Source organism: Phalacrocorax carbo, chromosome 4 (genome assembly GCF_963921805.1).
Source record: "Phalacrocorax carbo chromosome 4, bPhaCar2.1, whole genome shotgun sequence".
NCBI lineage: Eukaryota > Metazoa > Chordata > Aves > Suliformes > Phalacrocoracidae > Phalacrocorax > Phalacrocorax carbo.
In genome coordinates this window covers 30,939,434-31,011,522 of record NC_087516.1, presented here as the reverse complement: position 1 = coordinate 31,011,522, position 72,089 = coordinate 30,939,434, and the positions used below count along the sequence as shown (strand labels likewise).

The window sequence follows — 72,089 nt, the reverse complement described above, 5'->3', positions numbered from 1 at the left end:
ATTAATTGGAAACCTAGTTTCCATTTCCAGAAGTCATTTACAAACTGACTGAAACTGTTAATGATTAAAGGATTCACTTCCCATAGCTTCAGCAGTATAAATGCCAGCTTTGTATGCTTGACTGATTCATCCCGCCACAGGGTAAGCATCCGAGACAGGTGAAACAGTCTTGCTGTCGGCTGCAGAAATAAACCAGGAGCGGGAGGTTGGCCAGGGTGCCTTACTTTCAGACAGCCAAAATTAACTGAAATTAATCCTGCTTTAAGATGCTTTTGAAGATGGGAATTAGTTTGTAAAGTCACTGCTGCCCAGAACATCAAAGGTCAGTGAGCATCTCACTTGGGCTCTTTTCCCAGTTCTGAAAATGTTCTCTCTGCATCACATGAAACCCCGGTGCTTGGTGGAAAATGCCTGCCCGGTTGTATATCTGAACTTGTGAATACAATGTCCTGTATATAGCATAGTACACTATACTGTTTGCATTCATTAAATCCTTTTCCACTGGAAAATTGGCTCTCCGGCTTGGGATATGCATGACACATAGGAAGGATGTCTGTTATCACTTACACAAATGTCCATATCCTTCTGTTCTTCCTGGTCCCTCCATACTGTCTTTCATGTCCAACCAAACTGCATCTTAAACTGGGAAATGACAAGCCATAAAGTATTTTCAATCAGTTAGAATTACGTTTGGGTCTCAAGTATCATAAAAGCCAGAAAAACTGCATTTACTGAAACCTTTTTCTCTGAAAATGTATTAATAATGTATGACCATACTTTGTAGATAATGCAATAATTGCTTGCTTGATTATGTAGCCAAAATAATAATTTTCAGAGATGTTTGATTTTTGCCTGGTGACTACATTTTGTATCGTTTTCAGGGCAACAGATGCTCATCTATTTGTTCTGGTTCAAAAAACAGCTCTAAATTGAAAGTGAATTACTGTAAACCTTCCACAGGCATCTAATTTTACTTTAAAAATACATGCAGCCTAAATGGTCTTATACTCAGGAGGGGAAAATCCGCACACAAAGTCCATGTTCAGAGAACTCAGCACACTGCAATTAGTATTAACACCCTGCCAAAATGGACAAATTATGCAGCCAGAGAATATGTATTCGCACACACAGGCACGCAAAAAGATGTGCTGTCTTTTAAATCTAGTTTCTAAATGTTGATTCTGCTTCTTTGCCCCAGCATGACAGTATTTTATGTAAGTTTTTAAAGGACATGCTTATTTCACTAAATAAATGAAAGTAAATAAATAAGTGAATAAATAAATAAATAAACTAATGAAGGTAAATAAATATAAGTTATAAATATAAGTAAATAAATAACTAAATAAAAGTTAATAAATATAAGTTGTGATCCTGGCTAGGCTGAAATGTATTTGAAAACCTGTTTGGGTAATGATTTGGAAAGTCATGGACTATGCAAAACCTGACCTCCAAAATGGGATCAGTCCAAACATTCAACTAGGGATAAAAAAGTACTAAAAGAAAAAAAAAAAAAAGAGAAAAATTTTTTGGTTTTCCCTAAAGAAAAGGGAAAAAATCCAACAGTAGAAAGCAGGACAAAGCTGCAGCTGGGTAGCTTATCTGCTTCACTTTTTGGGTTGTTAAAAAGATACTCCAAGTAAGGTTTTCAAAAGTCATCACCTTTGAACTGTTTCCACCTACTTCAGTACCAACATGACCAAGGCTTGGTGAAGGCCTCAGTTTACAATCTTGTCCAGATGAGCATTCTGTTTAAGTACATAGGTGTGTGAATTAAAGGGTGAAGCTTTCTGCAGAAGAGGCTTTCCCACCCCTGGTCTGATGCTGTGCAGCAAAAGCATCAAGGAGAGCATGCTGTTGGTGGGCAAAGCCCACCTGGAGAGAACATCCACCCTCACACTGAGGGCCAGCATGGCCGGAATGTCACCTGGTGAAGCTGAGCCTCCCACTTCAGGCATTGCTGCCCCAAGGAGGAGGATGTTTGGAAATCAGGTTGCGCCACGGACTGTTGATATTTTAATTGAGTTCTGACAACCAGCTTGGTTTTGCCAGCTACTTTTTTTTTAAAACAATGGGAAGAGTGCTTTATTTTTTGCATAGATATGGGTACATTTTTCTGTAGTTGTCTTCTCCCTTATTCAAGTGTGTTTTCAGAATGGCCAGGCCTGAGATAGGAGGCAGTTTAGGGCTTGGAAAGACTTGTGACCAGATGTAGCCAGAGGTGTAAATGGGCTCCCTTCAACTCAATCCCACGTATTAGATCCTCATTCAGGGTGTTGCAATTAGATGAAGTAATATCTGAGACTAAATGAAGGAGAAATACCTTGTTCTAGGATAATTTTTTTTTAATTAAGACATTGGAATGAAAACAAGGCAATGTTGCACTAGAGAGGAAAATGCAAGAAAGAAGTGGCCAATCTGGTTAGCGAGACGCTACTTAAAATCTGTTTCTAAATGGGAACTTGGGGTAGAAAAGGAGAAGGAGACACCCCGAAAGGTATGGTCGGTCATGGCATGCAGACTAAAGATAAGAGCATCAAAAAGAGAATCTGTGAATGGCAGGTGGAAGAGGCCAGTGCTTGGAAATGACCCCATATATTTCAGGTGGGAGTTGAGAAGGAGCTGCTCTAGCCCCTGCTCCTGTAGGCATCTCTCCCAGCCTGGCTACACCATGGGGCCTCCTTCTTGTGCTGCTTCTCCCTGGTCCCCTAGACCATGGGAAACATTTCAATAAAAATGCTAAATACTGGGAGGCAAGATTAAAAAAAATTAAGAAAAAATAGAGGCAATCTATGCAGTTATTAATCACCTGATCTAAGAGGTGATTTTTGCAGTCATTATCTACCCAATTTCAAATCTTAGAATATAATGAAATATGATTAAGAATTCCTTAAATGATCTGCCTCCAGTCACAGCCACAGGCTGCTATTCCCTGAACAACAGGTAGGTTAGGGAATAAAATGGGAGGCAAAAGCTGTGGCATTTCTTGATTTCAGCTGGTTCTTCATACCAAACAGCACAAAATCCTACCTGTTAAAGGACCAGATTTTAATTTGTGTTGTGTCTAAGCATGAACCAAAACCTTCTTTAAACAAAATGTAATGGGAACTATCTCTGTTTCAATAAGGCCCTTAATGGAATGGAGCAGGCATTAGTATTAGGTCTGTTTTTATTTATTATATTTCATTATTCATGATCTAGAATTTTACAAAGGAGTCAATTAATTACAGTTGCAGAAAAAAAAAACTGGAAAGTACATTACTCTGCTGCTGCCAGTAGTTAAAGTCAACTATTTCTTTGCCAGGAAGATTTTTTTCCTCCCAGCCAAAATTAGCAGTGCAATTACCCCAAATTGCTCTGTCTCCTTCTCCCCCAAGCAACTCCTTCAGGTGGTGGAGCTGGGTGCCATTGACGCCACGGGGTGCCTCCCAAGGGGGTTGGTTTTATGTCTGATGGTGCTGCCTATGCCAGGCTATCTCAGGAGCTGTGTGACACTGCTTCGAGCTTGCTTCTTCAAACTGTGAAGACGAAATAGTGCAGAATACGTGTCTTTTGAGCCCTCAGCACATCTAGCTGATTTATCTTTTCTGTATACGTCTTCCCACATACTTCTGGGGCAGGCATGGAGGAGAAGGGGAGCAGATGCACAAGGGCTACAGGTGGGTGCTGAAAAGCACTGGTGGGGATGTAATGAAGAAGATGCTTTGACAGAAGCCATCCTAGTAACAGCGAGCAACCTCAGAGGTGACCAGTTAGATTAGCAAGTCACATCTGCGGGCAGTTGGTAAAACAGTTCTCTTGACAGACGCCTCAGAAGCAATCGCATCTTTTATAATGACAAAAGGCCTCTGGACACCAGGATGAAAAATGCTGCACAAAGGTTAGCTGGAAGAATGACGTGAATTCTGAAGTATTTCTTCTTCTCATAGAGTCTCCATGGTAAGTCTATCATGCATAGTCATATCATAATATGCATAATATGCATAAGTCATAAGGCATAGACTTGTAGCTGGCTGTCATAGCAGCCCTGTACAGCCCACCTTCTACACTTGGGTTAAAATGCTAAAATGTGTTGCAAAAGGATTATACTGAGTGTGTCTGCTTGGAAGTGATAGACTTTCTGAAGCTGTAATGGTGTTCAGGAATGGTCTTTTCAAGTTCAGTGTCTACTTAGCTGGGAGAGAGGATTTGGACATTATTAAACAAATGATCTGTATTCGTATGGTGTTTATAAAATCCATTCGGTTGTTGTTTCCCACTGCAGCAGATGGTACCCAAAATAAGAAATGACCTGGAACCTCATTACCAACTGCATCAAGTCTGCACAAAACTGCTCAGGAAAGTAGGAAAATATTTGACTCGTTTTCTTTTGAAGAAGGCTTTGCTTACTTTTGGTCTCTTAGAAAAGAAAGCTCATGGAAGATATTAATGACAAATATCCACAATGACACTGGGTAGAATGGAAAGCTAGAATAAATACCCAGCCTCAAGCTGCAGGGTACCAACTGTCAGTCACTGCCTGGGGTTAAGGAGACACATCCCCACCATGAGGCAGCTATTCCCGAGGTCCGTGTGATGGGCAACTCCAACCTCCCCTGAAGCAGGTGATGGGGCCATTGCCCAAGACTGCATGCAATGCTTTCATTTTCCCGGGAAACAGCTGGAGTCTCAGATGTCGCTAGATACGCATCCTGGTGTCATACGATGCAACCATGCCACCTTCCCAGCCATGAGGGATGCAGATAAGGGTAATTATCCAAAGATCCAACACTCGATAAGGTGCCCATCTCTAACACTTCCCTATTTTTGGCATCATGTGCCATAGATTCCTGGAGTTAGCAGCCAAATGCCCAATCTCCTGTTCCCATTAGTTTCTGCCACTGTCATGAGTTACCAGGGACAAGGATGAGCACAAAGCACAGGACAGGCGTGGTGCCACGCACAGTGCTAAGAGCAGTAGGACACAGCCAGGGAAGGAGCCTGAGCCCTTGCAGTGACTCCTGAATCTGAAGCTCGTACTGGCCATCTGCAGCTGTGTTTGGCCATATACATGTTGAACACAGCCTTGCCTGGTTTTGCTTCATTTTCTCATGCTGGTTGATGTGTCACCATGCCCACCCTGAAGGATGGCAGCTACTGTTGGCAGGGGTTGAGCCAGCAGCACCCAGGGTGTGAGAGCCCTGACTTTCTCCTAGATGCTGGGAAAGCTTTTTCCCTTCCCTCAGAGTTTGCTCCCCCTCCCATGATCACTGTAACTTGTCTATGTAGATGATGAGCTCTCCACATGTTTTGGGTCTTTGTTGGCTGTTGTGATGCCACAGACCCTGTTCTCAGTACATCACTTAAAACTCAGCCTTATTGCAGGGGCTCCGTCACTCCTGCAAACTTCTGTTGTGGTGGCTTGCCCTTCCACATGGGTTTACAAAATGTTCGCCCCCACTTCCCCATGAGGTGGGAATGACCTTCGGCTGGATTTCACGGAAGGCACAACCAGTTGCTCCAGTACTGGCTGTTCATCTGGCTGGCCAGCTATCTGTCCCTCATGGAGGATCCCCGCTGCCTTCTTGGGGAGGCTCAGCCCAGCCTGGCCCAGCAAGCCAGCTCCGATGTTGCAAAGTTTGGCTTGTCTCCCTCCTCTTTCCCACTTCTTGAGATGTTGTGCAATTTCATATTTTGATATGCATTTAGGCCTAGACAAATGTGGGCCGTTGTGGAATTCAAGTCTAATCTGCCACCATAAAAATTAGTCTTTTTAATTTAAAATAACCATATCTCTGATTGTCAAGCTCTTCAACAGTTATAATTGGAAAAAGAGCCATCCTAGAGAATAATAACGCTTCAGTGTAGGAAAGCTGGTTTCAGCCTGTTTTCTGAAACTTCCCCTGAGCTCCAGAGGCTGTTTTTCTGTCACGGAGAAGAAACAAAACAGTTTTTGTTCAAGTTCCTTGTGCAAAGGAGCAGAGATGTTTCCTTCTCCAGCTGATATGTTGTAGATCAGCTTTAACCATATTTGCAGGTATCGCTGTGGTTAGGCTTGTACGTAACCACAGATCACAGTTCGGGTGCCAAAAAATCTAGATAGCTCGTCATATGACTGAAACGATATCACAGCGCAGCGCAAGTGTGGTCCACAGTTTTCTGTGCCATCTTTGCTTTACGCTAGCTGCACACAAGTATAAAACTGCAACATCTTTGTACCTGTTCTTCCATTGAAAGAAGTCTTGGGCGGGCAAGCAAGGTGCGCTGATACTCATCAACAGTCCTAATCTCTGCATATCCGTGGGCTTGGGTGAAAATTAGGCTCTGCTCCAGAGAGGCTTTTGGTATTAGAAGAAGAAATCTTGAAAAGCTGACAAATATGCATGTGCTTTCTGGGCTGGTGACACTGGCTGCATGTTGCTCTACAAGACTTGCAGTTACCAGGCCACAATATATCCTTGGTGATTCTGTGATGTTATTTCTGAAGACATTTCTCTTGTAATATAACTGGCTTAAGATATTTCTCATGTAATGTAAGTGGCTCCTTGGACTGTCCAGACCTAGGTGGTAAATGGAGGGCTTGAAATTCTTACTTTCCAACCGGTTAACAGATATTTTCTTCCTCATTTGTAATTACATTACTAAGAGCCCTGCACTGTACCATGTAAAATACTTTGACCTTCTATCAGGACCCTCATTTTTCTCTCCCCACCTCTGAACTAAGGGTAAATTGTGAGAAAGCAGGTGGGATGTATTTAGTCCTAAATAATTTTCTGCCACAAAAACCATGACAAAACCTGGCTCTCCTTCAGCCATCCCCCTCCCTCCCTTCCTTCACTTCAGGAACTGGTATGTTAAATGATCTTTGCTTTGAATAGATGACAAGAGCAGGTCCAAACCACCATCATATGGTCATTCGCACAGACGTTGCTTGGGGTAGAGCCGACAGTGCCAGTCTGATCCTGAGGAGGTAGTCCGTCTATTACTTGTGATTAGAAAAGTGCTGGGGTGGTGATCAGCACACATGACTCTCACACGGCCTGGGGGGCCTACATAATTGCAACAATAGCTTACGAAGATGGTTAAAGGGAGATTTGTTCCCAAAGCCATTTAAGAGGAGGCCAGAGGGGCTTGTGTCAAACCATGTCGCCTGCCTCAGCAGCGTGTTTGCCTGTAGGAAGATGCTTTCTGCAGCTGGTGTACCTTAACACACACACACAACCCAGGGAGGGAGCTGGAACCTCCACACTGCTAGAGAGAGGCCTTGAGAACTTTGTCTAAAAACAGGATCTGTGTTACGTTATACTGCCAGGACTTCATAGAAAAATCAAAAATATTAAACACGGCAAGATCTGAGGCTGGTAAGGCAACTTCATTATGCAACAATAAAAAAATAAATTAAAAAAAGCAAAAAAAGCATTAAAGATCATAAATATTATTTTTCCCTTCCCAGCTCTTTTGGACAGAGGCCGTAAGGAAGCAGGTAATATGCTTCCTGCTGGGATTAACTGGCAGAATAACAGAGACCACGTGGAGTGCAGACGTCCTCCTTGACCCCTGAAGTGCTGTACATGGCCCCAAATAAAAGCTGGCTGGTGAGCCCAGGGCCAGCACTGCTGGGGATGCTCATCCCCACACCGGGGTCCCAGTGCTCCTGCTGCCCTGGGTCCTGCTGATGCATCCCTGCAGGGGCCATGCAGCACAGTGCAGGCAGTGCAGCATGACATGCAGTTGCTGGAGAGATCTTGCAATAATATTTCTGTGATAAAAATAATTTTGTTTTGGTTTTCCACTTAAGTGGCCAAAATCAACTTGGCTCTTTTTGCTGCAACTTTACAAGTGAAACCCAAACAACTGCTGCCATTCAAAGGAGCCTGAGAAATCCTAGGAAGTCTCTAATGAGCTGACAGCTGACGGCTGGAGAGGGTGCAGAAAGGCACCACTCAGCTGTGTCCTCTGGGCCGCTGCTGGAGCTACCTCCCTGTAACCCAGGCTCTTCCGCACAGCGGCTCCCATCGCCAGGCTTGGGCACTCCCCGGTAATGCCCCAGGCCTCTGAAATCTCCAGTGCTTAACCATGAACTTTTGAAAAGTAATTATAATTCTGGGATTATATTAATTTCCTTGGGGGGGTTTTGCTGGTGCTGCTCATATTTGTATATTCTCCATTACCCAAAATGCCAGAAGATCTAAAAGGAAAGAATAAAACTTCCAAAATTAGTTATATAAGTCATTGTAGTAAAGTGATTTCATTTCATCCTACTTAATTATTTTCATCAAGATAATTCAAAGGATGCCGAGAAACATGCTTACAAACATTTATTTCTATTATTAAAAGAGAGGGTATTCTAAAACATACTTATTTTCCCCCCTTTTCATGTCTTAGTTCTTACAGATTGAACAGCTAAAATGTGTTACACCAGTAATTTCCCTCCCTTCCCTCAAAATGGAGCCATTTGCCATCACCGGGATGAGTGAGGACACCTTTGCAAACCTAAGTTATGAAGGGATAAAGCCACTGTTTCTTTCTCCATTTCTGCCAAGCTTGGCCGCTTGCTGGGACCCAGCACAAGAGGCTCATCATGCTTCTGCTGCTTTTAGCAATGCAGTAACATAAGGTTATCATCAGGCAGGCAGGGGGCTGTGCAACTACTTACTGGTTTTGGTGGAGCAATTGCCATTTTTGATCTGTTGTTTCTAGTCCAAGAAAAAGTCTTCCTTTTGGTGCTATAGTTCAGAGACATCCTGCCTACCAGGGTGAGTTGAAACCCAAAACATGTTGCACAAGAACTCTGGAAATTTCCAAATAACACTATTTTCTGGAAAAACATGACTAGCTAATGTTTGTTCCCAGCAAAAGCAGAAAAATGCAAACAGCTTTTGAATGAAAAATGACTGAAGGGGAAAATCCAAAAATGTTGTCAACTCATAAATGAGTTTGAATTGTTTTGCTAGTTTAAATCAAAAGAGGAAATGCCAAAAACAGTGTTTGGGAGGTTGTTATTGCCCTTTTTAAATTTTCTTTTAATGTCCTGAAAGGGCTGGACGCTTGAGGAATGTCTTCCACTGCTTTCATCTCCAGCCCACCAGGCAGCCAGACCCAGGTCAGCAGCCCTCCTCCCAGCCTGGGCAGGCAAGTCAAATGTCACATGTTATTTCCGTCACCAAAAGTGAGTGCTCATATGTGCCACTAAGCCGACTTTATTTTTTTGATGACCACACCAGCCCCCCGCCCCTAGCCACATATTATGGCAAGGCCCCATGCCTAGTAACAATACTTAGACCAGCACATGCAGTATAATTCACAGAAGTCCAGTCAGGCACTGGTGCTGGTACCACTCAAAATATTTGGGGGAAGCCAAAGATTATTTTGCACTTTCTGCAGCTAGAGAAAGTATGTGGCTAACTTGTACTACACACTGATGTGTATTAATCTACAGGGGAAGCTACATGCTGGGCCTTCCTGCGCGGCTACCTGATGGTTGGATAGCGTTAAACCTGGCATGTGAACCCCTTATCTGATGGTGCTGACACTGCTTAGCAAGGAGGAGCGCAGGCCCAAAGCCCAACAGGCCCTCTGGGTCAGCTTGTTTCTACCACCTGTCACAAGCTAGCTAAAACAATTTCCAGGGCACGGACAGAAAAATCAAGTCACTGGAGCTATTGTTGCTAGTAAATAATCTCTGCTGCCTGGCTGGGAGCTGAAAGATAATAGTTCTTACCAAAAAGAGAGACCGATAATCAATTTATGAAATATGAACAATCATTCAGATAACATAGCCTTAGAGCAATTTTTGGACATAAACATAACAGTTATGGTGTAATCTTTGAATAAATTAGTGCTCAGGAAACATGGCAATTGAAGGTCATCTGTAACCATTATTCATCATTACAGAAGTTTCTGGAAACCACAACAGAACTGCAGAGGAGATTTTCATATTTTTGTTATAGTGTCAATTCTAAACCAAGGACTAAAGACTCTATGCAACTGCTCCTTGTCCTTTGTTGAGACTCCAACCTCCCCACAGGACGAGCAGGAAGTTTCCTAACCCATGTACAGGAAGAGGGAAACATTTCACACTCTGTTTCAGCCTACAATGCAGTAGAATTAAGGATGCTCTTGTCCAACCTCTCCAGTGATTGCTGTGAACATTTTAGTCCAGGGTGTGACTGGTCATTCCCTGGTGACTTGGCCAGGTGCATTGTGTCTCCACTCACAGACAACCTCCCCAGAGACCTATAGGGCATACAGATGTGAAGAACCAGAAACAAAAAAATCTGGTGGTGGTGATGCATATGATACTGGCCACTAACTCCATGTATACTGTAGTGTGTCCACAATCTTTCTTCTTCTCGCCCAAAAAACCTCCAAAAATTTTCTTCTCTAGCTTGTAAAGAGAACAGAGGAAGAATCATTCTATAGGGTTCAGTACAAGGGTGCGATTTTCCCTTCTACTTCTGGCCAAGTTATAGTGACAGCTGAGATTCTCCAACGTGTCCTTGCTGATCGCGAAATCACAGAAGGGTTGAGGTTGGAAGGCATCCCTGGAGGTCATCTGGTCCAACCCCCCTGCTCAAGCAGGGCCACCTAGAGCCAACTGTCCAGGACCACGTCCAGATGGTTTTTGAATATCTTATCATAAAATCGTAGAATGGTTTGAGTTGAAAGGGGCCTTAAAGATCACCAACCCCACTGCCATGGGCAGGGACGCCTTTCACTAGACCAGGTTGCTCAAAGCCCCATCCTCTCTGGCCTTGGATACTTCCAGGGATGGGGCACATCGAAGCTGGCTACTTCGTTATATTTATACACTAAATTAATACATAGTCTGCTTATCTCATACATATTCATTCTAATCTACATAGGTTGCATAATGGCATTAAGCCATTCCTCTTGGCTCCACTTCAGATCCTTCTGCACATGCCTTCCTCTCTTCAGGGGTCCTTGGTGGTCTTTAAAGATGAAGTACCCTAACCCTTCTTATCCATACATGGTTGCATGTCACCTAAGGGAAACTCAAGGCTATTTTCTCTTGCCAGCTCTCCTTTATTTTCTTCCAAAAGGAACGTTTGTCCTTGTTTAAATGGATAATGCTGATGGCCAAGATATTCTGTCCCTAAGCTTTGGTTAAATATTAAAACATCAATCAATGCTCGATCAAAAAGATTCATGCTAATTAAACAAAGACAATACCTCTTCTTTCCAAGAAGGGGTTGTTCTTTTATACCTTCAGATACTGGAAGGCTGCAATAAGGTCTCCCCAGAGCCTTCTCCCCTCCAGGCTGAACAAACCCAACTCTCTCAGCCTGTCTTCATTGGAGAGGTGCTCCAGCCCTTGGATCATCTTCATGGCCCTCCTCTGGACTCTCCGACAGACAGGTCCATGTCCTTCTTATGTTGGGGGCCCCAGAGCTGAATGCCGTACCTCAGGTGGGATCTCATGAGAGTGGAGTAGAAGGGGAGAATCACTTCCCTCAACCTGCTGGTCACACTTCTTTTGATGCAGCCCAGGATTCGGTTGGCTTTCTGGGTTGCAAGTGCATGTTACCAGGTCATATTGAGCACCTCATCAACCAACAAGGACATAGACTCCAAAACCTCTCTGGGTAACATATGCCAGTGCTCAGTCACCCTCACAGTAAAAAAAAAAATCTTTCCCGATGTTCCGAGGGAACTTCCTGTGTTTCAGTTTGTGCCCACTGAACCCCTGGTCCTGTCACTGGGCACCACTGAGAAGAGCCTGCCTCTGTCCTCTTTGCACACTCCCCTCAGATATTAGGTCCATCATAGTCCATGGTCCCGAAGGTCCATGTGGGTAACATGGTGCTGGTTCTCTCTATATCTGGGTACAATAATGCTTTGAAGGACAGATAAAATATGTATTAAATACCTTCCTGATATGCTTTTCCATGTAAGCTACTGCTTAGAACTGAAAATAATTCAGGGGGAAATGGTCCGCGTGACCACAAACAGGAATGGAGGTGATAATCATTGTGAGCCTTCGAATAAGAAAATAGGAGAAAGGCTTTTCCAGAAAGCAGAGATGCTGTATTTCTAGTTTGCTTCAGAAGGGGAAACATTTCAGGAAAATAAAATTAATGACGTGCTAACCAAAAGGATACATAAAATAGCTCCTTTGATTAAGCTAAATGAGAATTCATGAATTATTTGTACCAATTCAGCTACTGGGATGCCTCAGTGTGAAGTTTACTTTGCCTGAATGGCAGGGTGGACAGGACAGGAGAACAATGGTTCAAAATCAGCCATAATCTTGGTATCTTCTGAAGCATTATTAGAAAATGGTGATAATGCTAATTGTGGCAAAGCTTGCACCTCCTGGCTCCTGATAAAATTAGTTTTTAATTTCCTTAATTAGTTTTAACAAACAGAGCCAAGACCTGGGTAGAAGCAGAAAAGAAAAAAAAAGGAAGCGGTTTTAAAGAGGAAACTCTGAAGGAGGCGAGCTCTTCAGGGAGGTCTGTTGACGGAACAGACATGTTTAAGGACCAAAACAGTTGAGGTCTGTCTCTCATATGCGTTAGTAGGGGGATTGGGTAGGATAGTTCTAGCAGCTTTTGCTTACATGCCCTGTTCCTACTATTAAACCACACACCAACCATGCTGATGGAGACCCTTAGGCAGCAGAGGAACAAGTGTGAGCAGGTGAGTCACAGATTTCAAACATGGAATAATTATAGCAGAGGGTCTCCCGCTACGATGCAGGGTACCTGCTCAGCAAGGCAAGCATTAAGTTTTTTTTCTCTTTATAACCTCCCTAACCCAAGCTGAGCTAGGTATCTCATTCTGCGTCCCATGGCCTTACATTCACCCAGCCCAGCACGTGCTCTAGTGCCAGCGTGCAGGAGAGGACAAGAGCACACGCATGTACCTGTCTTTGAGCAAAGGGGGAATATTCAGCATCACTGCAGCCTTTCAGTGGCTCCAACTGCCTCTGCAACCATACCACACCACAGATATTTTTGTGCAGTTTTAAATACTGACATATAGACTGCATCAACAATCTGCAGGATCAACCTTCTAGTTGCAATTTTTTCCAGAATAAAGCTGCATCCAAGTTTCCAAGTATATGACCCACATATTCACAGGTAAAGAACTTTCATAACAAATAAACATGAAGGTTTTCTGGCACACATTTGCAAAAAAGTTTCAGAATGCCAGCCTTGACCTCTGTGTGGCCAGACACTGAGATTTTGCTTCAACCCAAGAATTTATTAAGACTTACATGAAAATATTCCATCTTAACATAGTACACATTGGTAGCATTTGAATACATATTTACAGATTTATTTGAACTTTTCTGAACTGCAATTCTACAACAAAGCAACATATCCATAAGTGTTTCATAAACTTTCAAACACTTACATATTTATACATATAGTTTTTGCATATATATATAAAAATATTTTTGAGACTCAAGGACTGAGCATAGTCAAAAGGACATTATTGCTACATTTCCATATTTACAAAAACAATGCATAAACCCATTCAAAACACCAAGCCATTGCAAAATAAGTTTCAAAAATCCCCAAATTATAAAAATATAAATTTTAAGAACAAAAAAACCCAAACCTTTCAGCTAAGTGTCTGTAAAGTACCGAGACATCTATAATTATAACAACTAGTTTGTCTACAGTTGCTCTGAAAGCCAACACATTACAAAAGAGCTTTTATAGCATTAAACTGAAAACACTCAACAAGAAGTATGCATAAGAGTGCCTCCAAACAACTGGCTAACTTTGGAAAGGTGCAACAGCCTAAGTAAGTTCAGTGCAAATGGCTAATTTTTGACTTAACTCTGAAAGACAGATTCCGGTAACAATAAACCAAATGCACAGTCATAGGAGGAGTGTGGTATTCAACATAACCCAAAATATACTACCAGTGTGTGTATTTACAATTACCTTGCATTTGGGCAGTTAGTTACACATTTAAATTGCATGTAAACTCAACCAAAATCCTGGTAAAGTATAACTTACAGAGTGCTTAAGTGCATTGTAAATAAATAGGTACTTAACTAGTACTCTGCCTCTGACCAATGCTTCTTTCAATGCCTTTACAAATTTCTAGGGGAGAGACAAAGGAAGAAAAGAACTAGCAGTTTCTGATGGGAAGAAAAGGGGTTAGAAGATACTTGAGCACAACCATGGACTCAACAGATACTGACCCCAAAGCCTCACATCTATCAAATAAGACTAAAGGGATTCTTTCTTTTATCCCATTTATAAATCCAGCGCTTCCCAGTTCGGCTCTTCTTTGTTATGATCTCTGGACTACTATAGAAAAATGAAACGACTTGGGGCTGGGGAAAATAGCCCTTTCCAGTTAACATTATCCAAGCCTGCCTGTGGGAAAGATTCACCTGGGTAGGGCAAGATAAAGAAAGGGCCCCCAGGAAAGAGTTTTTTGCCTCTGCTCTCGCTGAGATAAGATGACTCGTTAAACGGCCTCTCCTCCAGACACAGGGTTTACTGGAAGCAGCCCTCCTCCTCTATTTTGACCAACTTGGCAGGGCCCACCTATCTTTGGTGAACACTTTTGGACATAACTATTAGCAAAACAAGCACCAAAGCCCTTGGGCTCCCAAGGCAGAGGGGTGTGGCAGCAGTTCAGGTTCCCCGGTAGGATGAGACCCAGCGAAGGACCTCAGTCCCTGGTGGGGAACAGCCCAACGGGAAGTAGTGCATATACCCACGGAACCCTTGCAACCAGTCTGCAATGCTGACAGCATGGGCAGGAAATAAAGATGGAGAGCCATGCTCTTCTTCCCTCCTCTGGTTCAAACCTCAGAGCTCCCGGGAGGCTTTGCTGCTGTGCAGACCAACTTTGGAAGGGTCTCGGTCCCTTCAACTCTTCTTGCCGAGGTATATACAGCACTCTCGCTGGCCTCCAGCCTATGATACCTGCCTGGAAAAGCTTCTCAGGCTTGGCTGGACATGGAAAGGGGTTTGCAAAGCCATGAGCTTCATATTCATTTATTTCTTAAATGCAGCAAAACAAGATTAACTAGAAAATGACTGTATGCCTTCCAGGCACAGATCCACAGAAGGATCACGGCAGATTTGGTTTGATCTGCAGTCATCTCGTTCCACACCCTGGCTCAGGATTTCTTTTGTTGGTTGTTCTTTTTTTTTTTCTTCAGATCTGGCTCTCTACTGCAAATACACACAATATAGCAAAATATATACAGCTTCAGTTAACACTGCAATGATGCCTGTAACCGTGCTCAGCAGATTAAGTTTATGTGTAACAGTGTGTGGTAAAGGACAGTATTACAACAACATTTCAGCTACACAGTGGTAGTAGTGAGTAAAAGTAAGAAAAATTATTGAAATCGTCCCTCTCTCACCCCCTGCACAATACAAACAGCTAATATCTCTGGACTCCTCTTCTTCCAGGTGCCACTCAAACATCTTCGCGTACCAGGAGAGGCTGAGTAGATGAAGCACTGCTACCCACCGAGTTAATCCTCACCGAGTGATGTGGGGCACTTCCCTGACTGGAAGGTGGAGTTGAGAAGTTCGCATAAACCTGCAGAAGCCAAAGGCTGGTATCAGTAGTCTGCAGACCACTCCCTTTATGCATATTTGGAGAGCTCTCCTTTCCTAGCCTTTTCCCACTGGGTACTACACACCACCATGGAAGGGTTCCAGCTCAGGTGTTTTTCTGCAAATCTAAAGAGAGTTTCAAAAGGTCTTGGGCATAACTGCTCTTTTGAAGAGTCAAGAACCTCAATCTCAGTTAACAACACCACCACAGCTTCCAGCTGCACACCATATTTCAACTGAGCTTGAAAAAGCGCGGCTCAGGTTATTACTAAACTCCCCCAGAAACCTCACTAATATTTCCTTCACATTCTTGCTTTTGTTTTAGTAATGCCTGCACCTGCCAAAAATACACTACAGGATGCAATCGAACATGAGCAGCTTTCAGTTTCCTCTTTTTTCAAATTGTCAGGAAGTTGTGTACTCAATGCCCAGACAAGGCATCCAGAAGGTAAAAGGAAGCTTTATTTTTAAACCAGGTTTTAAACTCACTTTTTTATACCGCCATAACATACATTATTGCGAGAGAAAATATAAGTTTCTGACGTGCCTCCAATTTTTCTTTGAACTGTTTTGTCCAATTACCCTTTCAGAAACAGCTTTTACTAGGGAATGGTCAAAAGAACAGTGAAGAAGTTTGTCATGACATGACTCCAAGGTTATATAAATAGAGCTAGGGGAAGCAAGCAAGAAGAGGCAGAAGAGCACCACAAGCTCAACCCCTTCATCCAGAAAGCTTTTATAATAAAAGCTGAAAATACTTCACTTCTGAGATGTTTCCCAGATCAATAAAATTTTTCATAGTTTAAGATAAGATGAATTTATGCAGTACCACTGCATTTTCTAACATCAAAATTGTGCCAGGTCTGTTTTGAGTGAGAAACATCAACCATGCAAAGAGCCTTCTCCAGCTGGTACAGTTTGGGTATGGCCTTAGACAGCTACTGTCTAATGGCACAACTAAGGAGAAGTGAGTAGCCCAGACATCATTCCTACCACCCAAACTGACAGTGCAAAGCTACATAACACTGGAAAATTAACCACGCTCTTTGCTCCTCAGAGATCTAGTCTAACATCTTGCTTGAAACTGCTTTGACTCCAAAAAACTGATGGTCCATAACTTACCCGGGGGGCATTATCTGAAAGCTGCTGCTCTATCAGCTGTACAATTTGTTTAAATGTGGGTCTCTGTAAAGGATCAGCATCCCAGCAACTCTTCATTATGTCATACCTGCAAAGATACTGAAATTAAGTATGGCTCTTGAGCAAATCCTCAGAGCTCTTTTCTCGCCTCCATTATTATTTGAAAGAAAAGCGTGACCCAGCCCCACAGTTTACCTTCTTTAAATGACTTGTAAGTTTAGAAATAGTGATGCTAACACCTATGCTTGTGGCAACAAAGGACTCAGTACTAACGGGAGTCTCTGGACACAGTTTTCTTTGACAGCTTGCTAAGTGCCAATCCATTTTCAAAACAGTGAATTAGGGATGGCTCATAAAGACCACCAGTAGCCAGTCCTCTCGTGTCAGGAAGTACAGCACAAACGCAGATGCTGTTCAGTCTGGCAATACATCCCACTGACCGCTTTACCTGAATTAAAAATGTTTAATTGTGTTCTGTGATCTGTCAATAATTTATTGACATGGAGCAGATGCCATGACAAAGTGATCAGATGGTACAAGGCATGAGTGTATTTCACTGCTTGTAACAACACAGGCATGTATTCCGCTAGTTAGAGAACATGAATTATTTAAAATGTGAGAAGAACTTAAAAAGACAATGGGGCAGTGCGATGAGCCTTAATGCAGGAATGGAAGTTTCCCTTCCTTTTCATCATTACTGATTTTTGGTGATTAGAGATGCTGGTTGCTCGCTTACATTTCAGGTGGTGCACACTCAGGGCTGAACATCCTGTATCCCTCCTTGATCATTTTATAGAACTTGGAGTCCACGGGCATCCCTGGATATGGGCTGCTTCCTGTTGAGAGAGAACATGAGTGACATGATCTCTGCATCTGCAGTAAAACCAAGATGAAACAGAAATCTCCTGAAGTACAGATCTTGAAGAAGCTTACCTAAAGAAAAGAGCTCCCAAAGCAATATCCCATAAGACCAGACATCACTCTCAAAGGTGTAGACACAATTGAAAATACTTTCAGGTGCCATCCACTTCACAGGGAGGCGAGCCTTTCCAGGGAGAAAGGAATAAATTAAGACAATGGACGTAAGGCATACAAAATTTATAAGATAAGATTAACCTTTTCTACTTCTTGTGTGCTTTAAATATTCGTTAAATCAAGAAATAGAAGTATCCAAAAATGGGAATCTTAGTATTTTAGAGTCTCCAAGTGCTGCATGATTATTGATCCATTTTTCTCTCGCAGTTCCTTGCACTTTAATTTGTTGTATACTGTATGACTCCTTCTGTCTTGTTTATAAGGGACGGCAGGAAGTCAGAGCAAAATAATATAAATGACCATGTTCCCTAAGCAAACATACAAGTCTACTTCCATGGACTGGCTACAAGCACATGAGATTCACATAGTCAAGATGCTTCAAGGCTTTAATCAACAGTTAAGACATCTGCTTTAGGTCCTCAGTGTATCAGGAAAAAAAATTCACATGAAAGAAATAATATATTGACATTTTTCATCAGTTTGTGTGGGGACAGACATCCCTCAGGAATGCTAACTGGAGCAGCGGAAAGGGCACAGAAAGCCTTTGGATTTGCTTCCACCTTCCTCTCTCTGCTTTGCTCTTTTCTTGCCTGACTGTAGGAGCCAGTCAGGTTTCTGGCCTAAGCGCTTGTCCCGCTGTGGGAGAAACCAGACCTCTTCATTTTAAGTGGTCTTGCAGCAATGTGCCCAAAAATCTTTTTCAACCATACTATAGAGAAGACCCTTGATGTCTTGTAAGGAAAGGAGACCCAACAGAAAGGGATGTAAATGTAAAAGGGAAAACAAATGAGGTGTAGGAAAGGCAGCATTTGCCATGGGCTGGCTCACCATAGAGGCAACCAGAGTTGTTTATTTCCTGAACAACACAGACAGCAAGCACTCTTCCTGGCCAAGCCCCCAGCTGCTGTCAGCAGCACTGCCTCCCAGCAGTGTCCATGGCTAGCGATGCCCCAGCGCTCCTGATCAGGCCAGATGCAACTAGATGCCTCCTGCAGCCACTGCTTCCTCTCTCCCCAGGGAGCTGCAGCCTATCCTCCCCTGACCCTTTCAGGCTACGTAAAATCCCACTGTCAGAGAACTCAGGAAAAAAGGGTAGCTTAGGCATGTAGAACTTCATTACTTACTGCCCACTTCCCTCCTAAGCTGCTGGTCTGCACTTCCCACTCCCAGGAGCTTTGACTGATGAAGGAGCTCCTGACCTGACCCCGAGCCTGCAAGCAGCTTTCTTACACTAAATGCTGCTCAGCATATTGCCAGGGCAGCCATTCCTGAATTAGTTCTGCTCCTGTTGTTTCCTAACCTCAACTTCTAGGCACCCAGTGGCTGGTACCAACAGTGTTTTTGAAGGCAACCAATAAACCCTTCTCTCCTGCAGCCTAAAATAGGGATGTTGTAGGTACCAGAAACATCAGTAACTGCTGGGTGACAGCAAAGCAGCAGAGATATCTCAGGCACCTGAGGTGCCAGGGACTGACTGAGGCTAACCAAGCATGGCAAACCACTTCGGTAAGAGACACTCAGATGTGGGATTTTCTCTCTTTGTCAGCTTGCCCAAAGCCTGGATGGGCAGCCTTCAGTCTGTGTGTTGTCAAGTCCCTAACTAATGACCAGCCTCTGACCATGGAGCACTCAGCAGAGCTGGGGAGGAGGGATGCCTTGTTGAACATGGGTCTTCTCTCCTTTGAAAAATAGTGCAAGTGAAAACATGTACTCTGAACGCAGTGGATGGCTGCATGTGTCTGGTGCAGTCTTACAACATTAATCCAGGCAGTGCAAATCAGTTTGAGATGCGAATTAGTTATATTCTGTAGCACACTTCTCCAGCTTAACCACAGACAGACTCAATTTTCAATTGTAGTTGGGCTCCTTTTACTGCACTAGCACTGGAAAGGGGACTTCAAGTACTGCCAGGGTAATCTGCATCACTTCAAACTGCCTTTGTACACCTGCAGAGGTCTAGTACCTACCAGTGTAATTGGTACTCTTCTACATAGGAGGTTTTAAACTCTTCTCATCCAAATATAGTGTCTTGTTCTAACCCTGTTACTGGGTTTAAATTACAGTTGCAAGTTAAAGCTGTATGTTACACATACAAGGTCAAAATCAGTATATGGAATCAGGTAAAACCAAGGCCTTTTTGCCTCCCACTATGCCCTAATCAATAAATTCATACTTCAGAATCCAGTTTCTTTTGTCTGAGTGATGCTTTATAGCAAAGAACAGGATGCAAACCCCTGATTATTTAGATATTTTAAAAATAAACTATTTCAGTAATGGACAAATATAGCAATGCCCATAGAAAAAGTTTCAAAATAATTATATTTAGGATTGCAAAACTAAATTGCAAACTTGCAATTACTCACAGAGCTGTAACTTTTAGTGCATTCAGGTATAACAGAAAGACTGGGCATTATATTGGTGCAGCAAAAACATGTCCTCCAATACAACATACATTCAGACACTAGTATGTTCTTTCCAGTATAACAACACGCATATACTAAGGGTTCTGTCAGCACACACATCTGTGTCAGGAATTGCCCCTCCTAACATTCCTGACCAGCACAGATATATACCAGAATTCAGAAATCTAGATTTCTGCCTAAGAAAGATTTTTCTTTGCAAGTCAGGACAATGGGAACTCCCCTACCTTAAAACAGGTGGATAAAGTACCATATATACTTACATTTCCTTTGACCACATAATTTGAGTCATTCCTTATATCTCTTGCCAGGCCAAAGTCACAGATTTTTGTTATCCGACCATGAGTTAGAAGAATATTTCTTGCGGCCAGATCCCTATGAATGCACTAAACAACACATAGAAACAAACAAAGCTATTTTATAATATCCTTAACAGGCTGTTGCTTGGTTACATGTTTACTTAGCTATATAACTTATTGCATTATGCATTTTATGGCAAGCTGAAAGTCATAATGAAGCCATGTGTTAATAAGCTTACTCAGATGATTAAACATTCCGGTGTAGTATCTTTAACCATCATGACATTGATCCACATGGTTAAGGTTGTCTATGCGTCTATTTTAGAGAAGACTACTGGCAATCACTTTGGATTTTCTAGTGTTTCACATTTGCAGCTGAAGTTTAATGTACTTTTTCTCTGACTTTTTATCAAAAAATCACCAGCTTGTTTCCTAACACAGGACACATAAGGGGAAAATGTGGTTTGTTTCTGAAATAATTCCAACCTTTTATTAAGTAGCTATTGTGTTTGAGGGGAAAGTGCTGAAAAGATTAATATAGGAAAAATTATGGTAAAAACTTCACAGCGCACAAGTCATGAAACTGAATTCCATTTCAAAAATAATCCTCTGGAACACTTGAATTATTAAGTACCTAGGAGAGTTTTATAAGCAGGCCTAAGTATTTGAAAATACTGGAAATTTTCATATGCCAGCATCTATCAATGAATACTCAGGCATTTGGTGACCTAGCTAGTTTATACTCATTTTCGCTTGAGAAGTGTGCATGTGTTTGTAACTGCAGCCCCAGAAGCGTGCTTGAGTTTCCCAGCAGTCGTGTTTTCTCTGTACACAACTGTGAAGCCCACATGCATTTGTTAGAGAATGCAGGTAGTTCTCTAACAAAATGATCACTTTTTCCATCTGGAAAGGGGAGAATTAAGCTCCCACTTTACTGATGGTAAATAGTGCGCAGGCCACAGCTTTCTGAAAAACAGCTGAAGATGGTTCCATTTTTCTCTTCATTTTCGTCCTTTAAACAAAAAACTTTACAAGTTCCCTACAAAAAATTACTTAAAATATCAAGAATTATGCAAACCAAACTCAGAAAAAGATAACTGCATGTTGCATAAGCAACTTAATCTCAGTCCCTTTTGCATGCTTACAGGAGGAACTATTTTTTATGACAATTACTATCTCAGGGGACTCTCCTTCACCTCCCAATCCAACATATTCTTCACTTTGCGTATGAAAATTACTGCACCGAAGCAGTAAAGTGAAGTGAAGGAATGGCCAAGCATCCAGCATGTCTTTACCTTGTTTCTCCAGAATCAGTGCAGTTTGCACTGAATGAAGACTCTGTCCATCGGAGGAAGCCCTGTCTCCAATGCACCATGTGCTTCATAAGGGAATTATCCCCCCAGGGCAGGCTCCTGCCCCAACTCCTCCATGGCTGCGCTTTTATGCCTCTGAGCCTTGATACACACAAACAAGTTGCAGAAGAGCAGCTGGGTACTTCGCACTGCTGGTCTCTGTAGACCCACCTTCCCCGAGGGCATGAGACAACCTGAAGCCCACATCAGCCCACACTACTCTGCATTTACTAGCTGGAGCTAAGAGCATGTATGTACAAAACAACCGAAGAGGACAAAGCACAGTTAGCGCAGTGCAACTTAATTCTGTTATAAAGCTGTTAATTCTGCACTGCCAAAGCCATACTGCACATTACATCCCAATCTCACAGTGAGGTGGTGTTACATCCATTATTGCCTCTGCTACTCAATGCCATGGTGTCTGTACCAATGGAAAGACTATAAAGAAAACAGTCACTGGGAATGAGGCATAGTGAATCCTGGGGCTATTCTATAGGAACATATGAAGAAATAAAGAATATGTGTGGCAAGCACTGAAAGGAGGTTGTAGCGAGGCAGGGGTCAGACTCTTCTCCCTAGTAACAAGCGATAGGACGAGAGGAAATGGCCTCAAGCTGCGCCAGGGGAAGTTTAGGTTGGATATTAGGAAAAACTTCTTCACCGAAAGGGTTGTCAGGCATTGGAAGAGGCTGCCCAGGGAGGTAGTGGAGTCTCCATCCCTGAAGGTATTTAAAAGAAGGGTAGACGTGGTGCTTGAGGATATGGTTTAGTGGTGGACTCGGCAGTGATAGGTTAGTGGTTGGACTCAATGATCTTAAGGGTCTTTTCCAACCTTACCGATTCTATGATTCTATGATATGTCTTGAATAGTGGAGGATGCAGGAACCTGGTGAATACCATTAAAATCTGTAATACAATGTGTTTGCCTGCCATGACTGTTTTGAAGCTCTTCATAGGTGAAAAATAAACTAAAGGGTTTGGAAGGAGGAACAGTGGGGGAAAAAAAACATGTGCTAGAGCAAGTTTTAATATGGACTTCCTTTGGAGCAGAATTAGAGCCACATTTCCCGCTGCTAACACAGGATCCCAGGATTGCCTTATTTTCCTTAAATTGCTTAGGTTTGGCTTTGCGCTTTATCCAAGGTGCACTTGTACTATATCCTGTGTATTAGTTACAATGTTTACATGTTAAATGGCACTTGTTTAAAAAAAAAAAGTAAGAACAACCATCAGAAGATCAGAAGTAATTATGCTGTGCTTAAGACTTCTTCTTTATAAATCCCTTTCTGTTATGTAGTACCTCTCCTATGAAACCCAGAGAAATATCTATTACGCTCAGGGTAGCCAACAAAGATTCTTTGTTCGTTTCTAGGCTGATTTTATTTTTCCAGAAAATTAAAACCCAAAACATATCCTGTGCATTAAGCCATACTCCTAAAAAAGTAAAACACAATGTGATAGCTCCCGTTTAAGGCAGTATTCTGCATAAGAGAAGTGGCAAGTGCAGCACTGTTTAAAACTCATGCAGATAGCTTTGCAGCTGTCTTCATACTGTTCTTTAGTTTGTAAACTCTCCAGCAGTGTCACAGAGAATAAATCTTGAGACGGAATTGTTTTGGAAGGTGTCCACATGTTGGGTTTCCGGTTCTTTCCTGAATTCAATTTAATTCCCATTAATAACTCCTCAGGGTTCCTATGGGTTTCACTGCCTCCAGAGCCATCAGGAGTTCTCATGAAACTACCTGTGTGCTCCAGGAAACAAAGGAAGGTCTGAGGATCAAACCCGTAAGAGGCACCACCCAAGCCAGACAGGGTTCAACTGTGTCTGCCGTCTCCCAGCACATGAAATTGTTAATTGGGGTGTAGCAAACATCCTGTGCTGCAGTTCCTCTGCTCTGTCTCTTCTCTTGACATTCCTATGACTAGTTTGTGTTCAGGAGCAAGGCCACTGATTCTGCTAGCCTGAACTGTGGATATGCAATAGCACTGCTTACCACTGATTACCGTGCACCCTATATTCTATTTTATGGGATATAAAACATCACTTTTGGCCAATGAACACAGTACAGAACTCCAACATTAGCCAAAGCTTCAGGTACGAGAAGGAGCGTATCAGTTTGCAGTGCTTGTTGAAAAGATCACAGAAATATTCAGCATTTAAACATGTGGATCATATAAAATACTGAAAGTGATGCTAAAGGAAATACAAAACCTAGAAATTCTGCCCAGCCCTGTCAAATTCTTAACTCACATTTTTGGAGGCGAGGAAGCTCATGCCCTTTGCGACCTGGTAAGAAAAGCTTAGTAGGTCTTCGACATCTAGAGCAAGTTCATCATCTTCCAACATAGAAAGAGTAACATCCTGATCTGTGTAGGATCCTACACAACATAAACAACAGCTTTTGAGTGGAGCAAGTGTAATCATTTAGGAACAGAGTTGCCTTAATGCTAAACAAAACAGCGATCTAAGTAAGTACCAGACTACAGTCCTGTAAATAGCCCATCGTCAAAAAGCAAAAAAGAATTTTAACACTTCATTTAAGTGTGGAGAAATACAAGACACTGCAATTTAGCATACTGTTCTTTCTCAAGACTTCTCATATCAATTAATGAGTTTTAACTGTCACCAGCCATGAGAGAAAAATATGATAGAACTGAAAAAAAACAGGAGGCCCCTCTCTGCACTCCCACCAGCAAACAGAATTTCTTGTCACTGTACTCACCAGACTTCACTGGTCTTTTTTTATCAGCTTTTGGTGGGACAGCATATGACACTCCTGGTTTCATGTCCATGTACTCACTGGCAACATCACTGTGGAAGCAGCAGATCAAATGAAACAGTTTAGTGAAAAGGGCCTCAAAAGCCATCCAAACAAAAAGCCAAGGTTACGCCAACCTTCTGAATATAATGCTTTACAAATGATCAGTAGATTGGAAACTCATGGGTGTGTAAAAAATATGAGGAAAGGCCTGTACAGAAAGAGAGGTTTGTCAGTACAGCTAATGATATATCTCAAAGTTTGGAGTTTGGCTCAAGTGAGCAAACAAAACCTTTCATACATATTCTGTTTATACAGACTTCACTCTCTATAAATTAACATCCAGATGTTTCACAGGATCTGCTAGTGCTTCCTTCTTCTGCTTAGGCCAACTTCTACCAGAATATTTCAGCAACTCAAGTGGCAATTGAAATGCAAAAGACAAATGGTAAAAAATGTTAAAGCCAGAGATTTCCAAGTTCCAAAGGGGATTCGTATGTACTTTGAAGAATCAGCCGAGGCTTGGGACAGCCATCTGCTACATCTTTTAAGTTTAAATTTTCTTATTGCTACATGTAATTCAAATGTACAGATTTTCATACTCTATGGTTCATAAATATACAGTTGGGCACCTTTAGAAAGGATGGAGGTACTTCGGCATTTTTCACTTCATTGCCATTAGAACTCAGACACATAGCCCTTCCTTAGCCTGAAATATCTGTTTAGTTTATGAACAATAAATGCAGCCACAAAACTAACATGGAAAGGAGTAATGAGATCACCAATAGCTTTAGTCACCACCACAAACACATTTGATGCACTTAGCAGCTGCATCTTTACAGTAAATACTAATATGAGCCTTTGGTAAATACTCTGCCGTTAATACCTCAATTTAGACAATGTGCTCAAGCAGTGAGATTCCTGCACTGAAAAGAGGGCACATCTCCAATGGCGAATCACAGATTTGCGTCCATGACCTCAGTGGTCCTAAGCTCTCTGGGGCATCACCGGCTATCCATATATTGCCACAGCACAAACAGCTTCACCAGTACTACGTCTTGCTGGGACACAGGTCTCTTTACCACCTCCTAAGGGTCTGCCTGGTTCTTTTGTGTCTGTCAGCACAAAGTAATGGGCCCACTGGGACAATAAACAGGCTAAAAATAAAAATGGGCAGGCATTGTAACAGCCCATAGGTTTTGGTAAGTTATGTCGCCCTCACTTTGCAGTGGGAAGGAACGAGCAGGAAATCTGCTTGGAAACGTACTTGGAAAGAGCTCTGGGCTGGTATCTAAAACAGAGTGGTTAAAAATACACAGATGAAATAACAGAAAAAAGCCAAAGTACAAAAGCAATCTCAGAATCGTGACACGGCTCATGTCATCACAAAATCTAGCACGCTACTACCGGTGGCAGCTTGCCTCTAATACTGTTAAGGTGCTGGTTTGATTTTGTAAGAAGTCACTTCTGAAGGCAGGAACTTAGGAGAGCTCAGTGTATTAACACCCCAACACTGGGGGAATTGTCATTCAAGCTGCTAAATGAGCACTGCCAATGTTTAACAGTAACGATAAACACAAATATGTACGAAGATTGGAGCCAAGGAGTTGCATGAAGTAACTACAGGAAATTTGATAAAGAAGTAAAACAGAGAGTGTATACAATCAGTTGCGCTCTGCTAGAATAAACCGCCCACTGTACAAATCGCCTCTTTAATTAAATTGTTTCCTTGCACAGCAAAGAATCTTCAAAGCCTGCTGCAGGAAGGGTTTCTCCACATTTCTCATCCCTAATAAACTTTGACATCTCCTCCTTCCCAGTCTTCTAAAAACACAAGTACGTTTCAGCAGGTCATACTCACGCTGCAGGCTCTGCCTGATGCAAAAGATTCTCGTAAACTGCTGTTTCTGCATGTTCTTCATGTTTTGGACAAATAAATGAATCTCGCTTCCGTCTCAGAAAATTTAAAAGATCACCATAGCAGCAATATTCTGTAATGACCAGAGTGGGACCTGTAGATGTACATGAGGTTTAGAAAGCAGGTAAGTATTGTTTTCATAGCAGAAAACCTTATATAAAAATAGCATTTGGCCAAGCACGCAGGCTGGGCTCTTAAAAATCACACTGCCTAGCACTGTCTAGATTTGAAAACTTGTAGAAAAGTAACCCAGCATCTTCCCTTTCACAGAACAGCAGCTATTGTCCAGCTAAAGCTGTGTCACTCCCAATTGATTTCCACCACCACCTCAATAGCATTGCACTGTACAAAAATTAAACAAATAAGTCTTTTTCTTCATGTGATAATGTTTCTGGCCAGACACATCTGTTTGATTTTGCTCACTTCCTGAAGGAAGTTATTTGTTCCAAATGTTAGAGTAATTCAGGCTTCAGACATTAATCCTTTTGATTCACTTCTGTTTACAGTAGAGCTTCACACTCCTTCAGTAATGTTTTGGAAATGATGTAGAGTGTTATATTCTGCAGTATAATAGGAAAAATCATTCAAACAGAACAGCCTGCTGCGACAGAAAACTACATTGCACAAGGTCTTAGAATATTAAAATGAAATCGGAAAGGAGAATCAAGTCATCTCCAGCACGGATGTTTATAGATCAAATATATGTTTTCTGAGTGAATGACTCCAGCTATGGCCCTTGAATATGTAATTGCACTGCGTGTTATTTCATCTGTAAGGTTATTCTGTACCACCGTTTCCTAACCTCATTAGTTTATTTCCATTTTTCTGCAGTTAAAAATTGTAGCTTTCTTAATAGCAAAAGCAGTGTTTGTGGTGGGATTTTCTTTCAGATGCTGATCTACTTTGTCAACTGCTTAAACAAAATTGTTTCATCCTATTTTTAAATCATTAAATGTGAAATTGAGAAATGCTTTGCCTCTGTCTAAAACTATGAATTTTTACAAGCTCCTTTTCTTTGAAAAATGAAGCAAAAACTTAAAGAGCAAATATTTGTGTTAGAAGCAACACCATCTTTCATATTAAAATGCACATAAATTAAAAGTACAGGACTGTTATCACTCTGTATTGATGCTTCAGCTGTTTTGCATCTTTTACTATGTATGAAAACAAACTTATTAAGTTGATATTAAATGTGAACATTTGGGTTGTGCAGTGGTTTCTTTGGAAAATGCTTTTTCTCAACTTTCTGCTGCTTAGAATTCGTAATGTCAGTGGTGCCTTAACAGATGCACTTACAGTTTAAACAGAAGGCTGAAAGACTATACAAGACAGGCCTGCTGACTTCACCTTGGATACCAACAAGGAACCATTAATGGATCTTTTCTCATTCGTGAGAAACTGTGGCTGAGGAAAAAACTTATGCTGCACATTTTGCCATCTCTCAAGAAGAAAGCGCACAATGGCTCACATGAAAGAAAGTCACAGCAACCTTCTTTTTTAGCTGCGGCCACAGTGGTCTCATTACTGCTTTTACAATGAGCCTAAAAATCTAGATTCAGGAATTTGCAGGTGATAATCATGATGATCTGCAACCTGCCTAAGCAAAAAACGTATTTAAGATTTCTATACTTAGCACCACTGGATTCTTCTTCACAAGGTTCCTCCTTCTGGCAATAAAAAAGGAACAGAAATAATCAATAATCTGTTGATAATCCCACCTCCAACAGTGCAAGCTCCAAGCAGATTCACGATATTAATGTGGTTTCCAAGGTAACTCAGCACTTTAAGCTCTGACATCAAGGCTTCTCTTTCTGTCAAATGGGCACTTGCTGCAAGGCAAAGCACGATGTTCAGAACGTAACACACCAACCAGAAGGAAGTGAGAAAAAATTGTACTGTATATTACAGCAACTTACGTTTCAACATCTTTACTGCTACTGTCATAGCAGCATCAGATTTAAATAGACCATAAGCAGTAGCTTCAACAACTTTTCCAAACGCTCCAGCACCAAGGGTTTTACCTAATAAAGCAAAACAAAATACTCTGTAATGACTTGGAGCACTTCCTCCTGAAAGATGCAACATTTTATTTTATGATATCAAGGAAGCCATTGTAGATACACCTGCTTGCTTTTTGTCCCAAGGTAAGTATGAGCAATTACCACTATTTGCATTATTCCACAACACCTTTTTGACAAAACGCTTCTGTGTTTGACCAAAGTGCCATAGCAGACCTGAAGGTTTCACCTTGAAGATGAAGTTAAATAAACCTAAACTAACCAAAACTCAACCGGTTTCTAGGAAATTCCCATTTGTGATCATAAGGAAGTTGAGTTGGATCTATGTAAACATAGTTGTTTCCATTTATTTCTTCAACAACTTTCCACTGAACTTCGTATTTGGGTTTCTGGAAAAGAAAGAGAACAGCTGTCACTACCGAAGCCTCCACAGGCAGCTCACACACTTTCCTAACTCAGGCAGAGGGGCTTCTGATTTTACCTGCAAATTTATGTACACCAGGATCATGACTATAATGCACATCAGTCCTGCAGCAACTCCAAACGCAATTAGTAAAGGGGTGAAGAGAGTATGGGTACGAATTTGTTCTGGAAAGAAACAGAGAAAATTCTGCTTAAATACTGAACAAGAAAAGCTATATTAAAAAGATGCAGGTGAAAACCTTTCATTGGTGGTTCCCTGTGAAGCACAGTTTGGGATTTTGACTTTCCCAGGTGTGCTCCAGGCACATGAGAATGGCTTTCCCGAACGAGCTGTAGGAGACAGAGCTGGCACAGAAACCATCCAGTTAGTTGTCTCGGCAGTCTCAGCTTCATCAGTTCAGGAGGTATAACACCAAGATCAATTAGTGCAAGGGGTCTGCATGATCTCAGTCAAGCTAGGTTAAAGAAAGAAGCTTTCTTCTGAAGTCCTAGTTTCTTCACTTTTTCCCCCCCAAGTATGATCTCTACAGTACAGTCTCTATGGGTAGATGTTGTGCCGAGTAGCAAAGGAATGCCATTCCAGCAAAGCCCATCTACCCCAGATCTGGCTTATTTGTTTATATGTTATATCTGGGTGTAACAGAAAAAAAAGAAGCCGCAGAACATTTGATTTTGCAAAGATTTACAAACACATTTCGAGTCATCTATGTTCTAGTGTTCCCCCCCCCCAAACCCACAAATACCGCTACAAAACTCATAAGCCCTTTTGCAGTATGTTGTTGTTACTTCTTTTACAACAGCAGGGCCCTTAGGCCTCAGCCAAGTTCAGGACTGCATTTTCCTGAGACAACATAAAAACATTAAGAAACCACAGTTTTGCCTTGAAAAAAAAGGATGGCCTCAATAGTCAAAACAGAGAAAAACAAGAAAAGAAAAAGGGAGAGGGAGAAGGAAAGCCAGTGTAATGCTACAGGTGGTTTGCCCCTGCGCTGCACAGACAGAAGAAAACCAGCTAACTCCTGTGCTGCAGATCTGGAGCCATAAAAAGATGATACCACAATATTAACTGAAAAATTAAAGCAACGGGCATAACACGTAGCATTATACGTTAACATATTCTCAGCCACAGTACCATAAACTTTATTATGGCAAAGGTAACCCACTTAAAATCCTCTCAGGGAAAGAGCAGAACAGCACCCACGTTTTACAGTCTCATTCACTCCAGCCATTACCTTTAATAGCGAAGTTGAAGAAAGCAGAGCTCCTGTCCCCATTGCTGGAGGCCTCGCAGCACACGGTGCCAGTGCTCCTGAACATGCTGGCGTTAATGGTGCTTTCAACCAGGATTCGTTCAAATGATGGCACTGATGAATTTGTGTAACTGATTTTGACATCCATGGGGGATATTGTCGGTGAATCAAAACACCTAGGAAAAACAATACTGAGAGTTACCTGCCACGGATTGCTACCTGTAATGGATGTCAGGTCCTACTGTTGAGGCAGATAGTCACTGCCAGACCATCAGATAACTAAACAACACTGCTCCACGAAGGGGTTCACCTGAAGACCTTATCCTCAAAACTTAGCCTACTTAGGGTGTCTCAGTGTCTTCTATGTAGTGGGTGAAATGGATACATACACCAAGCCTGACCCAACTGGGTACCATGAGGTCTTTGTGTTTGCTTTTGGCTAGATATACCTACAGGTCTGTAAGTCCACTATGGGTTTTGTACCATTCAACCTGTATCTCCAGCTTCAGCTTTGAGCAGTTGTGGTCTACTACCTACTCTTGAAAACTTTCCCCAAACATCATTTTATTACAGCACAGAAAAAACCCTACACGATGTACATACAACACCATCAAGCTTATTTGCAGCCAGAAAATAACCAGTTCTGTTCTCTCCAGATGCTGCCCCTCCTTCATATGTCATATAATTACCACATGAGCACACAGTTAAAACAAAACAAAACTATTTTAAAAATATGGAAATAACAATTATTTTAAGCATAAAACAAATTACGCAGGTAGGAGACCCATGACGTGCTAGCATTAGACCTACAACCACAGTGGAAGTCAATCAAAACCTTAAAACATGCTTCACAGATGCTCACTTCACAGTGAAACTCTACAGTCTTTTTAGAAACATGGCAACTAGACATCAGGTTTTATACATAATAACTCTGGACCTGGTTACTTGTCATATGCTTCATGTTAATAGAAATCTAATTACTTTATGTCTTGAAAAATTACATCATTATACATTAAAAAAAACCACCAGCCATATTCACAAGTGATTCTGTGACTGTCATTCTGTGAAACTGCATACAGAGTGTGTCATTTGGGGCCAAACTCACACAAACCTTAGCAAGCTTGCAGAAGAGAGGAAGTTTGGCTTTTACCTTTCTGCAGCAGAACATGTTGGTTATTCCCCATCCAAGGGCAGAATGCAAAGGGGAATAATGAAACATACCACTGCCTTCCCCTCAAACCACTGCAAATAATGCAATGCTGAAAATGATTAAAACAGTGATGCAACGTTTAAACCTAACTGTTACCAAGTCATTTTATGTTCTTAATTTTTAATTACAAATTGGGTGCATTGCATCTAGAATAACCTTTGGAGACTCTGGTTTACTTAACTCACCTCTGCTCAGTTCCTGGGCAAAAATACCAGTATATGGTAGGGGCTGGGAATCCAGCTGCTACGCACTGGAGAATACCATTGTTAAGTATATCCAGAGTGAGAATCTCCGGTTTTGCTGCAATAAACAAAAACAGGAGTTACGTATCAGGGGAACACAGAATTTGCATTGCCATTTGCTCTTCACCCAGCAACTTGTGTGCATCATCTGTGGAATTACTCAGGGGAACAGAGCTTCACATGTTCAAGGGTGTCCAGGTCTGAATTGGTGTCCTGCAAGAACTGACCATCTGTGAAAATATCAGTTCTTACGCTGAATGCTTGGGCTGGATTTCAGAAGAATACCTTACCTCCACTGAGTATTTGGTTTGATGAGGGATCCTAAACCAGCAAAGCCCAGAGCTTAAACAACCCAAAGAAGTGTGTATTTGGAACAACACTGCAGTTCCCATTCCTGTACAGCATGACTTTACCCGCCTGTAAAACGGACAGTTTCTTCACAGTTATAAGCATACTAAATCTGTCAAACCACATCTCTTACATCTGCCCTTTGTATTAAATATTACCACCACAGCCAGAAAAGGAACTACAGTGCAAAGCAACCAGTGCAGACAAAGTCCCCACAGGGGACATACGTCCCTCTAAGATACCACTACTGAAATGCCCGACTGCCTGACTCTCTGAAACATTGCACGTAGAGGAAGCTAATATTTGGCTGAATGTATCAGCTTTCCAAACAATAATTCACGATCGCTTTGGCAACTTAGAAAGCAATCTGGCTAGCCGATGCCTCCTGCCACATCCTGCACCAGAGCTAGTCCTTCACTCAGTTCAGGGGCTGCTGTTTTGAGCATGGGAGGAAACCAGAGTGATCAGATGGACTTTAAAGTCATTAGTCCAATGTCATAGGCTTCAACCAAGCGCACAGCCAACACAGCAAGATGTTTCTCTTTGAGAAACTTGCATTACAGGTCATATTTCCCATAACTACCTTAGCTTCCTTGCAAAATCACCCCAAAAAAAGTTAATGGGGAAAAGAACAGACTGTATTCCAATGACACTGCTCACCTGACAGGTACAAGTTAAGAGTCCATTATCAGTTAATATAACTTTACAGAAACTAAGATGAACTTCTCTAGATTTCCTCCTAGAAAGTTGTGAAGCTGTACAGATTACAGTGGGAAAACACAGATTTTTTTCATATAAAATCCATGTACATAAAATCTGCACGGTGTTAGTTTTTAATGAATATTCTACTTGCTGATTAAATTAGAGGCAATAAAGCACACATATATTCTCTTATCACAGAGCATCTCCTCATGACTCATGTGACAAACTGAATGTTCTTTCATTTCTAAATCCGTGTGTTGTGTTTTATGCAAACACCAAGAACCAAACATTGTTGTAAAACGTTGAGATGGATTTTCAGCATTATTTGGTAAGGAACTTTCTGACAGCGCACAGCACCTCACCCAGCCTCAGTGCTCGTGGAATATGCATAATCCACATTTCTGAAACTCCTATCAAAATGATTGGATTGTGAAATTGTAATTAGCTAATTTACCGATGTGCAAGCAATTTGTTTAGGTATACGCTATGTTTTAGGCAACGTTACAACACAATATAACTCAAGAAATGAGAGAAGTGGGAGGTCAAGTATAAGAAGAAAATGAACATTAAGCCCTGGAAAAAATATTGTGCCAGATTTAGGCTGCACCTAACACACTGAGTGGGGGAAATGAAAATCCCTATGTTGATCAGGCTTTTTCTGCTGTAAAATACTAGTGCAATAAAAGCCTGTCTACATGGCCCTAAGTCCACATGGACTTTTCCTGCAGGAGCAGAGGGAAATGAGAGGCTGCACAGGGTTAACGCCTCCAGCAGCCCAGCAGTCAGGGGTCCAGCCTTGGTGCCATGGGAAACTGAGCTGCAGCAGCTTTGTGAGAACAGCTGACCTGAGCGCAGCTCTACCCGACTGCCCTGGTGAAGCACTTCGATGTGGCGATTCAGCCTCTCTCCACAAGCACAGAGCGCTCCCAAGCCTCCCTGGCTCAGAGAAATTAAGGGACGCATTCCACTCAGGGTGGTGAAGAGCCCCCCACAGCTCCATACCCAAGGGGACGGAGGCAGCTGCTACCACCATCACCCTGGGCTGTGTGTCTCAGCACCTGCACCCCTTTCTGGCAGCCAGAGCTTCTTCCTCATCCACCAGCATAGGTGCTCCAGGGGATGCTAGAGCAAAGGTGGACTGGCTTTGGCAAACAGATGCCAAGCTGCCATAGAGCATCTTCTTTTAAAGAGATTTTACTGTGCTAGATGTTATGACTTTCACTGCTTAATTATCCCTGGTATCAGACAGGCTCTTAATGACCAGACTTTGCTTACTATTTTGACTTTAACCCTTTAAATATTTAATGTTTCATTACACTGCTTGGCATATATGCGTATTGCCTTCCATAATCAGTCATTAGATGTCTTAAACTTCTAATTTCACTAAGTTTTTAAACTGCTTTTCAGCTTTTATTAATGTTGATTCTGAATGTAGTAAAAAGGATTTAGTCTATTTAATAGGAGGCCACTCCTGTTTTATCTCAATGCTCTTTATAATAACGTCGTGCATTTAATTGCTTTCTATTACTGATTTCCTTTTCTTCATTGTTAACAAAGTGAATGTCTAAAAAGTAATACTTAATAGGTATTGTCTGTCATTGCAGTCAAAGAGAGAGGGCTTTCCTCCTGGAGCCACATTTTCTGGATGACAATCAAAATATCACGGTGACTCCTCGTTTATTCACCACACATTCCAATGACAGGAAAACCACTAAGCTAATACCGTGACCAGTTTTCTCTTTGCAGCATGAGCCCCAACTACATAGGTAACATTTTGTTGACTATAATTAAACCCAGGTATTATTTTGCACTACAGTCAGATACTAGTTGGAATATTCCTCCACTAATTGCTAGATGTACTGTACCTTGCCACTCTGGAGACTTCTACAATTTCTTAATTGTAACTCAGTTCAGTATGCTGCTTGTCAAGTTGTAATTTTCTTTTTGGCTCCTAATTTCAGAGCTCCTTCCTTACTTACTTTATGTCACATTTACTATGACTGACTACATTTTTTTTTTTTTAAGCAATTTAGTATTGTTTCAGATTAGCATATGTAATTACTAAATGTGTTTAAATCCAAGACAAGTATTTCTGCACAGGGGTTTTCACATCTTTCAGCAAACGTTTCAGCAACAATTTTTGTTTATGCAAAGACATTCTCCTGATTATGAATCCTGTTTTACCTGTTTGATTACTTTCTGCTGATTACTTGCCCAAGCCAGACGAGTAAACATCATGAGCTACATCCCAGCAATTTATGCAAACATGCTCCCCCACCCCGACAACGCCAGGTCAGGAGATCATTATATCAGGATCTGACCCACCCACAGATGACTCACCTTTGGCAGTTACTCTGCTATGTCAAATAATATAGTATGTTGTTGTGCAGTTTGTGATTCATACCTAAATGATAAGCATTTTACAAGCCACTGAAAACCGGTTATTTTTTCTTAAAAACAACCCCCTAGAAGGATCAATCTATTTAATCTCTTCTTTCAAAATGAAAAAATATTTGCGGGAACTTAATCAAAGTGCCAAAAGAAACTCTTTTTGAGTCAGGTGTGTCAAATCCATCTACTTCAGCAATGTCTGTAGTCCACCGAGAGCTGCTGCGCATGGTAACCTGGGCTCTACTGAGATGGCTTAAATGTTTTCATTGCGTCCCAAGGCTGATCTTACTATTTACAAGACTAGCCGTTGAAGCAAGAGGGGAGAAGACTGCACGCTGCTGGTTGCACAGACAAGTCATTCAGAAGAACTAAGCTGTCCATGCTCCCTCCTGCCTTGGCCATATTGCTTCACCATGCTGTTCTTAGTCTGGTTTCCTAACCATTACCCACAGGGGTTTTCAGCTTTTATCAAGAGGCAGATTCCTCAGAAGTGGCAACATGGAGCTCTGCACCAAGAACTGACACCCAATGATGACAAAATTGTGGGCTGGGTTGGTTTTTTTTTCAGTTCTTGTGCCCAGACTGCTCCCAAGCAGCCTGCAGAGCCTGGGAGAGCTGGGAGGCCCAAGAACAGCCCCTTGCTCCGAGCACGTGTATGATGCTGCAAGTCAGAAAACATCATCATGTGAACTGACAGTTCCACAGGCAACCTGCAATTTCTCCCATTCCTTCCCAGAAATTAAACTTCTGGCTCAACAATTTGCTCCACTGATCTGTAAAATGGTAGAATTATCCCTTGTGACTGTAACCCACACTCATCCACGGTGGCAAAAGACATCAGAGGTTGCCAGTGCCCTCATCTCAGAAATCACAGCTAGGGAATGGAAAAAGCACGAGAACAGAAATTACAGCATTCACAGATGAAGGAAGAAATGCCATGTTCTGAAAGAAGCCCAAGCGACATTTCTAGGCCCAAACTATGGCATTGCTAATAGTGACACTACAAATATAGACCTCCAGTGCTAAATGAGAATTCAGAAATTACTGTCTAGGATTTTGTGCATTTGTGCAGGTCTCAACAGTTCTCTGCATAAGCCTATGCCCAGAGAAGGACACATTGCTGCTGAAGCACAGCAGCAACAAAAACTGTATTTGCAGCACATTCACTCACTTACTATACAGTTCCTCCTGCTGGGCTTGAAAGCATCATTCTCTGCCCTGCCTTAGCTTCTCCAGTTTGCCTGTAGTCTTCTTCCAGTTCAATTTTCCTTAAGCTTGGCCTCTAGCATCTGCCAATATTTGTTCGCTGAGAGCACGAAATGCTCTAACAGGATGGTTCTGCTAAGAAGGACAAGGTTTCCTGAAGGTTTCATTGAATTAATTTTGAAATTTAGCTTTTGTCTTGAAGAACGCTGTTTGGAACTGAGACCAATGCTCTTTTTTTACAAAGATGACAGCACCCATATTTGTAAAGCCGTGCAGATTTCTCTAAAATAATGGTGGTCTGTATTATTATACAGAAGTATTTAGATGCCAAAAGGCACAACTGAACAATTGTTCTGACAAGCTTTCAAACTCTGCATCCAACTCAAGACAATTAATAGCTTAACTTGGCTGCCAAAGATGCAAATTATAATCTCTGTATATCCTGCTCCACCTTAAATTATCAAATGATTATGGTACACTCTTATTTTTGAGATTGTCTTTCCAGGTGCTACTGGTTTTTTCCCCTGTATAAACTATCTATCTGCTCTCTGGTAACCTCTGGAATACATTCACTGGAATGGAAGGTCATGGTGGATAGTAGGTGGATTTGTGTAAGTACTCTGCACTTTTATATCTTGACATTTAAATAGTTTTCCAGCATGTGCTTCACTTCCGAAAGCCTCTCATATGCTGAACCACACTGTGACATCTTGTGCATACATTATGTTGTATAAAATACAATGACTGTGATAATGAAATATTTCAGACTGTTCACTTTACTTACTTTTCACATAGACATTAAATGTTACAGAGGAGCTGGCATCAGAATTGGACACAAAAAATGTGTAAATGCCTCCTTCTGTTCCTTTTAATCGGGTAAGGTGAAGTTCACTTGTATAACTGTAAAGAAAAAAATTAAAGCATTACTGATGCTCACAACTTGCGGTGAACAGGCAATTGCTGAATGGAAGCTAAGGAGTGAATTATTAGCACAGTGTCTTCTTCTGTAGACACTGTGTCCTGGTTTCAGCTGTGATAGTTAATTTTCTTCCTAGTAGCTGTTACAGTGCTGTGTTTTGGATTTAGGATGAGAATAATGTTCATAACACACTGAAGTTTTAGTTGTTGCTAAGCAGCGCTTACACTAGTCAAGGACTTTTTCAGCTTCCCGTGCTCTGCCAGGTACATGAGAAGCTGTGAGAGGACACAGCTGGGACAGCTGACCCCAACTGGCCAAAGGGATATTCCACACTATGATATGTCATGATCAGCATATAAAGCTGGGGGAGCTGGCTAAGGCGAGGCAACTGCTGCTCAGAGATGGGCTGGGCATTGGTCGCTGGGTGATAGTGGTTGCATCACTTGTTTTTTCCTGGTTTTCTTTTTCTCTCTGTTTTCCTTTTCATCATCATTATTATTATTATCATCATCATCACTATCATCATCATTATTATTACCATTATTATTATTTTTCAATTATTGAACTGTTCTTATCTCAACCCACGAGTTTTCTTACTTCTGCTCTTCAGATCCTCTCCCCCATCCCATTGGGGTGGGGGTAGAGTGAGCCAGTGGCTGTGTGGTGCTTGGTTGCAGACACACTGTCCATGCCGACAACTGCCTTTGCACTACAGCATCCAAAAGTTTTGCCGCTTCTAACACCCAGATGTGTGCCTGGGTGACCGCTCAGCATCAGGCTCGGAGCCCATGCAAGCACCACTGCCTGCTCCTTTTCTCGCTGAGGAGGGAACCCAGATGATACACAACCCAGGCCACACATACTAGGTGCTACACTGGATTTTTGGATGACCAGGGCTCCAGAGAGAACAGTACACAGCAGAAGTAAAAGCATAAGCTTTTGTCCAGGGCACTGGGCTCTGCTGTGGTGGTGGAGGGAGTCTGCACACAAACAGCTTTACATTCTTATTTTTCCTTACTGGGCAGGAATGGCATCTTGTAGGTGAGTCATGAGTTTGTGGCCCACTGCTCCTCAGACGCTGTGGTTAGCTCAAGGCTATTCCAAATCTAGGTTAGCAAACTTTGCACTCGTTACTGTGGTAAGCCACACGGACTATGAGATCTTTTATATTCACAATTTTTGTACCACCTCCACTTCCATCTTTGCAGAGCAGACTCTAGTTTGCTGTTCCAAAGTCAAATCAATAGCACTTACAATCATCCATATTACCTGTTATTGCCCACAGTCTTGAACTTGACATAATGGTCTGATGAGTTCTGTAATGTTTCATTCATGTACGTCCAGACTTCTTCCTTCGGTTTTGGATACGCCTCATATTCAACTGTTAAATTTCCATTTTGTCCTGCGTTTATATCTATTGTGGTATTCATTGTTGCAAACAAACGGACAAATCCTTTAGCTGATGGCCATAAGAAGAGAAGAAAAACAATTTCAGGGCCATTTAGAAGATTGTCAGTACTCTAACCACACTCAGACTTCTTCAAGATCTAGTGATCAAACATCCAACTGCAAAACAGGAAACCTTACCTACAAAGCAGAACTTGAACCCTCACCTGCCAAAACCAAGGCCACCAGCTATACATAGCAATGAGGCACAGGACTTAAAGCAGCCTTGAGTGCTGTTACAGAAATAATTCCATCTCCTGGTGATAAATAGCCTCTATTTGCTTTTTGAAAAATGCAAGCACGTGCATGCTTCTACTCAAGTATTTCCATTTTTCAAAAAAAAAATCAGAGTTGCTAAATCTATGGTACAAGAGAAACACTGAGAAAAAAAGCAAGATAAATTGATCATTTATGACAATATACTAGAGTATTTAAGGTTTCTTTGTCAAGTGTAATTAAGAACGACATTACAAATGAAGCTATTAAAAACTGTAATTAGAGAAAAATGTGCTAAGTCCACAGGCCTGGATACCAATTGTCTTTAACTAAGGCGTTTCTGTTCATCTACTGCTGGGTCTTAATCTTTTATTTGGCAGAAACCATTTATCATCGCGCAGTTCTGTTCCAAAATATCATGTGGAGCAGCATCCTTACTGCAGTGTTTTTAATTTCATTAATAAACTCATCAGCTTCAGGATTATTCACTTTGAAAAGACAAATTTTTCAGATCTATTACACAAATTCATACGGGAATTATCAGTGTGACAGGCAGATTGCAATTACAAGGAAACACATTTACTGAGAGAGCTTGAATTTAGAATGAAAGTCAATCTCAGATCCCTGCTTCTTCCCACTTTCTAGTAATCAAACTGCTGGGGCCAGCTGGGCACCGAGGCTCAGGAAAACCAGAGCCAGTGGGGCTTGGTGAAAGCATATGGAGCTGCCAGAGCACTTGACAGATGCATCAGAGAAGAAAGGATGAAGTAAACTCATAGCAGGCAGGTATGCTCTAAAATGCTCTCCCATCATCAGAAAACAGGAAAAGGTTTCAAATCTGGAAACAGAAGATTTTTAGTTCTTTTACGGAGCCTTTTTTCTATTTTCTGTATAAACACAGGATCCCCTATGCAACCTAGATTCAAAATCGGACCCAAACGTCAGCAAATAAAATTTTATGATTGTGCTATCAGTCCCCAAAACAGCTCTAGAAACTGCTTATGATTAGATAAATCAACTGTTAAAAAAAAGGAATTAGGAATTTTACCAAAAATAGCCATTATTTCTTGTAAACCTTTTGGCTAACTGTAAAGCCACAGCAATTTAGAAACTGATACAATCCCAGGATGTCTCCAGTACATGCTGTACACCACTTCCCAGGACTCTAGGAGCTGACACAGTTAAAAATATAGTCAGCTGGACAATGAAGGGTGAAAGGCATCCAGGAGACAGAGTTTATTATATTTTAAGTCAAATTGGAGAGGGTAGGGAGAGAAAAGTATCTTGAAAAGGAAAGAGTCCATCTCTTCTCTGGTATTTTTTATTCATTCAAACTTTGCATTTTACTAAATACAAACTTGTTACTTTATTTTCTACTTTTTATAATGCTGTGCTTCATTTTAGTCCCCAGGCCTTCCAAAGCCAATCCTTTATAAAGCCACATTTGCATATGTAGTAGTCCTAAGACTCTGTAGTTAAGAACTTCCCTCCTCCTATAATAAAAGCTTTCATATTGTTCCCCTTGGGTAAAAGATCTTCTTTCATACTTCACACTGTTTCACTCTTTTACATATTAATTTACTCTCTCCTGTAAAAAAATGAGGAAAACATCACTACCGTGATGAGCCCTACCCCCTCAAATGGCACAGCAAGCTTAAGGGCAGTCAAACTTCTGCCACGCTGCTGGAGATCTGACCCACATAGGTCAAATACTTCTGTTTTCTTTAAGCTACCGGGGTAAGGAAAAAAAGAAATGTTGCAGGAGTATCTGTGCAATAGAAAAAAGAGATTTGAAAAGGAAAAAGGATCCAAGGCTGCACTTCCCTCAGTTACTACATCCTTGAATGGTGAGGAACTGAAACAATTTTAGCCAACTACACAGGCTTCTTCAGAATGATCTCATTAAGTACACCAACATGTCCTTAATGGATTTATCAAATTAGCAGGTTTTGGCAGCTTTAAAATCCAAAAGGCACTGCACGTCACCCAAATTAATATATAGCAAACTCTAAAGGAGTCTGTTATTAAACAAGAGGGGAGAGGGAGTTCGCTCACTGTTAAGGGACACGATCCAAAACCTGTGGAAGCGATGGCTAGTGGGTTTACCATGGGGGTGAATTCTAGAAAAATTTCATGCTGTCTATGCACACTGCAATGTTCCTCATGGCATTATTTTATATAGACGTGCATATATAGCTTCTACATAAAAAACATTGACAGGCCAATGCCAGCGAAATTTCCTGTGCTTGGAAGGCAAGTATTAAAGATATGCTTTGTGCTTGTGCTGCCAGACTATTTAAGCATAGGGATAGTACTAGGCAAAGGTAAATTACTTGCTACATTAAGACTACATTAAATTTAAAATTAAACCAGGAAGCATGAGACGAACCAAAGATGGAAACACTGTTGGATGGTTGTTCTAATGTCATATTCCAGTAACTTGCAAAGGGTTACAGAAATTAAAGTAGTCATACAGACAACACTTCCTCAGTCATTCCATATGGTACCAGTCAGAAATAACCTTTTACTAAAGCAACTTTGCTCACTGAGGTTTGGGAGAAAGGAGAGAGATGGAAGGGAAGGCTCCCCGGTGTTCTCACTTTCCACCTCCCGCCCTTAGAAATGTTAAGATTTCTATAAGAGCTATTTACCTAGTGCTTTCAAGGTTACTGTGGCATTGGTTCTTCCAAAAGCATTTTCTGCTTGGCATGTGAATTCTCCAGAATCATTAACTCCCACTGAACGGATGTTCAATGTTAATTTCCTTTCGTATCCATAATCACCCAAATTTCTGCTTTTGCTTGTAACAATCTGTCGGTAAAAAACAATTAACATCTAAAACACTGTGTATGCAGCATCTTTCCCAGATAAATTAAAAATAGAAGTAATTATAACTTTGTTATATTAATATTCATAACTTTAAACTGGAATAATAAGCCAGCATAACAAACCTGTCACTAGACTCTCTCCATGCAAAACAAGCGTGTGATCAGCTGTCTTTGGGATATAATGTCCTCTCCTAAGTCCTATCCCCTCCCCTTATTTTTTTTTTTTTCCCTCCTCAAGCTCCACTGAATGGCAAGAACACATGCCTGCGCATGTGTGCATGTTCGCCTGCCCCCAGAGAGCCCAATGGGACGGGTCAGCCCAAGCCACAAAGCTGAAACTCTAATTTCTTCAAATATTTTGAATCATATGGGCAAAAGGGTGCTGTGCCCAAGGTCAGACCCAGCTCACTCTGCTAAATTCCTAATGCTGATGAAGGTGAGGAACTGACAGAAGGTTTTATTTGCACTAACAATGCTTCTAGCTGTAGCGCTTGATGCAAAATGAACACTGGGTCTTGACTTCCCTAATGCTCAGAAGCTGCAGCTATTGTAAAAAGTCACTGCAACTCTGAAGTGTGGTTCACCACGCAAGTGGTGACTAAAAATCACTGAACTCTCTAATGGTTGCAATGTTTCCCAGCGGATGACCAGACAGAAGTTAAGGTGTTGGAGCTTCATTTTAAAATGGGTCACTCTACGCCCCAAGTCCATGGCATCTACTTACTGCAGACATACTGCAGAGACACCTGCTCATGTCACACTTTGCATGGCATCCTTGGTCTCAGCTTCTCAGTCCACAGCAGTCCAGATTTATTAACCTTACCAGCAACTGGAAACTCCATTTTCTTTCCAAAGCATTGAGTATATCATGCCTCTATGCCTATGTATGCATGCTGGAACTAAAGAAGAACTAAATGCTTCAAGGCACTGACTTCAGTTTCTGTTAGGATGCTCAGTGTGGCTGGGAAGATTGATAAATTTACATTGATTAATCCAAATGTGGACCTGGACTTGTGATTTTGTTGTAGAATGATTTCAATTCTTGGAGATGCCAAGAGGTTCTAGATAAATTTAATCTTCTCAATGCATTTTTGGTTCCTCCTGAACTATAATAATCACAAATAGCAGTTTGGTTTGCATGACCTTGGCACAGGACCTCATCTGCATGTCCCACGCCACCTTCACGTCATTTAGACATCCTCAACCCTTGAAGCTGCGAGATGGGATTTCTGGAGCAGTGAGCACTTAGTGGGAGCTGCTCTGCCAGAGCCGGCAGATTAGGTAAGCATGGCATACCCAGCCCCAGGGAACAGGCCTCCTGTTTGCTATCTGCCCGAGGAGATGTGATTTATCCAAACATCACAGAAGCCTTTTTTCCATACACATGTGGACTGCAAATTACATATCCTGGTCACTACCACTAGCAGTAAAAGACCAGCCAATTAGCACGGGAACATACACAACAGGAGTTACTAACAGGTCTTCACAAGGGCTTTTAATTAATTTAAATTTCAGGGTATACCCAGAAGACCAGGAAGCATCCTTAAAAACACCCAATGCTGGCTGCTCGTTTCAAAGGCAGAGCTGGCCACACGCTGGCTGACCAGGGGAGGGAATCAATCTGCCCCTCATCTCCAGAATATCTGCACTGCCAGTAACAAACTCTGCTGGAACACTAAGTGTTCTCCTGGAACACTTAGCCTGCCAATAATTTAATGTGGTGATGCCAGGCAGTAACTTCACCTACAACTACGAAGAGAGAAGCCAGTTCACTGGTTCATTTTTCAGAAGTCTCCCAGTTAGTGAGGCACACCATGTAATTTAAATGAATTAATCATTCCTGCGAATGCTTACTACTATTCCTGTCACATACAATCCCATGCTAATTAGCAGGTATTTTACTGTTAATGATAACGACTAGAATATGTAATCTGCAGTCCATGTGTTGATATTTGCAGCTCCCATTGATTGCAATGTGATGTGTAGGCACTCCGTGCTTCCATATTTAGGCAGCCCAACAGAGGTCACCTAACTTCACATTGAAGAGCCTAACTTTAATTTCTGTTTGGAAAGAGAAGCTCGTGCAGATGCTTTTCCTTCCAGCCAGCCTCATGGGCATGGGACAGTTGTTGCTGGCCCCTCAATCTGCAGGATGTGGGACCTTTGGAAATGCAACAAACCCAAACCGATATATGATCAGGTATCCAAGACAAGCACGTGAATGTCTACAGAGAGTTTGTGTACTGTGCTGTGGCATACACGATACAGTTAATGGAACTCACCCCACTTTTGTGAGAAATCCAACTAGCTTGCACGCTGCTATCCACATCTGTGATTGTGCAAGTAACTTCAAATTCTTCCCCTTCTTTGAGAAGCTCGTAGCTTTTGGATAAGGTGATGACAGGAAGAGTTTTGTGAACTGGAAAACAATTTAGAAGTCCATTACTTTTTCATTAGCTTCAGAGCTTCCAAGGGGGGATAAAAATCAAGTCATTAACTTTCCAACAAAAATTCAAGCCTCCAAGAGGTATTCAAATTTCTTTGACATATTATACAGTTGTTCCTTTACAACAAGCACATTTCTGCTTCAGTCTCCCTTCAAATCACACTTAAAGATAGATAATACTTGTTAGAGCTTAACAACTTGCATGAAGAAACTTGAACGATGTTGAACCGCCAATGAGATGATTCATTCTATGACAGCGATTAAAAAGTTGCACTCTCTAACTGAAAACACATCCATGTCCGTCCAAAACACGGATCAACCACTGAAGAACTACAGCCTAGCATTAACCGCATCTTTTAATTACAAATTACTACAGCTGATGTGAAGTACTGCCCAAGAGATCCCTGAAAAGCCCCTGATGGACAGCCTAGGAAGGACAGGTACAGCTCAAGAACCTCAGCACACCCATCTCTGAAAGGACCACAACCTCTGCTCACGGTGAGGGTTCACAGAGGTGGCTGCAGCCAAGCCTGAGGACAGGTTTGTCACCCAAGAAGTAGAAGGTTACAAGCAGCTGCGAGGTAGCTGTACCCCTGTTCTGCTTCAGGGTGTCTTTTGTCAATAGTCAAGTATATTTGAGGACTATGTGTCTCTTATCTCCACAAAGCTCTTCAGTTCCTCCTCTGTTCCCTCTACAGTTTGTTTGGCTGTTTTCTTCAAATTTTCCTCATTTACAAGACTCTAGCGAACCTCCCTCTAGGGCTTTTATGCAGGAAGACTCACTTTCAAACCATGAATGCAACATATATCAGATAAGGCCTTCTAGACTCTCTTCCTGCCTCCAACACAGGCTTTGTAGTTGTCTTAGGTAAATTATACAAAACTTAGGAAAACGCCATGTTTTTCAGCCATTCATACATTAACAATAATGTTTTCCTCATGTTCTACAGAAGAGAACAAAGAAACATGTTTGCTCTCTTCAGATATAAAGGCTTACATAAAAATCCTCCCCCCAGCATTCAGCAGTACCCAAGAGGCAGGAGGAAGCCAGTGCAGAAGGCATGCTGTGTTCTCACCACCAGCAACATCTACAGACAACCAAAAACAGACGTAAGGCCATAAAGCCCCTCATTGTTTCAAGAAAGGCTGGACATAAACACTCCCTGTGCTATCGTAGCAGGGCTTGTGTATGTCCTAGTATGCCTCCACAGCTCCCTGTTTCATGGGTGCCTCTTCTGTCTTTGTGCACCAGAAGCTCAAGTATGGGGGTCAGAGCGCCATGGTTACGATTACAAAAACAATGCCCACCAAAGGGTCTCCAACACACTTAAGACTCCAGCCAAAGAGAAGGCAGGAGTTTTAGCTGGTGAACTTGACATGGATTGAACACTACAGCACAGTAACTACAACGCTGAGGATGACAATGCTGCTTTACTGCTGATGGCCTTCAGCATATGTTTCCACTTCCTGCACACTCTCCCCAGACAGAGAATGTGGGCAGAGCACCCAGGTCCCATGGACCACCTATGGTGGCCCACCATCAGTGGGCTGCTGGTGATGGATGCCAGGTCAGCACCCTCCCATCTGAAGTCACTGTTGTATCAAGCAAGTAAAGACATTTATCCCAGAAAAAATTTAAATAGTCCAATACTACAACTTCACTCTCCTGTGTCACAGAAATGTCAGTTATGTCAGGCTTTCTTTGGCCATCACTGAAAAACAGTTGGAAAAAACCCCTTCTTACAGAACAAACAACAGAAACAGCAAGAACGGACTTGATTTTTGTCGTCAAAGGAGAATGCCAGAGATGACTGTACTGATTACATTTTTGTTCTCTTCTCATTAATTGAAATTTAGTTGCATTAAAATTCACTATATCAGAGTTTCCAAATCACCGCGAAAAAGATTTCTTCAATTTGCCCCAGCAAACTGCTCACTTGAGATGGTTCCTGCTGCCCAGCCCCTGCCTCACCACCGAGGAGCATGGCACTGGGCAGGCCACACAGACCCCACCACAGAGCAAACACCAACAGGTCCCCTCACCACACCGCAGGACAGCCCTCCTTCACCGGCACTAGAGGCGATGCTGGCGGTGGCCTGGCCTCAGCTCCTAACGCCTGGCACAAAATGGGCAGTGGCAGGGAAGCTCACCAGCCCGCTGGCCTGAGCTGTGCACCCCCTCCTCTGGCAGCAGCCTCGGCAGCACCGCCAGCACGGCATCGCTGACAGCTGGACGCCTCTGAAAGCACAAAGCCAACCAACACAGACCCTACCCACCCTTCCCCTTTCAACAACAAAAAAACCAAAGGGACACCTTGGCCGCGTGGACAGAAACGCTCTTGCAGCCAACAGAAACTCCCAGCGCACAACCCACGCGTGTGCACGGACAGGCGGTGCGCCCTCCCCACGCACACCCCTTAGCAGAGACACACTCTCAGCTGCAGCGAGGGCTTCCTTCATTCAAAGAGCCACAGTGGAGAATAAACTAATTTACTTGCTCCTGAGGAAATGCCAAGCCAGCTTGCCTTGCTGAACCACTCCCTCCACTTCAATCTCCTGGGTATTTATACAGCGGATTAATGACACACGGGGTAACCGTAGGCTCCAAACTGCCCAGACAAAACCAGCCTGTAACGTGCTGCGCAGCCAGGCACAGGGCTTCTCCTCCTTCCCAAACCCACTTAACCACCCAACCCTAGGGTACAAGGACTCGTGAAGATCAAAGGTAGGGCGTCATCAACAGGTTTGCAGAGGAAAGCGGTGCATCTGGCAGCTCAGTCACAGTACGTGATCTGGGCACACGGTTGCTCTTGTGACCATCCTCACTCATGAAGACGACAAACTAGGGCCTTCCACTCCCACAAGCTCTGCCTCTCCACTGAATACCTCTTCTTCAATTCCATTAATCCTCCTGCTGTCACTTGTGGGTATCAGACTTGTGAGTCAAGCACTCAAATCTCAAACCTCCACCTTGCCTGCACAAACCTGTCCAAACCTCAGAGCACTGGTTTTTCTTGGAAGTTTAACAGCACAACCCACATTTCTTAGACTGGTGAAGAAAAACACCTGGAAATCACCAAGAACAGAAAATGAAAGTGACCAATGGCCAAACCTATTCCGCACAGGCACAAGTCAAGTGTCAAGAGATCAACTTGTGCCCCCACACAACTTGCCCAGAACAAGCTTTCTAAGCCCACCACCTTCCTCTGGACTACCCGTAGCAGTTACAGGTGCCACAGAACAATCTCCTGGTGCGCAAGCACATTTGGCTTTGAGTAGGAGAAGACTCCAAAAGCCTCCTGAGGAGACCACCACCTCCAGCCTCCCCATAAGAAGGTCAGAACACAAGATGAGGCTTCACAGCACTTCCCATCAGCTCCTGGGAGATAAAGGGGAAAATCAGGTGCTCTACAAGAAGGTGAAAATCCTGTGTTACCTGGCCTCACATTCAGAAAAATGTGCTCCGATATTTTCTCAACTCCGTTGTGCTTGGCCAAGCACTGGTAGCAGCCCTTAAATGACCTCTGTACGTTCTTTATAATGATGCCTTTCTGGGGATTGGGAATGAACGTCATATTTTTGGGGAGAGGTTTGCCATCACATTTTCTCAGCGTGAAATTTGAAACATCTGGATCTGTTAGCGGGCACACTAGCAGGATGTCACTGTCTTCTTTTCCATAGATCAGAGAATCGACAAGGAAAAGCATGTTTGGATCTGTGAAGAAACACAAAAACCTGTCAGATAAGCTGACATTGCACAGGGAACTTCTGATGACCCTAACTCTGCAACTGGGCACCTACATCAAAGAAACTTTTACATTCAGCCAGTAAAACCAGGTATTACCCAATTCATGTTTATCAAGAGACATTAAATCTTGTTTTAAAAGAGGAGCACAACAAGAGATGTGCAGTAGCATTCAATACCAGACACACTAAACAATCATGTGCACCAAAAATATTCTTACTGCTTTTTTATTTGGAGATGGATTTTTTTTTTGCCTTGTTTAGCTCCAAAACCTCTACCCTCCACCCCTAACAACAGTAAACAGATTTTCACAGACCATTAAAAGTAATTTGCTTTTAGCTAGTGGCAGGGCTGTAAGGTTTCATGCCCACAGGAGGATTTTCAAGAAATTTATGAGCAAATGGAAGTTGAAAAGCACCTAAATTATGGTTTTCACTTCTGTAAAATACATAATCTAAATGAACACACACTGCTACCAGAGGAAGCACCAAACAACTTCTCTCTCTCTCTCCCCTCCCTGAAAGTAGGGATTATTTTTAGCCTCCCTAGAAAAAAACGGGCATACAAACAGCACATCTGATTGAAAAATTGCCATGTAATCTTTCACAAGGTAACTTTTCTAAAGCATTTCATCTCAGCCAACCACAGCACACAAACATACAGTACTTTAAACACTTTCACAACCAAAGTTGAAACCCATGATAGCTGATGACCTTGAAATGCTAAGAACCTCACCATTAATAGTGAACTCAAAAATAATGGATGCTGTGGTGGAAACACTCCGTAAAAGCTTATTTCAGCTCCCATCTGCCCTCCCTACAGAGTAGCATGAATTAGAAATGTAGAAACAGAGGGAAGAGTTTTCTTTCTTTTTTGCAAACTGGCTTCATACAACTTGAATGATTAGAGAACAACAAGCCATTGCTTAACAAGGAAGACTGAGAGAATTTGGTTACAACGACGGACAACGTACATTTGGTTTAAGACAAAAAGTACCAGGCTGAAAACGAAGCATGGGACATTTATGTAAGCAATTAGGAAATGCTAAGTTGAAGGTTGCTCATCACTGAACAGAAAAGTTACTGGCTGGGTTCTAGCTTAGAGTGAGGGCATAGTTTTAACATCATTTGATATTGCCACCCAAGAAGCCCCCAAAAAACTAAAAGTTTTGAAGCATCAGTCTAGAAATAGAAGATGGAGGCTACTAACAAATGAAAAAGGAAAGGATGTCTGAACAGAACCAACGTGTGATATTTTGCACACAGAGGTACTTAGAAATGCTATGAATAGCTGTCACTCCTGAGCTGGAGGGGCATGGACTAGAAGAGCTCACCTAAACATCCCTGCTGACAGAGAGTTAACTGATTGGTTTCCTCTCGGTCCACTATTTCTCCAATATGGACAGAGCCAAGACATCTTCACTATACAGGAAGTATGTCTCTCCAGGAAAAACAAGGCATTTTGGAAAATAGAAGAAAGGAACAAAGACATGTTTCACTAACAGCTGAAACTGCAGGGAAGGCTTCGGCTGGGGTAAGCAGAACTGCTGAGGTGCTCCCCTCCCATCTTCCATCTGGAAGGGAGACATCATGGTGAGAAGACATGAAAGGATTTGCTGTAGGGAATCCTGGCACAAACAAGGCTGCTCATGGTCATGTTCTTCCTTCCACGGCTTTTCACCCCAGGTACATCCTGGGTAGCACTTGCTTTCTGGGCATACCTCAGGTTTCCAACACAAGATGTGGTGGTGCTTTTCATTGCTTGCATCTGAAAAGACTTGAGATCAAAATCAAGAGAGACTTCTCTCTTACGTACGTGTCTGAACTAGCTTGATCTTCACTAAACTTGCTTGGCCAGGGACACAAACTGCTTCTACAGCCACAACACAGGCACTTTCTGCCAAAGCAGAAAGGTGAAAGCAGTAAGTGCCTACAGTCTGTCAACACTGTGCCATCCTTGGTCACAGAAGCATAGAAAATTTGTTTTTAGTAGATCCAGATGGACCTAAGAGATAAACAGCTGCCACCATTTCATGTGCCACTTGGGACTCTGCAGGATTGAGGTTCTTGGTCCTGTTCTCTCTTCATGCCCAGCTCTACAAGCAGAAAGCACATGGGGTGCTTGTGGCAACCCCACAAGCAGCTGAGCTCACAGTAGCATCTTCAAGGTGATGTAAGACATCATTAAGCCACAGCCTAATGCAAAATGATGGCCAGCCTTACAAACATACTTATTTTACTGCCAGGAACTTGTCAAAGTGAAGCTTGCACATTTTCCACACAATTAAGACAAAGAAATTAAAAGCACGTTGTATGAGAGCCACACAACTTCTCTGATGTTTTGGTAATCATACTCAGTGGGAGGGTTGCCTGCTATCCTGAGGTGAAGGAGCCACTCGCGTAATTGAAGGCACAAACATCTCTATGATCACAGCTGTCTGGGATAATTACCATGACCTTCAGGAAAACAGTCATAGTAGATAAAGTCAATAATGTTTGTCACATGTAGGTAAAATACATGCCAGATTTCCTTTAGTCACAGCCTCAGAGAAACACAGGTCAATAAAACTCATCCATGCTAGCTGCATGGCTATTTGGACAACTCACGAGCAGTTAAAGGAGTACTCTTTAGATTACATGGCCACTATGTCAGATACCTTCCCTTGAGAAAAAACTCTTCACTGTGCTGTGCCGGTATCTCCCTATCTTGGAATAAAACCTCGCAGTAAGTCTCAAAGGATTGGCAGGGTTTAGAGGAGGATCTTTGTGGCAACCCCTGTTGGACAAAGAATGCTGTCTCCAAGAAGGTGGATGTTAATGTTTTTTCGTCAACAGGGAAGAAAGACCACCAAAGCAATGTGAAGGAGAAGCAAAATAACTGCCTTCCTTGGAAAGGAAAAGGGAATGCTAGGCATGGTAAACTGTCAGCTTGAGGGCAGCTGATGAAGTCATAGATCAGGAGCCAACAAAAGAGAAGAAATCTGAAGAAAACACTGGGCAAAGAGGAAGGGTAATAAAGGATAGGGGAAATATGTCAGAGTAGAGGCCCTTTTTTCCCATCTGAGACATTTCTGATCAGTCAACAAGGTAGATCAGGAGCTGGAGGCAGAGGAATCATTGCTGTCTGCTGGCTTAAGCCTGAGAGTGCGGCCTCGAAAAGCCAACTCCTTTAGCTAACTGCCTCAATAAATCAAGAGCTTGGGGCCAAACCTTACATGACTCCATACTGATGGATGGCATGGAATTAAAAAGACATTTTCTACATACTGCTTGCTTCCTCACAGTACAACTGACTCATACAACTGATTCAGGTCACTTGACTAGCTTCTAGAAAGATAGCTCAGGTATATTTCACCACAAAATAACAGGGATGTAACAGAAAACTCATCCAGAACCTTGCTCTGGTGATAAAGGCCATTGAAAGCAAAGCTGGGAGTGAGTTTTCTTTCTACTGGACAAGGAAGAAGATTACTTCTGTTGGACTGTGTTCTCCCTCTGTACCTCAAATTCATTGCCTCTTGCAGCATTTACTGTTCTACTATTTCAGTAGTGGGAAGTTGAGGGAGGAAAGCAAAAATTATGCCTTCGTTGATATTTACCTTTAACAAAAACATAAAAAGAGGTGACAATACTCCCTTTGCTTTTGCATATGTATCTGCCTGTGTCTCTGACTGTTGCATTTTTGGTGTACCACTCTTTCTCATTGGAACTCCTTGCTTTTGCTGATGGGTCCGAGTTCTGGAAATTCCAAGTCACAGGTCCATCCTTGTTGCACTGCAGCCTTAATTCCTCCCCTTTATTCACAACCAGTGAAGATTCTTCATGGGGCAGTGAACCACCTGGAGAAAAAAAAAAGCATAAAATACAATGTCTGTCAATAAAACACTCTTTTTTTGAGCAGCAAAACTGTTATTTATAATAAAGTGGTATATGTGCAGTTAGGATTTTGGGACTTATTTCTTAAAAATACTAGGCTGCAATGGCCTGTGCAATTCTACAGACACCTTTTGGCTTGCAAGACCTTTGGCACACAGAGCAAATAACCACTGCAGATGGAAATTAGCCTTTAAAAAAACATTTGAAACTAGTTTCAGATGCACCAGTTTCTGCAATGGTTTGGCTTTTGAATGGGAACAGACCCAAGCTATTTAAAAATTAAATTCAAGAACATATGAGCCTGATTCTACATGACAGCACTTTTAATCATTCTTTGTCATTTACTCAGTATGTTGCCAAGAACTAAAGTTTCCTTGCTCAACAGTTATCTTTTTTTAACTGCACTTTCATGTATTCAGAAGCTCCACTGACGCTCTTAGATTAGAAGTGTCCGGTTTAATGAAGGCATCAGTACATGTTTTCCATACTTATTTCTTTAGATGTAGTGCTAATTCTCCATCCTTTACCTCAAAAAAATTTTTATGAAAAATATTCTTCAAGCTTCCATCCCAACGCTACCAAATTATTTTAACTGAGGTACCAATCTCCTAGTCACCAAAGCGGCTCTAAATGACCTCTTAGCTTCTCTTTCACTGAACTTGCCATAATACAACTTTTAAAAAATTCTCAGAAAATAAAGCTGTGGAAAATTAGCAGCCTCAATTCACAGTTCCCAACTACTTCCCACCTTACACTGTGTACTTGGAGAAAGAAGCACATTCAGGCTTCTCTGGCTCCGCTGTTATGGTAAATCAAGCCGGGAGTTGCTGAGTTAGCATATCCCGATGTGAAAGTCTAAGTGAACCTACACGATGGAGCTGATTAGTAGGGAGATTTTATGTGCATGTTCACTATGGACCTACTTGGACATCAGAAGAACACATGCAAATATTGAGATGGTCTCACAGGAACACACCCTTCCCTTATTAGAGTAGGTTTTTAGTCCTACAAGTAATCCTCAGCTTACAATAACTGTACTGTTGCCTAATGTCCCTCTCACATGAAGCACAGTTGTACAAGATTGTAAAACATCCATATGTAGTAGCAGAGTCACGCCACTGAAAATACTACTTGCATGCAAAAACACTCTGCGTCTCCTTTCAGAGCTCAATTTCCCTACCCACACAGATAACAACAGACGTTCAAGCAAAACAAGCGGATAATCAGCTGGGATGAGATTATATACTCCAGACTTAATTCACTCATCTCACCGCTTTAGTCGTTCTGAAGTTATATATTGGATTAAGACCAGGTCAGGTAACTACTCCTCTTCCTGACAAATCCACCACAGAGTAGGAAGCAAAGGACGGTCAGACCACCTGCAGAGTCTAATTACTTGGTTTGTGGTCTGGGTTTTGGAGGGAGCCCTCGTTCTCTCCCCACCTCCATCGGATTAAAATTTATTTATCACTGCTAAACCCAACAGGCAGTCATTTTTGCAGCACCACCAGAAATTTTTCATCAGGTCCACTAACCTTGCATATATGCTTCCATGACTGAACATATAAATAAGCATCCCAGAAATAATAATTCCAGAAAAAGGCAGAAAAGCCCTATGTTTAATTTCAAATCCACTATATCAAAGTGCAGGTGCAAGCCTGAGCCATGACACATCAGCTCAACCAAGGACAGCAAAAGACCAAGTCCTCAGGAGCACAGGTCCCAGACAGCAGTGGCTCTGCAGACAGGAGAGCCCAGGACAGAGTGGTGCCTGACAGCAGGGTAAAGAGAGGCAAGGAGACCTCTGAGTTGCAAACCCCTCAGATCAGAGAAAGCAACTTTCAGCACCTAAGAAAGCAGAGGACAAAGACCTCTGAGAAGGTCCCATGAAAGACCATGCAGGTCCCTCATGGGGATGTGTGTGAAAGACTTCTCTGCTGCTTCCCACAGGCCATGGAGTGCTTCAAACAACAAATGACATGAGCTGTACAAAATAGCAAACAAGCAATGCTGGACACCCACAATGGCAGTAGCTCTCCAGATGAGTCAGGGGAGGGTAGGAAAGGAGAAGACTGGGACATCCTCCCTGCCTGCAGCCAGCAAGTTCTAAGCCTGGGCCCTGCCAGGGTAGGTGTGCATGTGGCCAGGCTGGGACGGTCCCCCCTGCCCAGCCCCTGCCTCACCACCGAGGAGCATGGCACTGGGCAGGCCACACAGACCCCACCACAGAGCAAACACCAACAGGTCCCCTCACCACACCGCAGGACAGCCCTCCTTCACCGGCACTAGAGGCGATGCTGGCGGTGGCCTGGCCTCAGCTCCTAACGCCTGGCACAAAATGGGCAGTGGCAGGGAAGCTCACCAGCCCGCTGGCCTGAGCTGTGCACCCCCTCCTCTGGCAGCAGCCTCGGCAGCACCGCCAGCACGGCATCGCTGACAGCTGGACGCCTCTGAAAGCACAAAGCCAACCAACACAGACCCTACCCACCCTTCCCCTTTCAACAACAAAAAAACCAAAGGGACACCTCGGCCGCGTGGACAGAAACGCTCTTGCAGCCAACAGAAACTCCCAGCGCACAACCCACGCGTGTGCACGGACAGGCGGTGCGCCCTCCCCACGCACACCCCTTAGCAGAGACACACTCTCAGCTGCAGCGAGGGCTTCCTTCATTCAAAGAGCCACAGTGGAGAATAAACTAATTTACTTGCTCCTGAGGAAATGCCAAGCCAGCTTGCCTTGCTGAACCACTCCCTCCACTTCAATCTCCTGGGTATTTATACAGCGGATTAATGACACACGGGGTAACCGTAGGCTCCAAACTGCCCAGACAAAACCAGCCTGTAACGTGCTGCGCAGCCAGGCACAGGGCTTCTCCTCCTTCCCAAACCCACTTAACCACCCAACCCTAGGGTACAAGGACTCGTGAAGATCAAAGGTAGGGCGTCATCAACAGGTTTGCAGAGGAAAGGAGCAGATCGGTGGTAGCAGTGCATAGATTAATGTCATAACTGACCTACTAAATAAGCGCAGATCTTTAAAACCTTGCACATCGCTGTGATGTGTTCAAATGCTGATGGGTGCTGCAGCAACAAACCCTTTCTCTTCTGAAGACTAGCTCTGTAGTCCTACAAATAGCCATTGCCCCAGTGTGCTCTAATGCATAGCACAGCATGGCACAGCTGGACTGGACGTATAATAGCCATGCCAGGGGGAACATGTCTCAAAAACCAACACCGCTTGCATGCAAAAACACACTCTGCATCTCCTTTCAGAGCTCAATTTCCCTACCCACACAGATAACAACAGACGTTCAAGCAAAACAAGCGGATAATCAGTTGGGATGAGGTTATATACTCCAGACTTAATTCACTCATCTCACCGCTTTAGTTGTTCTTAAGGTAAATACTGGATTAAGACCAGGTCAGGTAACTACTCCTCTTCCTGACAAATCCACCACAGAGTAGGAAGCAAAGGACGGTCAGACCACCTGCAGAGTCTAATTACTTGGTTTGTGGTCTGGGTTTTGGAGGGAGCCCTCGTTCTCTCCCCACCTCCATCGGATTAAAATTCATTTACCAGTGCTAAACCCAACAGGCAGCCCACCAGCGCCTGCTTTTCCAGCACCACCAGAAATTTTCCACGAGGTCCACTAATCCTCTGCACAAACTCACATGACTGAACATATAAACAAGCATCCTAGAAATAACTGCCAGAAAGATTAAGAAAAGCATAATTTCATATTTTCATGCAACATTTGTGACTTTTACCTACTCTTTCCCCTAGCACTCATCATACCCATTGTAGTTAGGAGTTCAAAATTTTGTAACACTTACTATCAGGACTATCTAGCAAGGTGGTGGAAAGTTTTTAAAGGTGGTAAACAACACAGCAGAGCATGACTCCATCCAGAGGCACAAGAAATACATTACGTACTGGAGCTGGGGAAAGAAAGGTGTAGAGGGAACAAGCACACTAGCACTCCACAACAAAAACCACAACGTTCCAGTTGAAACATTCACCCATATTTCGAGACAGTCTTGTTATGGTTCCTTTACACAGCCTACAAATTTTCAGCAAAACAGTTTACAAATTGAGTCAATGCCTTGTGCAAAGGATTTCCACAATCTAAGGTTTTTTTTTATATTCCTTCCGAAAACAACACATTTTCAAGAAAAGTATGGCAGCATAAGAACAGGTTGTGAATGTAAGAACTATCACATATGCTTAGTATTAAGCACCTAAATATCACCTGTCTTTAAAAGGTAAGAATTAAAATGGTGCTTAGAAAGATGGGAATGACTTTGTATCTCCTTTTTTGAGGAATAATTAACAGAAATCTGAGAGTTTAACCAACAATTTCTAATCCAGTGTACTAATCCCCACAGCATGTGTCCATCTGCTATCTCTTGATCTTTTCTCAGACTGCTAATGCCTCACATCTGAGACTGCGCCATTTGTACCACACCTGAGGCAGGATGGGCTTCCTCCCAGCCCACTGTTGCTCTTGTGCGCTTCAGTAACACAAATCATGAGCATATTATTAGCAATCATGAGCATATATTATTAGTAACACTAATAATTTTTGAATCAATTGCATTGGCAGGATATATACCAGGGATGGTAAGAGATCTCCAAGTACCAAACCCCAAGGGATATGGAGTTTACTGTCTTCTCCGAGGGCTCCATGTCCACCCCAGGCAGGACCATGACCTTACCAGTCACCAGTGGGATTGTAAACAATCTAAGCAACAGGATGGAGGAACCCATGGCTATGGCTTCACTGAAGATTTCCAGATATTGGTATGCATCCTTACTCTGTTATCTGACCCACATCTGGGCAGGCCTCCACCTTCGAACAGGAGGTGGAACACTACCTCATTATTCAGCTGAGTGTCACCACCTCCATGAACCCACCTGACAACAAGGATCCCACAGGACAAGGGGAAGAGAGGAAACTCATCCTCTGCCCCCATGGCTCCTGCGGGCTAGTGGGGATAGATGATCCCACTGTTGGTCAAGGGCTGTGGAACCCACTGTGAAATGTTCAACACTCCACACACTGCGTAGCCAGAGTACCACACTGGCTCGATAACCTCTATGGTTATCGAGGGCAACTAGCAAGTAATAATTTATGCTAACAAAATATGTCAATAATGACAAATATTTAATAATTAACAATACATCTTTTTAAAAGTCTAAATTTATATATAATAAACAGCAAAGCTCAGAGTTGGACAGCCCAACCCATTTTGGATGTTCTAAATTTGTGTTCCACAGCTGAAAAGAGTCACTTCCACTATCCTATATTCTCCTTGCAATATAACAAATCTAAGTTAAAAACTACAAAGCTGGGATCACTTGTGAACAAGGCTGCGTAACTGAAAAAAGAAGCAGAATATATGAATATATTACAAGCAGCTTCCTAAGCCCTAAAAATGAAGGGAGAGGGAGGAAAGAGGGGGAGTACAGCAGTTGTGACTTCTGCATGCAGAAGGAACATCTGGAAAACCAGGCTGGAGGAACTAGAAAACGAAACAACTCTAGATAATATCGATAGGAAATGCAGGTCAAATTGCAGGGATATGATTAAGGACAGCAGAATGTTCCTGTAACAATTAAGGGATGTGCAAACAAAAAAAAAAAGCTTTGGCTAAGGAGTGCACCATCCTGGAAAAAAAAGAGTTTTATGGGGGAGCTTTTCAGCCTCAGCCACAACACTGCTGTAGCACGGAAAAGCACGTCAGGTGCAAGTCCACATCATGCTTACAATCAACTGGAGACCATCCCCAGCTGCCAAGCAAACAAAGGGACTGGGACTGCCATGGAATAAGATGAAGAGTCAAGCAGCGTGGATTCTATTCGAGGCTCTGCCACAGATTTCCTGCACAACCTTAGGCCAACAGGTTAGTCCCTCTGTGGCCATTTCCTCTTTCAACTCTTATCTAAACATTAAAAGGAACGAGAAGTTTGTGGCAGCTCTGTAACACAACAAGATTGCTTTCAGAGAAGAAAAACCAAAACAAAATAAACCCGCCCTGTGCCTTATTCCACCCCCTTCCACATTAAACTTCTCTCAAACATCTCCCAAGACAGGGACACAACGCAGCTTTACAGTACGGCTACAACCTGCTCACATCCAGTACCAGCCTTTCTGCCAAGCCCAAGGGACTGGCAGTGACCTGCCAGCAGGTTCACTGGTACCCAGCAAGAGCAAATCCCTCTCCCGGTGTCTCCAGGGCTGGGACACACTGTAAGGGCACGGCAGGCTCCTCTGAGCTTCTGCCTCTTCCCGTTGTGGCTGTCCATAACCTTTGTAGTCATCAGCAGTCCCCACGTAAGCTGTACAAACACTGCACAACGAAAACAATGACCTGACCATGACCTGATCCTGACCATGATTTCTTAACCAGTCAACGTTCTTCTATGACAAATGCACCGAGGAGCTAAACTTCAAGGCACAAAATGGCCACAACTTTCGTGTAAGATAGTGGTGATTGGATACAAATACAGAGACCACTTTCTTTTCAGTGCCTATTCATTCCGGGCACTGGGTTCATTTCAAGGGCTATCACACAGACCTTACTCACCACATTTTTCAGTTTCTCATCTACAACAACATAAGAGAGCAAAAACAAGAGATATGCTTTATCAGTTAAAGTAGTGGCACTGTTGTAGATGCAATGGTCTGGGGATATCAGCAAGCTGTGGCTTGCAGGGAGGTAATATCCTCTTTCAGCATAGCCAGCACTGCTGGAAAAATGAACATGTTTTCAGACACACAAGTCTCCCCCAAGTCTGGAAGAAAAGCAGAAGCCAAAACATCTCTTTTACACAAGTGCAGAAGTCCTAGCCAGAAGCCGTCCCAGTCTTCTGTACAGTATTAGTTGGTCTAATTGAAGAGTATCACCTTTCCAACTCTGTCTCTCATTTGTAAAAGCCACTATGACATTTGACATATGCGATGATGGAGATGAATTTAAGACCTTTTCAATTATATTTTCTTTGTCCTGCAATTTCATGCCCCAAGGAAACAAATAAAGTGTCAAACTCGCATGTTAATCACACTGAAACAACCGTAATTTACTCTGATGTATAAAATCCCCCAGATTTTCAAAGGAGAGATGCTATCATATGCGTACTTGTTTTGTTCCACTTCACTGAACAGACACTCTCCCTTATGCTAGATGGAAAGTTTAGCAATGGCAAATGTCAATTTTAAATGATTTGATCTGAACACTACATCAGATCCCATTTCAGCTATGCTGTGGGGGAAAAGAAGGCCAGCAGTATAGCCTCTTACTTCGCAAAACAAACCATCCACACCAACACCCACGCTAGTGTCTTCCTCAAAGATATAATCCAAAAAAGACCAAAGACATGACCGTCCCCTGCAAGCATCATAGACTCTTGGCACATGTGAATGCCACAAATCCTTGCTGAAATGCTGACCAGGTCCTCTGCCCCAACGTCATCTTGGGAGACCGAAAAATAACTGTCACCAGGCATGTATTACAGGGTCTAGACTGATTAGGTGTCCCTGCAGAACTAAGTGGTTTGTTTCTAACCCATCTAATGGAGTCAGTGCCATCTGCTGACCAACAGACTCTTCAACACTGTGTGTTTCCCAAGCAGAAATGCAGAGCTCCTGCGCTTGCACTTGCTCTGAAGTTTTGGATCCTTAGAGGCTGTATGTTACTATGCAGAAAACCAAGGGAGAGTATTAGTGGGGGTTTTGACATTTACCCAGCTGCATGAGGGCAACCACTGTCTTCTCACCCAGCCTTCCCTTCCTGCAGACCCTTCGCCCTGAAGGGGAAGGGGGCAGAAGAAGGGCACTGTGGAGGGCAGAAGGCAGGAGCTTGCCAGCCCCGCATTCAAAGGCGCAGCCAAACTGACTCCATCTGCAGGCAGCATAAAGGAGAAACGGGTATCCCCCAACACAAAGAGCAAGTGTGGAGCCAGCCAGCTGATTCCCACCCATGGCAAACCCAAGAGAGGAAGTGGAGGGAGGCTGGAACAATGGTTGTCTTTATCATCTGTGGAGTCATGGGCATGGGGAACCACAGAGGCAGATGGACCTTGGCTGTGGCTGTGAGACAGCCCCCTTTGCTGTGACACCCCACAGCTTGCTTTGGGATTGCTCCTATATGGACCTGCCTCACTAAACACCTCATGCCCTGGGAGGGCACTCCACAGGACAGGTAAAAGGCAGATGGTGTTTAACCCTTGCAGAGAAAACAGCTCAGGCAACTGAGAAGACACCCAGCTACACCTGAAGAGAGATTATACACGGCTCCAAACGAGATGTGGTTAATCCAAAACAGACAACATCAGAGGCAGGTGGCAAGAAGACAAATCCAGCCAGCTCTCTAGCCCCCGCACATCCCACTCTCCAAGAAAGACATTTACAGGATCTTCAGGCAGGACAAGCATGAGCACCTGGGCTGATCCCCTGCTTGTGGGTGGAAGCCAGCAGATCCTCCTGCAGAGGGTCTTCTTGCAGCAGTTAGCAATATAACTAATTGTACTTTGCTTCCTTATTTCAGAAGCAGGCTTAGCAGAGCAGATTCTGCACATGACCTCCAAAACAAACATGTGAGAGCTACCCTACACAAGCAAGTGCAACACTCCCTCATAGCAGCAGGTTGGGGGGAAGTAACGTACCTTCCAGAGACAGAGATGCACCTTCCTCTTCCCCCAGCCGCTTTGTTTTCCCTTGCTGGGGCGAGGAAACTCCAGCCATGCAGAGGCCACTTTTCCTGCCTACCAAGCAGCCTTCCCTTTCTGATTGGCATGCCTCACTTGCTAATACGGCCAATAGAGGCATTTGTCAAAGGCAGACACGTAGCCGAATATAATTCCAGTTTAGCACACATACTAAATGGCCACAGCATGCTTCTTTCCATGGGTGGGTATGATAGCTTTCCAAATCCTCTTTTTCTGGGAAGTCATTGCTTTGGTGCTTTTTCTGTTGTTTTGGAATTTGGGGTTTTGTTTTTTAAGGAGCACCATATGCACTACAGCAGTCCAGTCACTCATCTTGAAGCACTATGAGCAACAACCTGTTCTGGGTGATTAATTCATTTTATTACAGCACATTGATGTACTGTAGTCTCTTATACCTAAACTTCCCACCACAGAAGGAATTTAGGCAATGTGCTAATGAACAAAACCAAACCCAAAACCCGGAGCATGACTGATCTAGCAGGTTTCTTTAAATTAGAATGGTCTAAGCTTAGCCCAACTACCTGCTAATTCTTATTCAAAGAAGAATACAGAGAACAGATAAATATATGTGTGTACACACACAAAAGCAGGATTTGCAAAAAAAGAGCAACTATTTGCCACAACACTTGTCAGCGTTGAGATTTATACATTTAGACTGATCCTTACTCCTACTGAATTACTGCCTTCTTCCCTCTAATTTCCAAAATTACTTATTAACCAGCTGTTCCCACAGTTAGTTTTGTCAGCTGTTAGACACATAAATAAACAAATTGTAAAGTAAGTATGGAGAACGATTAGAAGGAATGAAAAAGCACACTAGTGCATAGTGTATTCAAATTCAGCTGTCATTCATCCAGTCTATTCCTTTAATGGCTTTTTCTTCTCACTTCTCTTTGCTGACATTTACATTAAAAGGTGCAGTATCTTTCAACTTCCATTTTGAACGAATGTTCCTTGTAATGAGCAACATGGGCCTGAAAGCGTGTTTCCTGAAATGCAGTGAAAAGGTAGTTTTAATGAAGAGAAATGAGAAAACTAGAGAACAGTGAATTGTTTTGCAATCTGAATTAATGCCTATTTGGAAAAGGCTCAACTGAGGAAGGAGATGCAAGACTTTTGGCAATGCAAATTCTAATTATTTCAAGTCTTGGCAGTAATTTTATCAAATAGTAGCAATTTCATTAAAGGGTGCACTGGTAATCATCTACACAAGGCCTCCAGAGGGGAAAATATACCAATAATTGCATAATTATTTTATCATTGCTCTTATGATGGACCACATTAAATACCACAAAGAGGAGCACTGCTTTTTACTTTCTCTAGGTATTTAGTTCAGTACTTTTTCCTAGAAGATTACAGCAATAAACAAGACTTTCAGATAAATACACATGTTCACCAAATTTTGCAGAAAAGACACAGCTATCTTTTATGTCCATATTACTCGGTATTCTCTTTTCCTTCACTGAAAGAACTGTCAGATTCATGAGAAAAATGCTGGTTTTAGTAATAAGGTAGCTGAAGTATTTATATTGCTCTGTTACTGAAATACAAGTCACTGCATCACGTCATGCATCCACATGGCACACAGATCCATTTAAGAAGCAGGTTTTGGAGCATTTCCATATTTCTCCATACAAATTAACTTTACCTATTCAGTGATTTTTAATAAGCCTGCAATAAGTTAGATTTCCTTTGTCTAGCTAGTGCATAAACTTTGCTCCTAATTAGGATGTGGTTAAAAGATTCTTGTAAAAGCATTGTCTTACAGACAACATCAGATCTAATAAACACACTTTTAATGTGTTAGTATTAAAGAAGTACCTTTGCACATGGCTTCTGAAACTGTGATTAGGACAATGCCTGGAGGATTCATCAGCAGGTTCTTCAGAACCTCCTAGGGTGAGCAAATCTCGCTAACATCCAGCAACATCTATCACTGATGTTGTCTTGGAAGTACCTTGAATATAGACTTAGATATTTTTCTGCCAATCCAGTTTTGTTTCCCCAGTCATCTTCCGGCGAGGAGGTATGTAACTCAGCCATTGAACGTAATCTCCAATATCGGCAGAAGTCACATTTATATATTTTGCTTGCCAGTTGTACTGTCTTTCATAGTTTACTAAGAAGTCCTATCACAAGTTGCATATACATGGCATATATGTAGGTACCTGCTTATTGAAAAAGTGGTCCTCCTTCCTACCCCAGGAGAGAAACACAAGAGGGCATCACACTGTGGGCACAGCCTGAGTACCTGAATCCCATTTCAGCATTGCTTCTGACAGTATCTAATATATGGGAGGAGACCAGAAATACAGGGTTTACTTCTGCTCCTTCCATTTGACCTCTTTTATTATGCTGCATACCTCAAATCCTAGGTACGATGACATTAGCATTACTGCAAAGTCAGCAATTTTATGTATAATACCTGGAAGTCAGACGTGCTATGGAATAGGAAACTTCAACAGCTTGTGTTACAATGAACATCACTGGGAGGAAGCTTTTATTTTGTTGAATATAACTTTTTAACTTTGAAAAGAAATTATGTTATCCTCATCCAGGCATAGAAAGCAGCTCTATGCCATATAAAATAGCAAACAAAGAGTTAGGCAGCAAAAGTAAAGTAAAGAATTAGGCGGTCACTACGCAGCAGAAACTGAATGCCTCAGTACCAGGTCCAACTGCAGAAGAGCATCTAAGGCATACGAACAGAACCACTTCAGGTAAAACTACCATATTAAACTGCAGATTTAGTTTAATATTACATTAAAAGTAAAAATGCAGCACTTCTATAATGCCTATTTTCCTTCGAAAATATAAAAATATTCAACACTGATTTTGAATATAACACAACATAAATTAACATTCACACCTCTCCTAATCATTAAAAAAAAAAATCAAAGGCAGAAAAATTATTCAAGCCGTGCATTTGCTGCCAACATTTTAAAGATAATCACACTACTGAATTCATGGAAGTCAGTAACGGAGCACCTCTGGGCAGGTTGTTCCACAGCAATAAACCAGCCTTTGGCATCTGGAGTTTCCTAGCAGGTGCAGAGAAAGTATTTTCTGTGTTTCAGTTCATTCAGTACAACTCAGTTAAGCAACTAGTCCATTCAAAGAGGAGCTACTCATCAGGAGTTGAAAAAAAAGGATGAATGTTTCTTTCCATTGCCATTCTAAGAATAAAAAGAGGATGAGATGGACTAGTTCTAAAATTTTTATAGAACAGAGATTAGAAACCCCAGTTTTGACTACAGATAGGCCTTTCAGACATTAATTCTTTATTTCAAAACATTTCTCAATGAGTTTTTTCTTCTGAATTGGCTGGCTTCTATGTGGTGCTATTTATCTAACGGAAGAACATTTCAGAATTCTCACTTCCTTCATTGTAATAGACACAAATCATCAGTAAAAATCAATTATCTAATACAAGAAATGTCAACACTTTCTATTTTCATACTAAAACACACACATGAAGAATCAGAATAAGTGTATACATAACAAGCTACATAATTGCTTAAATACAGGCACAGTGATTAATCAAAGTAAGGATAACATTAAGTGCGAAGGCTATATTTAATTAAAACTATCTCAATGGCAATAAAGGAGGTTAAACCTTTCTTTACAAAATGATTAAGTAAAATGCAAAACAGTTGACATGAGGCTTACTGTTGGGTGATTTAAATCATGATTAAAATCTGATTTACAATGCTTTGAATCAAATTGAAGCACAGCACACAGGGAGGTAACTATTTTGTTAAACCTGGAAGCTCTACATTTCTTATCTAGAGTCAGACATCAATTGTACATGTCATACCCTGAGGAAATGCAAACAAGTTGGAGAGGGCTGAGAAGAAAAAGAGGAGGAGTTGTTACAAAAGATGCACCTAAAGAAGAGGCTGAAGAAGTTATAACTGTTCATCACAGAAAAGAGAAGTCAAAGATGTGATATTGTCAATGTGTAAAACACTTATAAAGAGGATGGTGACCTGCAGTTCACTATATCCACCAGAGCAGGGAAAAAAAAATGGATGGAATTACACGACCAGCAAGGGAGATTCAGTTATATATCAAGAGAAGCTTTTTAAGTGTCGCAACTACTTATACACTAGGGAAAAAAAAAAAAAAAAAGAGTGGTAGACCCTGCAGCACAAGTCTGCCTTAGAACAGGTTAGACAAAAGTCTGCCTGGGAAGATCTGCTCCATCTGACCAGGGGGAGAGCAGGGGCAGAACAGATGGCCTCTGCAGGTCTCCTCCAGCCTTACTCTTACAGTTCTGTAGGAGCTTCCTAAGACTTGCTGTGTCCTTAGAAACCCAGCTGCGGGAGGCAGGTGAATGCATGAGAAAGTCAGAATTCATTCAGCAAAGAATGAAGCTTCCAGTCCTGAGGGCTGCAGTCAAAAACTTCAACACGTGACATCAGTGCAGCCATTAACTACTGAGCAAAAATCAGAATAAGAGAGCCAAGTGCAAGTTTTTAATCTCACAACAGCCTTCAGCAGAAGCCCAGTCAGTTCTGCACAGCCTAGGACCATGAATACCCAAAACACTTCCATTATACAGCTCATTCGGATCTTTCTCCTCCTCTGAAACATGCAGGCTCTGAATGACAGGTTATAACCAACAAGTTTGATTTCTTTTTCCAGTGTGGCTTTTGCACTTCTTTAAAGGAAGTCCACTCCATGTCATGAAGAGTATGTTCACCCAGCATGAGTGGAGGAGCACTCAGCTTAAGACAGTTACTGACGAGAAAAGAAAGGAGATGTAGCACTAACCTGGCATTTGCCAGGCTTCCAAAGAACCTATGAGAGATGCATCTCTCTGACTTTCAAATTTCCCTGCAATAGTTTTCATCTCTTCTTAACTTAAATCAGCCCATGCATCCTCTTTATCACTTAGATTTACAACCGTCAGTGCCTAGTTGACCAGCAAATTCTTCTCCATATGAGATATCCAATAATTATGTTACATGACTACTGACTTAGCTGTCAGATGACATTTAAAATCATAGACATTTAATGCTGTCAGCCTCTCCAGTGGCAAAACCCCCTGTACCTGATAATTTTACTAAATGATGCATCTTTTTATTTACAATTTCAAGGACTGATCCGTATGGAGCAGCTCAGGAGCTGCATAGCATGGTAGCAACATTAGAAACTCTTCTGTTATTTACACGCCTATAAGAGATAATACAAAGATAATACAACCAAGAGCCTTACGTGGTGCACAAAAAAACCCTGCTGTGACATGAAAAAGATCATTAAAAATCCATTTAAAGGTATATCTGAAAACCTATGTTTTCAGAATAAATCAATATAATCCCCAGGAGTAAGTCCGCTGAGAGATTAACGTTTACTGTGCTTTCTAATTGGTATACCCTAGAAAATAGGAGTCACATTCCCCCTTCAAACACAGATGTTTACACTCCTCTTAAGCTTTTATCACTAACGGCAGCAATCTTGGCTGGTGGACAAACAATACACTTCGGTTGCCATTAGGTTTGGCGTCTGGCCAAGGAGACTACTCACACACGTAAAAATATGTTCATTTATGACTGTTTTCAGGATTCATTGTCAAAGAGGGCCCTTTCAGAAAAGCCCGTCTAGTTTCCTAAAAGTCACTGAAAAAGCCAAACACAATACTTATGCAGTAAAATAATATAGAAGAGTAATAATTTTAAAATCCCTTTTATGTCAAGTCCTAGTAATTTGCACACCCATTCTCTTTGGATTTTCTTAAATAAATGTCCAAAAGATGTAACACACTGAAATCAGGATCACCATTTTCATTAGATGCCTTTCATCTCTCCCCTTTCGCCCAAGATTACAATGAATACCTTAAGTTCTATTAAAACTGAAGAGACCCATCAGGGGGAGCTGAGTTTCTGAAGGACAGGAACAAATCCAAGTTGTTTCTTGTGCAGGGGAATATTCAGAAGGACATTCCGAAATTACAAAAAGGCAAAGTTTTATACTTAAAGTGAGAGGGTACTTACAGTAAATGCAATGCATTAGGATATTAGACCTCATTTCCTCTAGCCATTCTCTGAACAGCTGAAAGAGACTTAAGGAAATGAGTCAAAATCCTGGAAGATGTTTATACTAGATGAAAAAGAAAACAACATCTGTAAAATCATGTGTCACACACACAGAGCACGACAATGTGCAACGCTTGATCTCTGCAATGGCATTCATCTTCACGGACAGACAGAGAAAGCTGAAAAGTGGCTTAACCTTGAGCAATTACTGCCTCTCTTCTACAAGATTGATATGAGATTAGATCGCTTGTCATGTATTGTAGATAAACATGTATGTTGTTGAAACTCCTTGATGCTGTGCGGCTTTTGTTTCACCCAGAATTTGTTATTCCTTACCTTCAGATTACACCAGTGTTGACTGAAAGTTCAGGCTAGAAAGCAGCTTTCCTTCAAACTACAAATGCGTAATATTTGGTATTTAGTTTGACAGCTCCAGATATGCCTTAAAAATCTTTCAAATTGCTTGCACTAACAAAGAATTATAGTTCAGACAGAAATCCAAAGAATACAGAGGTATCATTAGAGTCTCTCAAAACAGATCAGAGAGAGAAAAGGACAAGTTTCACTACAAGAAACTCCTACTGACTGAAACATGACTCACACGTTCCTCCTAAGACCTGTCCCAGCTCATGTTTATATGTGCTAAAGACATATCCTTTCCAATTCCACCTCTGTCCTGGTGCAATAGGTTCCTTCTGGAGGTGACTCAAGAGCCTTTGATCAATCCAGGCACCTGCAAAGCATTGTTACTGCTGGGACAATCAACGAAGGGTTTCTGGGACGGCTGAAGCAAGGTGGAAAGCCCACAGAGAGCCACTATAACCCAACAGTACTACAGCTGCAGTCATCTGCCAACATGAGGCTCCCTCTTGCAAAATATAAGTGCGTGGAAATGCCTCCAGTCTCTATGAATGGTACTTAAACGAGATGCAAACAGGAGTCTCACGTCTTGCCAAACTGATCACATTCTTTAATATAAAACCTGAAGAAAAATCACTTACGCACTTGCTGGGAGAGGGTTCCCAGTTGTAACAGAAGGAAAAAGGGTCAAGTATTGAGCAATCTTTGACACTTCCACTCTGCTCCTGGCAGTGGCCTTGGGCCACATTTCTGTGCAGGACAATCTGCACTGCCACAGGGGAGGGAGGAAAAGAAGGAGAGAGCAGAGATGGAAACCTGGGAGTAGGGAGGGCAGGGTACTCAGACTGTTTGCGGGGGTCAAGGCAGTGACTGAGTGACAGCAGTTAGAATCCTCACCACGTTCAATCTTCCTCCTTCAAGCCTCCTCCCTCCCAGCTGACAGGTGCAGGAAGCATTATGAAAACAGACATTCTTCCCTCTGGGCACAAGGAAAGCCTCCTATTACCCTGTAGCTGACTGAAAAAAAAAAAAAAAAAGAGGCTATATTGATGGATGCCGAAAGGAACCATGTCCAGTCTTCCATGACCACAGGATGAAAAAACCACAGAGACTCTGGGAGAAATCTAGGGGGTAGAGGCCAGGACAAGCTTTGGGGGAGGGCAGGAATGGCACAGAGAAAAGATTGTTCCAGAATATTCCATGAAGGGAGGACTAGGCAACCCTCAAATGGAGGGAGAAGTGAAAGCGTATGTTAGGATGCAAGAAAACCAAAAAAGTAGGTAGAGGCTGTGGACAGAAGAGATGAATGGTCTACCCGCCAAGAAGCTACATTAAGCTGTTTCCTACATCCTCCTTCCCTATTTGCAGCCAAAGAAAGAAGCTCTTGACTAAAGGTCAATGAAAGGTGCTTAATATAAATTTGTATACTGATAAACGACAAGATAGATCTCCATAGGGACTGTGGGAGATCATCCAGTCCAAGCATCCACACTGACGTAAACCCAAAAGTAACCCAGGGTCACACTAGCTCCAGAGCAATCCAGCACAGCAGATCAGCTCTGCCCTGCCTGTCACTTCTGCTGTCCCCTGTGCCCCTGCCAGCACACAAACCATCACTCTGATACCTCCTCCAGCACAAAACTAACCCTGAATACCCCTATGTCTGTGTGATACACAGATGATGTGCATATGTACCCCAAGACAGTTGCCTTTTGTCTGACGTGCCCCTGAGGTGAAATGCCTCCCACAAGTAAGTGTCTGAACACAGAACCAGAGGAAGGATCTCAAGAAAGGTTCCCACCTCGCTTCTCCAGTACTCTGGTGTCTGCACCTCACGACTTCGAAGAGATGCTGCTAGTCTGACCTGTTTCCCAAGCTTTTCTTAAGGACAGTCTAACTATATGATGAAAGATAACTTTCAAGTGCAGGCAAGAAATACATGAAGTAAAGAAAGTTGGTGGGTATTAATAATTCCAACTTTTTTTAAAAATTTATTTCAAGGAACAACCCATTGCTAGAGACTTTCCCATCCCTGGGGGCACAGCACTAGCATTTTGCAGACGTGTGTGGGTATTTCTAAATAGGAAAGTCCAAATTGTCAGACATCACACTCTAGTTCAAGATTATCAAGAAAGAAAAGGTAGAAAACTCAAAAAGTTATCTGAACAAAACTATTAACAAAAATGTTCATAAATCAACTACTGCCCCCCCACACACACACACACATCCCGAAGTAAAGTGCTTACAATGAAGAAGTGTAAATTATCACTACTGTTACTTCCTGGTATTTTAGTTTTATTTGCTCCCAGCAGCATGGGAAGAGACACGCGGAACCCTCCCTGGCTGCTCTCACAGAGCCCTGCAAGGCTCCTCTCTGTTGGTGGCAGCAGATGTTAAACACCTACCGCAGTGCTTCACTTCCCTGGATCTTCAGCTTGCTCTTAGATAAGTAGCAAAATAACCTTTCATGTTATCTGCTTTCAGGCTTGGGTGCGTAGGGCCAATTCCATGCTGGGTGTAACTCCTCACGCACTAGCAGCGATCTCCTTACGGCACCTTCCTCTGTACACCTCCAAACGCCTCTTAAGCCTCCAAACCCTGCGACGAGCTGCAGGGCAACTCCGAAAGCCACGTGCAAAGTTGGCCAGCACTGCAGCCAGATGCTGTATTTAAAATCACTTGCCCCGTGTGCGAGGGCGGCGATGTGAAGCAAGGAAACCCCCTTTTAGCAAGGAAGTGGAAGGGAACCTTTGCATTTATACCCGACACACCGAAGTTTTAGCACTGACAGACACCCCCCACCCAAGGCCTGAGCGGCACCGCTCGCCCTCCTCTTCAACGCGGAGGACCGGCGGTGCCGGAGCAGACCGGCTCTGGTGCCTCTTCCCGCCGCGAGCCGCCTGCCCGGCCCCTCCGGACCGCGGGGCACCGACCCCGGGGCGCCGAGCGATCGGTGAGTGTGCGTCCCCCCGGGGAGGCTTCACCTCTGCCGGGGAGCGCTGGACACCTGACGGCGGCGGTTCCTTCCCTGCCTATTGTTCAACGAGCACTTAACCGCGGGGACATTTTGTACTGATTACCCGATAGTTTATTGTCAAAACAGCCCGGTCCGGGGAGATTTGGGGGGGAGGGGGGGGAAGCTCCCTGCCGGCCCCTATCCCAACCCCGGATAACCCCGCACTGCAAACAAAGGACTTCTTCCCCCCCCCCCCCCCCCCCCCGCCGGCGGGGCGTCCGGCGAAGGCGGCGAGGGGCGATGCCAGGGAAAACCCCCGGCACGGCGCTGCCCCCGGCCGCCCGCCCGCGGAAGGAGCCCCCCGGCGCCGAAGTTTCCCCCGCAGCCGCCCGCCCGCGCCCTCGCCCCGGTCCCGCCGCCCCGCGCGGGCTCCGCGCCCGCCCGCGGCTCCCACCTGTGGGGAAGAGGCTCAGCAGCAGCACGGCGCGCGCCAGCTCCCGGGCGAGGTACGCGCCCTCCATACCGCCGCCGCCGCCCCCCGAGCCCGGCGCGGCTGCCGCTCGCGCCGCTCGCGCCGCCCGCCGCCCAGAGATGCCCGAGCCCCCGCGGGAGCGCTGCGGTGTACAGCCAGCTCCCGCCGCGCCGCCGCCGCCGGCTCCGCCCCCGCCGCCCGCCCCGCGCCGCTCCGCGGCCCCCCGCGGCGCCCTCCGCGCCCCCGCCCCGCCCCGCCCCGCCCCGCCGCCACGGGGGTGGGCGCAGGTGAGGAGCTCCCTCCCGCCCCCCGCACCCCGACAAAGGGGAGCGTCCTGGTTTGCCTCGTGGGGCTTACCATAAAGACCCCCAACACCCCACCCCGCCCCGAAATAAAACGATTTGGAAAAGAAAGAACCCCGGTGGCCGAATATGCACACAGTGCTGTCACGGGGGAGGGCTCGCCCCTCACCGGGGCAGCGCGTCTGCCGTGCTGGGTGCTGCGAGGGGGGACGGGGGCTGTGGGGCTGGGTGAGCCCACGGGGCAACGCGGTCCCGGGCGGCGGGAGGCTGCCGGGCTGGGCACGGGGCCTGGAAACTGAGGGCGCAGCCCTCAAAGGGCAGGTACAAAACCTGCCTAGCTCTAAAATCCTCACTGACGGCTCCTGAAGGTGCCACAGCAGAGTCTATGTGCGCCAAAAGCAACGCTTCTGCCCTGGCTCGCACCGCTGAGGTCGCAAATTGTGCTCGCTCTCGGCTGTCACCTATTAAGGGTCGGTCGGAGCACAAGAAGGGAGACTTAAAAGTACATGCTGTGACACAGAAGAAAGGACTGAAAGAACTGGCCGTTTTGGTACGGAAAAGAGAAAGCTGACAAGGAGCTTAAACATGGAAAAGGTTCCTACAAAGAGGATTGCGAGCAATTGTTTTTCATGTCCCTCAAGGGCAAGATAAAAAGTAATCCATTTAGTTCTCAGAAAAAAAAAAAAAAAATAGCTTAAATGTTAGGAAAGCACTCGCAAAGAGTAAGGAGAATTTAGACTACAAATGCATTGCGGAGAAGAGGTTGTGGAATCCCGCAGAGGGAGTTTTTTAAGCACCAATGAGACGATTGACAAGGAGGATCTGGGAACACTTGCTTCTGTAGCTGCGGAGCTGGAGCAGAGCTGCTCTTCAGGCAGAAATAATACAAACTACAGCAGTGTCTGACTTCCACTCGGCTTCGTCAGTCAGTGTTAGATGCTGCCGAGGTGAAAGAAAGGTATATCGGTGACCGACCCAGGCAAAGGAGTCATCGATGCACTCACCAGCTGCGCTCCGCCCAGGTGTCCCCAGGCAGCGCACTAGCGGGCAGGTGGGGGCAGGACACACACACTCTCAGAAAACCCATACTAACACCTCTGGATGCACAGAAAGATGTAGGGGACACATGGCAAAACCTTCACCCGTGGAAAAGCATAAATGTAGACTTCTTGAAACGTGTTGGTACAGATCAGAAAAGTTATTGAAGGTAAATTATTCCTTTTTTTTTTTTTTTCTTCATCTTCTTTTCCTTTTCACTCCTGTCAGATTTTTTCTAAGGTTAATAGCACTGTCCCATATGGTCCAGCATGAGATGAAAGTCTTGTCTTATGTGTTTAAAATGGCTCTCTCATTTCTTTACTCTCTTTCATCTCTGACAGCCAGTCTCTTTTGATGGGCGAATCCTTCCTCTGCTGCAAAACGGAATACATTTTTGTTAGCATACCAACAATCTCAGAATTAAACATCATTTTGAAATCATATTTCTCACTAGGTGCTAGCCTC

The 72,089-nt window shown here is 43.0% G+C and overlaps 1 protein-coding gene across 1 annotated transcript; it reads right to left on the bottom strand.

Moving 5' to 3' along the window:
• Window positions 1-13,185: 13,185 nt before the first annotated feature.
• Window positions 13,186-70,482, bottom strand: KIT (KIT proto-oncogene, receptor tyrosine kinase). The gene is made up of 21 exons (XM_064449453.1): window positions 70,267-70,482; window positions 51,454-51,693; window positions 47,547-47,825; window positions 43,947-44,083; window positions 41,488-41,647; window positions 38,444-38,633; window positions 37,040-37,155; window positions 31,552-31,666; window positions 30,139-30,332; window positions 28,965-29,071; window positions 28,746-28,872; window positions 28,382-28,486; window positions 28,184-28,294; window positions 26,409-26,559; window positions 24,512-24,600; window positions 24,040-24,167; window positions 20,401-20,523; window positions 17,616-17,727; window positions 17,419-17,518; window positions 16,665-16,770; window positions 13,186-15,525 (listed from the first exon to the last, which is right to left on the bottom strand). Exons 1-21 carry the CDS (start codon window positions 70,331-70,333, stop codon window positions 15,400-15,402), a joined length of 2,883 nt encoding a protein of 960 aa, XP_064305523.1. The 5' UTR covers window positions 70,334-70,482; the 3' UTR covers window positions 13,186-15,399.
• Window positions 70,483-72,089: the final 1,607 nt, after the last annotated feature.

Coding starts and splice junctions, on each gene's coding strand:
- KIT (XM_064449453.1), bottom strand. CDS start 70,333: ATGGAGGGCGCGTACCTCGCCCGGGAGCTGGCGCGCGCCGTGCTGCTG. Junction 28,873..28,964: donor TGGTGTACATAAATTTGCAG/GTAAAATCAGAA, acceptor TTTCTTTTCCAG/AAACCCAAATACGAAGTTCA. Junction 17,728..20,400: donor ATTATGTGGTCAAAGGAAAT/GTAAGTATATAT, acceptor CTCCCTGGAAAG/GCTCGCCTCCCTGTGAAGTG.